This window comes from Ostrea edulis, chromosome 2 (genome assembly GCF_947568905.1).
Source record: "Ostrea edulis chromosome 2, xbOstEdul1.1, whole genome shotgun sequence".
Taxonomy (NCBI): domain Eukaryota; kingdom Metazoa; phylum Mollusca; class Bivalvia; order Ostreida; family Ostreidae; genus Ostrea; species Ostrea edulis.
The window spans coordinates 109337615-109409703 of record NC_079165.1 but is presented as its reverse complement, the minus strand read 5'-3'; the positions used below and the strand labels follow the sequence as shown (position 1 = coordinate 109409703).

Sequence of the window (72089 nt, the reverse complement as noted above, 5' to 3'; positions counted from 1 at the left end):
AGTATTTCACCCCTCCCTAACCAGCTCTACATAATATTGACCCACTTTATCAGATACAATAGAGAAAAGAAGAACAAAATTAAGATTTTATCAACTGTATTCATTTTACTTGTAATATTAACATCAATTAAGTGTCCATTTTCATCATTTCAGGGAGAAAAAAAGATTTCTTTGAATGTAGCAAGTGTCATTCACTTCAATGCAGTCTTCAAGACAGTTCCACATTTTTTGACTTACTGTAGTTCAATTTTTATTTGCCTCAAAGTACAATAAAATTACTCTATTGTTTCAGTCAGGTCTATAAAATTAGACATTTTTAAAAATAAAGGCTTTACGGGGTACTCTACAACATGATAATGACTGTCCTTTTAAACCATGTATGAAAATATAAATATCAGCAATATTTGTCTTTTTTTGGATTTCATTGCCTAGCTGAGTAACTTAGTGGGTTAGCACGTCAACTGCTGAACTGTACATCATGTGTAGGAATCTGGCAGGGTTTTTAAAAAAGAATTCCAGATTACTTTTTACGAAAACTGCATTTTTTGACTAAATAAAGTAAATTTAAAAGTTTTCAATTTGAAAATATTGTACATATCCTCCATTTTCATCCTCATCAAATTTCTCTTGTGTAGCATTTCTTAATCGACACCCATCTGTTGACAAAAATAAAATCCCCCACCTAACCTACATTTTTTGGTGACCCTGGATATTAATTAATCTACTTACTTGCTATTGTCTAACTAGTGAGATGAATTTAGGTACTCGAATGTATTGAGTTAGACCACTAGAAAAGTAGCAGTTCTGAAAACTAACACATAAACTGTTGCATAGTCATAATGATCTTGGTGGCCTGTAATCAAATAATGTGTCCTTTATTGTATATCTTCCTTTAAAATTGTCAAATGTCTCCTACTTTATTATGTAATCATGTGAATATTGATAAACACATATGCATAAACAATGTCACATGTACACAAAATAAATCTAATTAAAATTACTGTACCAAAACACTACCAGCAATAAAATTTGCTATTTTACAATCCCGAAATGATCTTGTACCTGTAAATGCATGCAGTGGTGGATCCAAGATTTGTTAAAGGGGGGTAGAGCTCCAGGGTTTTGAGGCTTTTTAGGTAACTTGTATGGGTTATTTTAGCTATGCATGTAATACATGTAAAACATAATAGAATTATTATATGATAATAAGTAATGGATTTGTTTATCTTCATGTTCTCTTATATATATATATATATATATATATATATATATATATATATATATATAATGTCAAATCTTATACTACAATTATTTTTAGCTCACCTGAGCTTAAAGCTCAATAAGTTTTTCTGATCGCCTGTTGCCCGTCGTCTGTCTGTCCGTCTGTAAACTTTTTACATTTTCAACTTCTTCTCCAGAATCAATGGGCCAATTATAACAAAGCTTGGCCAAAGGCATCCTTGGGTGAATGGCTTTCAAGTTTGTTCAAATGAAGGGCATGCCCCATTCGAAGGGGAGATAATCACAAAATTGCAAAAAATAGGGTGGGTCATTTAAAATTCTTCTTCCCAAGAACCACGGGACCAGAAAAGCTGAAATTTACATCAAAGCTACCTAACATAGTGCAGATTTCAGTTTCTTAAAATCATGGCCCCTGGGGGTTGGATGGGGACACAATAGGGGTCAAAGTTTTGCATACAAATATAAAGGGACAATCTTTAAAACTCTTCTTCTAAAAAAATACTGGACCAGGAAAGTGGAAATTTACATGAAAGCTTCCTGACATAGTGCAGATTCAGGTTTGTTAAAGTCATGACCCCTTGGGGTAGGATGAGGCGACAATAGGGGATCAAAGTTTTACATACAAATATATAGGGAAAATCTTGAAATATCTTCTCAAGAACCACTCAGCCAGAAAAGCTGATATTTACATGAAAGCTTCCTGACATAATGCAGATTCAAGATAGTGAAATTCATGATCCCTGGGATTAGGATGAGGCCACAATAGGGGATTAAAGTTTTTACATAACTAATAAACAGAAAGAAATCTTTTTTTAAAAAAATTCTGAAAACCATTAGGCTAAAGAAGTTTACATTTGCACAAGGAATTCCTGAAATAGTGCAAATTGAAGTTTGTAAAAATCATGGTCCCTGGGGGTAAGATGGGGCCACAGGAGAGGATAAAAAATTTACATACAAATATATAGGCAAATTAATTAAAAATCTTCTTAAAAATCACTGGCCATGGAAGTTTACATTTACATGAAAGCTTCATGACATAGTGCAGATTCAATTTTGTATCAATCATGGGCCCCGGGAGAAGGTTGGAGCCACAATAGGGATCGAAGCTTTACGTGGGAATAGGAAATGTTTTTAAATATGAGCAAAGGTGACTCAGGTGAGCGATGAGGCCCATGTGCCTCTTGTTTATTTTTGGTCTCAATGGGTGTGTGTGTTTAAATCAGCCACCGGCAAGGTGAAGACAGAACTGAGCAAAGTATTGGTGTGTATACTCAGTCTTGATATACCATATGTTACATAGGATTAATTTTGTTTACTGGTTTTTAGAACTAAATGGGCAGAAAATGCATTCCATGACTGACTCCCCATATAATATGGAAGAGAGCCCTTGAGAACGGAAACAACTTTCAGTGTAACAGTGGATGAACACTCCTCATGTCACAAGTCTATCTTGATTCAGTAAAGTGCTAGTCCATTCTTCTAGGAAGCAACAAGAGGAATCTGGACAAGGGCCATAGTGACTCAAGTTTTGGTGTCAGAAGACCATTTTCATTAAACATGTTAAAATAAAAGCACCACAGTAAGAAGCTATGATATCAGTCTCATGTGAGCATACCATGTAAGGATTTATGAATGAACAGTTGAAGGATAATCACTATGACAAGAGTATGAACATTGAGATCCATATATTTAGAGCTTTCCACTTTCCACTTTTCCGTGCAAAGTATATTGATATTGTTGTTTATTAGTTGTTGTTTTTTTCTTACCATCAAAATACTCTCACGCCTTAACGTAAGAGTTATCGATACACTTTGTAGTTCATAATACAGTGCTTCTTGAGAAATAATCATATATCAACCTACATACTTTAATTTTGACTCTAATCCTTGTTTTCATTACTCTTCTTTAACTATAAATTCTAGGAACATCGAACTTTTGCTGAACACTGACTTGACTTGGTTTTTAAAAACTTGTTACAGATGTATATTGCTATTCTTAGTTACTAAATCGAAAGATACAGAGACACAAAACCTTTACTCTTGAATTCAGATTCAGAAAAGAAATCAGTGAGAGATCAATCGAAGGGATCTGGAGACCCTTAAATCTGGTTATTGCCCTTGAATGTCTGCAGTTCTTTGTTTGAGTCCATATTTTTTACATGAATATGTTTAGAGACATTGGACCACTTGCGCATAAGCCCTAATTTGAAAGGTCAAGGTCACCATTGAAATGTGATTTTACACATTTTCAATGTGTTTTAGGCTCTTCTCAAATACAGTAGATATTTTGTTGAATTCTTGTCAACTCCAGTTACCATATCCCTTTTAGCTTTGATTAATTTTATAATGTTTTGACTTGAATATATTTGATGCTATGAAAGGTACTTACTCTTTTGACTTTGAATTTAGGGTCACAGGTCAAGGTCATACATACATTTTCTAATGTTTGCATTATCAAACAAATTAAGCTTTCTTAAGTCATTGTCACCTCTCCTTTACAAAGCACTATTTTACAATATCTTAAAGTTGTTTTTAGTCCCCTGCTGACAAAGTCAAAGTGGACTTGAGGTTTACACTCCGTCCATCTGTCCGTCATATCAGTTTTCTGCACTTTTTTCTCTCTATTCTTGCAGATATTATTTGATATTTGGTACATCTGCCATAATAAGTTACAAATCAAGTTCGAATTTCGTCTCGATCTGTTGATTTTAGTTATGGCCCCTTTGGCTTTGAACAATAGCATGCATTATCAGTTTTCTAGACTTTTTTATTGTTTTGCGTGCAGATATTCATTTGATATTTAGTACATTGCTTTGTCATAACAAGTTATAGATCAAGTTTGAATTTCATCTTAGTCCGTTGTACATCAAACTTGGTACAATAGTACATTGTAAGGAGTAGATGACCCTTACTGATTTTGATGTAGCATGGTCAAAGATCAAGGGTCAAAGTGGACATAGGAATATACTGTCCACTCAATACCTTGAAAACTCTTTGCTTGACAGACATAAAACTTAATACACCGGTACATCCTAAGAAGTAGATTACCCCTATTGATTTTGAGGTCACATGTTCAAAGGTCAAACTGGACATAGGAAGATACTGTCCACTCAATATCATCAGTATCCTTTGCTTAACAGACATCAAACTTGGTACACTGTACATCTTAACCAGTATACAACCCCTAGTGATTTTGAGGTCACATGGTCATAGGTCAAACTGGACATAAGAAGATACTGTCCACTTAATATATTGAGAACCCTTTGCTTGACAGACATCAAACTTCGTACACTGGTATATCCTAAGATATAATGGCCCCAATAGATTTTGAGGTCACATGGTCAAAGGTCAATGGAGAAGCTGAAATCATCCAGTTTGTCATACAGTTAAGTTGTCAATTTGCCGTTAATGTCTACTTTCAATAAAATATCTAAATATGAAGCAGAAGTGGACGACTCTGTGGTGTCCTTTATTTCGATCTCACAGGGATATATCAAATCGACATATGAATGAAAGTTATTGCTAATAGACAAAACGTCATCGATATATCGAAATGTCGAATTGAAGGCCACAGCGAGAGATTTATTCTTCTCACGTAGAAGTTTTTTAATAAATTCTGCTTCATGTGAATATAGAAACAGGTCAGCTAACAAAGGAGCACAATTCGTGCCCATGGGAATTCCAACAGACTGTTGGAAGACCTGATCACCAAAGACCACGAAGATATTGTCAATGAGACACTCTAGCATATTTTTATTTCAACTTCAGAGTACTTGTGCGTGGAATCAGGGTGGTGTTTAACAAAGTAAGTTTTTGAATGACTGATCACTAGATATGAATATTTCCGTTTTCCATTTTTGTTGAAGAAGCAACTGTCTATGATGTCAAAAATTCTAGTCTTTAATTTATCGTGAGGAATGGTCGTGTATAGTGTTGAAAAGTCATAACTTTTAATGTTATTGAATTGGGAAAAATTCTGCGATTTCAAGTTTACTAAAAGTTCTTTAGAATTTTTTAGAATCCACATTTGATTAACACCACTTCTGGCATATGTAGTCGCACAGTCAGTTTGAAGTTTCTCCTTCACAGCTGTTAATATTTTCTTGAGGAACAAAGATAGAGGCTTGGTAGAGCATTTACTGGATCCAGCAATGTATCTTTGTTTGTAAGGGTTTTTATGTAGTTTAGGAATCCAATATAGGTACGGTAACTCATATTCATTCGACCCATTGACTGGGATATTAAATGTGTCTAAAACTGAAGCATGGTTTTGAAGAATTTCATCTTTTGAAAGGGCAGTTGGAGTATAAGTATGATTACCAAAAGTGGAATTAATGCCAAGTTCGTTTAAAATACAGATGTAATAATGAGCGTTACAAACAAAGACAATGTTGTTACTAGATTTGTCAGTTGGAACCAAAACATAACAAAACAAAACCTAACCCTGATGAAGCAGTGTAAAGTAAATGTCTATACTATTTAACACCAATGTTCTTCAATATTTTCCTCTTTGAAATTGCTAATTTATTCAAGTATTTAAAATAATTTAATGCAAATTAGTAGAAAAAAAATGAAAATAAGTGTGTCAAATTGACCTACATGTAAAATTTATACATTCTCCCTCATGCATAGCTCTTATCCTTAGACGAATTTGACTCCACTTTTTTGGCACGCTGTTTTCGGCTATAATAGCTCTAAAACTTCATTGTTATTTCGGATTTCAAACATTTCAGTTGAGCATCACTGAAAAGACATTCTTTGTCGAAATGCGCATCTGGTGCATGAAAATTGGTACCGTATAAGTTTTACATACATATATTCGGTTTCTTTCTCCAACAACTGAATTTATTTAGTGATACAAGTTTAATTTTCCATCTCATAATTATAGGAATATTATCAAAAATATGGTTGTAAGAAATTTTCATTTATAAATTTCACTATTTATCTATTTAGTAAATTGTAAAATTGATTCTTCTTTTTTTTTTTTTGGTTCTGTAACTTGGGAAATTTGCATAGTATCAGCATGGATATATATATATAAAATAAAAACTATTTTAAAATGTAACGCCTAAGGATTATAAAATGAAAGCACTTGCGTTAAATCTTTAATTTTGTGTACCGTTTATTCTATTTCTTTTAATATTTTATACCGAACACTGTGATTTTTTAAAAACACAATTTGGAGATATATATATATATATATATATATATATATATATGTGTGTGTGTGTGTGTGTGTGTGTGTGTGTGTGTGTGTGTGTAAAACTTATACGGTACCAATTTTGATGCACCAGTTTGAAATCCGAAATAACAATGAAGTTTTAGAGCTATTATAGGGATATACAGTGTGCCAAAAAAGTGGCGTCAAATTCGTCTAAGGATAAGAGATAAGTACTGTTACTAAGTTTACTGATATATATATATATATATATTCAGACGCCCCTACCCGGGGTTGAACTCACGACCTGCGGAACCTCCTAGCAACATGTAACCAGCGCGCTAGACCGCTCGACCATCTAGGCAAGTCATAAAAACTTGCTTTCGATGACGATGGAATTCTCGCCACGCTGTCACACGCAACACGGTCATTGACAATGGAAATGAGATACAGTTATTTAACGGACATTTAAGAGGATCATACATGATACACATTGCATTCGAGATATTTATATATAAAGCACATAAATAGCAATAAACTCTTAAATGAACATAACTGCTCTTAAATGAACATAACTGCCCTAAGTGAAGTAATATTTAATATGAAGCACATAAAAATTTCACTTTATTTTGGATACCCACTTCCGCCCCCACCCGGGGTTGAACTCACGACCTGTGGAACCAAATCTCCTAGCAGCGTGTAACTAACGCGCTAGACCGCTCGACCATCATGGCAAGTCATAAAAACTTGCTCTCTCTCTCTCTCTCTCTCTCTCTCTCTCTCTCTCTCTATATATATATATATATATATATATATATATAATCACTCATTAGGTGCGTCTTATGCTGTATTTACCCCCTTTTCCTTTTATATCGTATTCATGTTTAGATACTAATTTTAGATGTTAATTTTATGTTTCTGTATATGTTTTAATGCAGGACCACAATGGAGACTAGGTATATGCTAATTTGTGTTATCCTGGATAAATGAAGCCTATTATTATTATTATTTAGATATATCGACGACGTTTTGTCTATTAACAATGATAACTTTCATTCATATGTCGATTCTAATATATCCCTCTGAGCTCGAAATAAAACACACCACAGAGTGATTTTAACTACGGATAACTCCGTTTACCTGATTAGTATATAGGGCTCACGGTGGGTTTGACCGGTCGACAGGGGATGCTTACTTCTCCTAGGCATCTGATCCCACCTCTGGTGTATCCAGGGGTCCGTGTTTGCCCAACTATCTATTTTGTATAGCTTGTAGGAGTTATCAGATTGATCACTGTTCGTTATATTCACCGTTCGTGTACTTGTGCATGATTTGTATAGTCTACGGGAATTCCATTTTTTACCAAAATAGCAATGGGCTAATCCGGTAATAGCAGACGTTTTTTAAGCTTCGATACATACTGTAACATGGGATAATGAAAAAACCCAACAACAACAGATAGACAAAATATGTCAGTAATATCACAAGACTAATCCATTTGTTCAATTAATTTTTATTTTCCCCATACGGAGACTTCAAACTACATACAATGCGTATTAAATACCATAATGCATAAAATCAATAGAAACAGGGTAAGGCAAGAATATATAAATTACATGTTTCTATATGAAGTGAAAAAACCCAAATAATAGCTATACAGCCTTTCAGAGAACATTTTAGATATTTGATCATACCTCTAGCAATGGCTTCACAAACAATGTTTTCATATAACGAAATATATTTCTTACTGCCATTTGTAATATTAGAGGCATGGTTCTACTGCTCCTAATTACGTAAGTATAATACGTCATCATTCAAATGATATAGCGTCATATATGAATAGACATCAAGACATTAAAGTACGATTTTGATTAAATTGCTGGTAGATGGGCACTCCAAGAGAGCATATTGAAATTGCTCATTACAACCAATTTCTCAAGTGGTGGATCCAGCGCTGGTGCGCCCCATTTTTAGATAATACATAATACATGATAACATCTCAAATACATATATGATCAATTATTATAAAATCATGTCCAAAACACTATTATATATATATATATATATATATATATATATATATATATATATATATATTGTTATGGCCAATTTAACATTGTACCAAACGTTTTTCCGGATTTTTCAGTTCCATATTTTTCCGGATTTATTTGAATGTTTCAATATCCGGTTTAGCTTGGATTTTACATTTTTCACGGGTGCACGAGCTTTAGTACAATTTACCAGCCATTCTTAGATTACTAGTCACCTGTGCTGAAGACCCTATATTTTTTCTATGAGAGAAACTTCTAAGATGGTAAGTTAAACCTGACATTTTATATGCAAATTATTCTACAAGAGAATTTATGTACATAATGTTGTTAACTGAATGTTTACAGCGTGTTTACTTGCGAAAGTGCATTTTGGTAACATGTTTAGAGTGCATGTTTGTTAGAAAATTCATAGCTATATCGTAATGTTTGCAAAGTATATGATAATATGGTTCATATTAATTTTCATAGTATTGAAGGACATAGAATTATGCTGTGAAACTTTATGTGTGAATTTTTTGTGCACTCTGCAATTTTCATGTATTGATAGGAATGTTTTCCTCTAGCTATTTATGTGTAATATTATGTAGTTTCTAGGAACATAAATTTTTTACTTTCTAGTCTGATTAAATTGTTTTTTGTACATTATGTACTGGTTTTCTAGAGTACAAGTGTAGAGTATTTACTGTAAACAATGTTACTTACTGAGGTTGATAGAGTATTTGTTTACTAGGATAACATTTATCAAATGTTAGATAATCTGTCTTTGCTATGAAATACTTTATTTATTTTTTGTTTTGTATATTTGCAGTAAATCACACCACACGACCACCACACATACACATGGATGTAGTATAATTGGACCATGCTTACTCGAATTAAATAAAGTGTGTGCATTTACAATGGAGTTGACTTTGAACTGGAGGTATCAGTACATATATAATATATATATATATCTTCTTTGTTTTAGAGCTCAGTACTTTCAGGGTGCTTCGCCCCCTATTCCCTATCAGGATCTCGCCATAGAATTAATGGGGCTTCAAGGCAGTCATCAGACATCTAACTTAGAAAAAAAATTCTACCCCGATTTTGCCCCATGGTAATATTGAAAATTTTGAAATATTATAGCACATCTATAAATTTTGTGCGGAGTCTTTCTTTAGTACATATAATTTCAAAATGCCGCTAAGACCTCCTTCGATATTTCTAATTCTAAAATGAGGCGTTGAAGTCCCCATCTGATGGTAATGAAGTCCTCGGTTTGTGGGAATTCTGGTAGTTGTCGTCATCGTCTGTTGACACAGAATATTAACATCAATATTTGTGATGAAATTGCATATAAAAGGATCTTAGAAATCCAAATCTAATATCAGAATGTAAGGAAGTTGATCATGGTTTCTAATTATTACCCGAGACACCTCGTTCATCTAGATATCATAACAATGCAACATTAATAGCTCAACAGAAACACTTGTTATACAATAACAGAATCCAGTCTATGCTACAAGATGGTTGAATGCTGTCCTTTGGACAAACGATAGCTTATACTTGGTTGTCATTTGAAGATTGTGATTGATACTTGAAGTTCTACGATAAGCCAGACTATGGGATGTGTTCGACTATTTATTATCTGCATGTCAGCAAATTGAGGATATACATAGATGCTTCTTTATTTGGGGGGTATGTCAATTTTTTAAAGACAATAAATATCATACCAAGCCCCTATCTTTCCTCCTCATGAATATATCAACTTCAAACATATTGTACCATGACATATGCCAGAAATAATCAAAACGAATAACTGTTCAACACTTCACACGACCATTCCTCACGATAAATTAAAGACAATACGTTTGACATCATAAAAGGTTGATTCTTCAATGAAAATGGGAAAAGAAAATAGTCATATCATGTGATCGGTCATTCAGAAAATTACTTTGTTAAACACTACTCCGATTCCACTGACAAGTACTCTGAAGTTGATAATAAAAAGATGCTGGAGTTCGTTATTGATATTATCTTCGAAGTCTTTGGAATTCCCATGGGTATGTATTGTGCTCCTTTGTTAGCTGGCCTGTTTTTTGGTTTTTTTTTACATTCTTACAAGGCAGAATTTATCCAAAAACGTCGACAAAAGAAGCTGAGGCCTTCCATTCGACATTTAGATATATTGATAACGTATTATCTATTAACAATCACTTTCATTCATTTGTCATTCGAAATATCCAAATTAATAGGAAATAAAAGACACCAAAAAGTCTTCCACATTTGTTTCATATTTAGATAATTTTCTTGAAGATGACGACAAACTCAACTTTATTACAAATAGTATCACTTCAACTTCTACATCGCCATTTTCCCCATATTTACCCTTTACCCGATCAAAATAGAGGGATCACGGTGGGTGTGGCTGGTTGGCAGTGAATGCTTACTCGCCTTAGGCATCTGTTATGTCCAGGGCTTCGTTTTTGCACAACTATCAATTTAGTATTCCTAATAGGAGTGCCGAGATGGATCGCTGTTTGTTTCTTCACCTTTTCATGTAGCAATATTTCATCATCACCTGCATATGGTGGTTGTGTTTCTCAACTGATTCGATATGCAAGAGTTTGTTCTGCGTATAGTCAGTTTTTAAATCGAGGCAGGTTACTGCAACACCTTATCAAACCATGTTTTGATGACATTGATGTAAAACTTATATGGTACCAATTTTGATGCACCAGATGCGCATTTCGACAAATAATATCTCTTCAGTGATGCTCAACCGAAATGTTTGGAAATCCGAAATGACAATAAACTTGTAAGAGCTATTTTAGGGAAAAACAGAGTGCCAAAAAATTGAGTCAAATTCGTCTAAGGATAAGAGCTATGCATGAGGGAGATAATCGCTAATTTTGAAATGAATTTCTAAATTTTATTACAGCAATTAAATATACATCCGTACTTTCAATTGATATAAATTGAAATGAACCTGGGTTTATTCGCTATATCAAAATTGAATATCCTATATCGATTGATATTGCAAGCTTGTTTGAAGTTGATTCCATGACTTCTATTCAATGGTATTGTTTGGGTTTCTTTCTTCAATCTAATATAATGTCAATAGCAGAAAATTTTGATTCAGTATACCAACCTCTTGAATTTATTTCATATATTACTATGGAACTCTGATTTACTAAGTCAACGACCAATAAGTATAGTTCGCAACGGACAGGAACTATGTGTTTTAAGTGATCATGATGTAAACTAAGAGAATAGCTTAAATAGATATACATTTACCTTCTTTTTTAGGAACAGTTGACAGTTTCTCATATTTATTTTCAACACTGGATTCGTGTATGCTCTCATAAATTTGCCTACAATAATATATTTTTTGTAGATGATAACAAATATTACATTGCCAAATACAAAGCAACGTCTAGCATTGTTAACGAGAGAGAGAGAGAGAGAGAGAGAGAGAGAGAGAGAGAGAGAGAGAGAGAGAGAGAGAGAGAGAGAGAGAGAGATTACCTCTTGGTTTCTTGTGGATCTGTGTAAAGCAATGCGTAATTTTCAACATTCAATTTAATATTAATAAAAAACATACATATTTCAACCAAATGTACGAACATTCAACAATAGGTAGATTATAGATAGAAGTCATCACTGTAATTCAATGAATACCAGTTCAACAGATAAAACTGCACATAACCTTTATTGGAGAGACCCTCATACTGATTTCCATTATCTGTCTCTGTTAATTCTTCATACACACCCCTGTATGACAAAACAAAAATAACATTCTGTTGTAGAAATTTACATACCCCGTAATGAATACAAATGTATTTTCTTATTAGTTCATTCAGAAGAATGTTCAAACAATCAGAAGGATGATAGACATTTTTACATTATCAACCAATTTGAAGAAACTCAAAAGCTTGTGAAAATGATTTGTCTTCCGTAAATATTTCATTTGTATCGCAATTCGTTTGCAAGAAAGTCGTGTTAGTGAATGTATCAAATTTTTGTTCTACGGATTACTGTATTTTAAAAGGATTGAAAGCAAAGAGGAAATGCAACTATGTGCAATGAAGCTAGTCTAAATCCATTCTTTGTCGCAAATACACTACTTTTGTTCTTTTTTTAGGTTCCTAAACTACACCTTGTCTATTCCATTCGAGCACAATCAATAAACAATTCAATATTGTGAACTCACAGATATACGTCAATACAAAATTGAAATTCTAATCACAGTTGAATATTGATTTATTGTACAATCCAAATTGTATAAGGATTCTTTTAAGTTAGTTTAGTTTATTATTATTATTATTCAACGCTTCTTTAAGAAACTCAATCCATTTTCAACATCTCGTAATCATCTTTCCTACTTATATTCCCTTGGAAAAGGCACCATCCTTGTTTCAAACAAAACTCGAACTTTCTTCACCCTACTGTCCAGTGCATGTGGTGCTAAGAGGTCGAAAATGTACATGTAACACGTTTACAGACGACAGACTGACGACGGATGTGTGTTAATCCAAGAATCTCTTTTAGGTGTTCATGAATGTGAAGTTGTGGGGGAAAAAGTCGCCATAAACTACAAAGTGATGAAAAAAAGTATTCCTATTTTCATTTACCTTTCTCCGTGTAGATGTACAGTGTGTTCTGAAAATGTAGACAAAACCTGCATTTAACAGCTACAAACTTTTAAAGCAACATTTTGGGAAACAATCAGCACCTGGGTGTGACCATGGACTATTCAGTTTAAAAACAGACAAAAGCAATATACATGTACGCTTGCTTGCAATATACATGTATATGAGCTTTGAGATAGTCTTGCTGTGGCCTACAATTCGAAATTTAGATATATCGACGACGTTTTGTCTATTAACAATAATAACTTTCATGCATATGTCGATTCAATATATCCCTGTAAGCTCGAAATAAAGACACCATAGAGTCGTCCACTTCTGCTTCATACTTAGATATTTTATTGAAAGTAGATATTAACGGCAAACTAACAACTCAGCTGTATGACAAACGGGATGGTTTCAGCTCCACCGCCAACTTCCCATATTTATGTAGCAATATTTCATTATCACCTGCATATGGTGTTTATCTCTCAACTGATTCGATACGCTAGAGCTTGTTCTGCGTATGGTCAGTTTTTAAATCGAGGCAAGCTACTGACAAACAAGTTGATGGTACAGTGGTTACCACAGTCTCGAATGAAGTCAGGATTTTGCAAATTATATGGTCGCTATAACGATCTAGTTCGTCAATACAACCTATCATTGGGTGAAATGCTGTCTGACGTGTTTCATACCGATTGTTAGGCCGTTCTTGGCACACTGATTTTGACTATGGATATCTCCGTTTACCTGATCAAGATATAGGGCTCATGCTGGGTGTGACCGGTTGACAGGTTATGCTTACTCCTCCTAGACACCTGATCCCACCTCTGGTGTGTCCAGGGTCCGTGTTTGCCTAACTATCTATTTTGTTTTGTTTATAGGAGTTATGAGATTGATCACTGTTCGTTATCTTCACCTTTCACCAACAATACAATTTCATTTTTATAAAGGAGATTGTGCATAATGTAATTTAGTGAATCGTCATTAATATTCATGCTTATTTGAATTATACGATATCAAAAATAATGAAGTATAGTCTGAATGCTAATTACTGCATTCTTTTCCTTCAGAAGATACTGAAAACGAAAATATTTGGCAAAAACAGTAAAAGCTTGTTCATAACTGCTCTAGGTGTAAATCAGAAATCCCCACATACGTTTCCATAAACGTAGTATGGTAAAAGTAAATATGAGAAGGCAAATTCTTACTGATTGATATAAATTTCGTCTTCTATCTTTTGTGTTTTGTATTGGTTTTGATTGATCGATTTTTCTTAAACGTTTCCTTCTAACTTTAACTTGGTTTTTAATTTGGTATTTATACAAACTCAAATAAATGTCATCAAGGGAAATCTTGAATACACTGTATACTAGTATCCGTCTTAACGGTTCTTTCGTGGATATTCCTTTGAACCTTTAACTATCCTGGTGTATTGTATATGCAATTCCACAGCCCATGAAGACATAATACGGGGTGCAATATATGTATGAGTAAAATTTAAGTATTTTTCATTATTAGAGAACTGTATCGGAGATACAACTTTACACATACTATAATCAGTCATTTTCACTTCTATTTGGTAAAATCGATATCAGTTTATTAGATCTGATGTACATGTAGTGTTAAGTTTTGTTACAAAATAAGCCCCATACAATCATTTCCAATTTCTAATTACTGACTAAGATTCTTTTTTTTTCTTTTTCGGAAAAGGTAAATCATAGGCAAATGAAATATACAAAACTAAGAAAAACTTCGTTGAAAATTTAATAATATTTATGCAAGTTTTCTTCCCTTATATTTCAGTATCTTCTATCGTTATTCCTGCACATTGTAATTCCGGAATCGGAAGATAGAAATAATGTGTATCAATTGTGCTTGCACTAACCTGCCATAGGGATACTGGATTCGTCTTTCGTTAAATCAGTTCTTTTTACACCCTTGTCTCTGTAAGATAAAACCCCACATCTTAATTATGTCATTTATACCGATCCATTTGTAACATAATTAAACTACAATAGCATTGAAATAATTATTTCTAAACGAATTCTATTTTTCAAATGAAAATATATTAATTTATCAGGCTGTGTATGAGAAAAGAAAGTGGTTTGTTCCTTATGATGAAAATTTGAAGATAACGAACAATGACCAATGACCAATCTCATAAATCCTAAATATAGGGTTCATGGTGGGTGTGACCGGTCGACATGGGATGCTTACTCCTCCTAGGCACCCGATCCTGCCTTTAGTGTGTCCAGGAGTCCGTGTTTGCCCAACTATCTATTTTGTATTGTGTGTAGGAGTTATGAGATTGATCACTATTTGTTATCTATAATGTATGCAAAATTAACAGTTGGGAAAACACGAACTGCTGGATATACCAGAGATGGTATCAGGTGCCTATGAGAAGTAAGCATTCCATGTTGACCAGTCAATACAAATACAATTCTGATAAAGGCATGGCTATTCTAATTATTGATTGATTACGGGTTTTCGCCGTTTTTTGATATTTCAGCCTTTTACGGCGGGCATGGGTATGAATTAAAGAACATATTAATTCTATATGATGCAGGGCTGTATTTCTCTAACAAAAAACCTGAGACATACGACGTATTATGTTTCATTTCACAGCCGTAGTGTGACTTAAAAACGACTCAGTTATACAATATAAAATTGTGATTAAGTCAACTTGAAGAATCAGGTTCAGTTTTACATATATCGGGCTTTATTTTTCATTACGGATGTTACGCTGATATTTAGTAAAGGAATACAAGTTCAGTTTCTTGTATTATGTAATATTTATATATGTATATGTATGTATATATATACTTTCACAGTGGTTAATTACATGTAGAATTCCAAGCACATAAACATTGTATTTCAAAGTGCTTTACAATGCATCATTACCCCGGCAGACCTTATTTCAATCTAGAACTTTATCAGTCTCCTAGGAAACATGCAGTGCAAGGTGCCGTTACAAGCGCTAGAGCACTAACTTTCACTGTCTATAGCCAGGTTTACCTTTTACACTTGGATGGAGGGAGGAAATTCATGTAAAGTGCCTTTCCCGATGACACAACGTTGGCCCTGCCGCGGCCAGGACTCGAACCCAGGACCTTTCGGTCGAGAGTATGACAGCCTAACTACTAGGCCACCGACGCCACAAAAAAGTCCATACAACTGTCTGACGTACTTTTAGTCTTAAAGTAGGTCAAGGATGGACCAGTCCAGCTGAAATTCAAACTGAACTTGTATTCCTCCACGAGGAAGTCCATGATTAAATATCAGAGCAATATCTGTATCGGTAAGGAAAAATAACAAACAAACGGAGAACTGTTTGACCTATTCCAACTGACATGCAAACTGAACTTGTATTCCTCCAAGAGGATACCTTTGACTAGATTTCAGGGCAATATCTGTATCCATAATGAAAAAAAAAATCTGGAAAACTGTTTGACCTATTTCTAGTCCTAATGTAGGTCACGGACGGACGGAACAATCAAGCTGAAATGCACGCTGAACTTGTATTCGTCGAAAAGGAAGCTTATGTGTAAATTTCCTTGCAATACCTCTATCTGTAATGAAAACAAGTCCGGAAAACTATTTCATCTACTTATAGCACTAAAGTGGGTCAAGGATGGACCAATCCAGCTGAAATGCAAACTCAATCTTACAATTCTTGAGGGAGATATTGTGACCAAATTTCAAAGTCCGGAAAACATACCCCCAAACGGACGGACAGTCAGCCGGACGGACGGACGCACAAACAGCGCCATAACATAATATGGTGGGTGTATAAAAATTACATAGTACATGTATATCATAAAGTTAAATCCCACTTCCACTATCTCCTCTGAGTCAATGTTCACTCGCCAGAAGAAATGCAGCATGAAATGTGAAGATAACGAACAGTGATCAATCTAATACCTCCGATAAGCAATACAAAATAGAGGGTTGGGCAAACACGGAGCCCTGTACACACCAAAGGTGGGATCAGGTGCCTAGGAGGAGTAAGTAATCATATGTATCATGCATATAAGATTAAATCGCTGAAGTTGATAAGATTTAACGTGTAAGTACAGGTTAGGTAGAAAATTGATTTATTCGCCTCTAGAGTAAAACTCCCTCATTTCATACTGTTGCTAGATATCGATGTTTATGAGCATCAACATACATACGGTTTGATTACGATTTGAATGAAATTAAAACAATCAAGGAAATTTTAATAACTTTCAGCATTGTCCATTTAGCTCTGCTCTGTGGCTTAAACTTTTAGGAGAATTTCACAATTCAAATAGCAAATGATGATTACCATTATATGTATCAACTGAACGTTCAGTAGTTAATTACATGTATATCATAGCTTTTCGAACATATATGTGCTATTCATCAGTCTCATATCATATTTCTGTTCCACTTCTCTTTTCATATAATATTTGGTTGAAACTGAGTACCAGCTAAAACTGTTTTTTCTATTCAAGCTCAACGAACAACTGATGTACAATGATTGTAATAGGGGGCTGAGTGGAACTTACATGTTCTTTCTCTCTAACTCTACAAGAAAAACAAAATTAGAATTACATACAAATATTTAGTAAAAGCGAAGTATATCGATCCATCGGAAAAGCGTAAGCTGTGTATAGCCGGCTATTGACTTTGATATTGCGAATTAAGTTCAAATCTTATATGGAACATTAGTTGCATTATTCAGTTACCTATAGTTACTTGATATAATCACGATTCTTTCCACATAGTTCCTTTATCTGCAAGTTCGATAAATTTCTTTAAATTTTACCAGCCTTCGCGTTGAAATTTTCTCTCCCTTTTAAACACAGGAATTTTTTGAAACACGCTTTGTGAAAATAGTCAGTTCTCACACTTCCAAAACATTTTCCGGACCATGAATTCGGTATTTCACTGACGAGACATTATTTGTCGAAATGCGCATATGGTGTATCAAAATTGGTACCGTATAATTTTACATTATATTTAGTGAATAAATATCGGAAACGAAAACATCAAAGACCCCTACCCCGGGACCTGAAATTTCGATGGAAAAGATGGAAAGGTATAGGGGGCCAACACCTCCCACTGTGAAGAAATGGTGATGCTACTTTCTTTAGTTAAGGAAATCCGCCTCTTCAATTTTTATTCATAATGCATTATACTTAGTAAAAAACATCGGGTTCGGAAACATAAAAGGTTAATACCCAAGGGCCTGCAATTTTAAGGGCAAGGTATTAGTGGTCAATGTCTCTGATATATTCCTTGAAGTGTCCACAAAAAGAACATAGAGGTGAGAAGGGAAACTATATGCCTCACTTCCCGACCTCATGTGGCGCTGCTGGGGACCCATCTGGGGCCTTGCGAGTCTCGGTCCATTTTTCAGACCTATTTAATGATTGAACATGGGGTACATGTACTTTATCGGCGTTGGTATATCGCCATTTTCTAGGGGTCTTTCAATTTAGTTAATGTTTTCAACTTGAATTAAATTGAAGTTGAGTAATTATTTTTAGATAGATAGAGTCAATTATTTAGACATTTTGTAATCACAACTTAGTAACTTTGTATATTTAGTGCGTATAAAAGTGATGGTTTTGTCTATGGATGAGGTGTTTTCTGTGTTGGGTCTGACCCCTTCCCTGATATCCCAGCGGTCGCGCGGCATAACCCTGCGTTCCCATATTTACACATGAGTGGGTTGAGAGGCAATGTAGGCTTTAGTTTAGACAACCCGTGGAGTGGAAGTGCCCACGGTGGTATAATAGGCCCTAAATTAGAGTTGTTTACTCAGGGAACATCCATGGGTGGTAATTATTTCACTCCGTCCTTCTCTTTTTGTTTGAGGGAGGAGGTGGAAGGTTCAGTAGTGCCAATTGTAGGGACGATGTTTATCGGTCTCCAGTTCAATTCTCAGGAAATTGACAGTTTAGATTTTAAATGAGAATCCATATTGTAGGTGCGACTCACCGGGGAACTTGATTAGTTTTGCTTCACCCAAAAAAGTACTAGTGATGATACTCGAAGGTTTAGGGACTTAGGTTGTCTGACGACTACTCATCTCCAGCGTTCAGTCATGCCTGATATCCCAGTGAGGCCTACTACGACTATACATTCGGGGGTAATACACCCAGTTCTGAAAATATCCCAGAATACCATTACCCCATCACTGCATCCCTTCATTCCAGTGTCGAGAAGATCAGACCATCCCCCTCACCGATAGGTTGATGACTGGACCTCAGGTCAGTTATGTCTCGGTTTTATCAGGGGTTCTTGTCAGTGCTAGCATATCCCTAATCCAAGGCCGTATCCCCTACTTGCCATATTGTTGGAGCCGGGATTACCCTTGGAATTCAGCAGGTCCCGTAGTCCTCCATTGTCCGGATTTACTCACATGGGTCTCTGGCCCTTTATCATGCAGTGCAGCATCGCAAGACCTACGCTTCCCATTTCCTTAACCTTAGGTCTGGGAGAGTATGCCGAATCCTTGGTATACCCCATGGTTGGTGGCTGTGCGAGCACACATATACACCACTTCGTTGCCATGACCGTTTCCTATCAGCAGCAGGGGCATTCTGCTCATTTTCGGGCACGGCCTGGTACCACTGTTTGTAGGCGAGGGAGAGGGACAGAGGAGCAAACGTTCGACCCTAGTTACATTTAGGTGATCCAGAATCACATTCGTCATTCTCTGGACGTTCTTCCAAGGGGCTAGCCTCAGTGCCCCAAACTCCCTTTCAGGTCTCCCAGTACTCTTTTGAAGGGGAATACGCCATGGGTACGGCTAGAAACGTGCCTAGGTACACAGATCTGTGGTATGATGAAAAGTCTACTTGGAACTCCTTCACAAGATTGTTTGGCTAGTTTGCGGTCAACAATGAACAGAGGTAGAGCATCACAACCAATTCTACTTCTCCTTAGATGAGGTTTTGAGCGACTACTACATCCTGTTGTTTGGGATGGTCGATAACCTCTCACTGACTGAGATCATGAGACGTTTCGAGAAGCGCTTCAGATCGTCAGTGCATATACCAGATGAATTTCTGGTCAGTTTCTCGGTGTGTATGAATCGCTGCACCAATTGACGGACCGGTTCCTCACCTTAGCGATACATATGTTCCCATCTGTGACTGATGTGCATGCACATATCACAAGAGCGCTCATTACAAAAGCCCACAAAATTGGTATTGGACACTGGAAAAGCAGAAAAAAAAAACGCTCATTGGATGAGTCATTGGGAAAAAGGGATAACCATGTGCTCAATTGTGTGTGTCGTTTAAAGAAGGGTATGTTCCGAGTCCTGTTCCTGGAGGCACCAGAGGAGGAGGAGGAATCTGGGTACTATATTATAGAGTGGGAAAAGGACAAGTTTGAGGCCTTCCCCCTGGATGATTCATGTGTGCCAGACAGGTTCGAATTATCCTAGGATATTGCAGTGCCAGAGCTGAAAGACTTTAGTGCAAGTGACCTGGAGGATTCATCAGATCAGGAGAACTCACCTGTTCAGGAGGAGAACGTGGATATGCGACACCTGAGAAATGCCCAGAGGCAGCGATAGATGAAGTTTCTCAGTCAGTGGAGAAAAGTGGGTTGGAGGTGGGTTTTTGCCAAGCAGCGGAGGAGACGGATGACATGCCCTGTCAGCATGCTTCTGGGTCCTACAGAGACTTGTTTGCACCCATTGGGCAATTACGCCCGACCACATGATTCATGAAAAATGACAATTCAGGGACTGCAGCTGCAAGCAGTGGTGGACACAGGTACCGAGGTCAGTGTTCTTTTCACCTTAGTCTATGAGGAACTTAACCCCAAGTTGCCCATAAAGCAACATGTCACCCTTGTGCAGGCTGATGAGAACGCAAGAATTGATTTATCACTGGTCCCGTAGGTATACGCCTAGGAAATGTGGAATACATTGTTCATTTCTATCTGGCTCAATTATAAGATCAGATTATGTGTGCATCATTATGGAGTGCATCATCACAAAGCTTGCCTGGATTTGGAACATGGTACTCGTGGGAAAGGAGACAGTCCGTATGACGTCGGCCTTTCTAGGGAGAAACAGGAGGTCCAAGTCTCTGTGGTCAAGACATTCCAGGTTTCAGTTGATAAGTTGCCATTTGCATTCGTTATGACCCAACATTATACATAATATGGAACTTTCGTTTAGCTGCCCATCAAGGCCTCTGCGACCCCTTTTGATGGTTTTGTAAGTTTGTCTTTGTTGTTCTCTAACCGTATATCAGTTTCATTTTGTTCGATCACCCCATATTCAATTATTAGAGAGGTCTGAAAAGTCTACCCACCCTCGCGAGACCCCATTTGCTACCCCTACAGTCCCAACTAATGGGCGAAATTGATAGCCCTAAGGGTCCCCTTCCTTGCCTACACACTACTTTTGTGGACTCTTCAAACATAAAGTTGTTATTGATCTCAGGTCCCGGGGTGACATTGAAAACCACTCACGATGCACGTACATCATGATAACTTTTGTTTTGCATGTTTACACGTAATATGTCCCTAACTTTGAACAGTAAAGCAGGTTTTTTCTTCGACGATTGAAATTGAAAGTTGCGAAAGTTCCTCGGCTTTTGAGCGCAATCGCACCAGAAGCTTTTATTATGTAGGCAAGCACTCAACAATTTTTTATTTCAAGAATTTTTATCCATACTTCATTCATTTTCTTATTAAACCACACCAAACTGATTCAAATTAGAAGTGGTTTACAAACAACTATATTTCAATGCAGAAGGATTTTCTAATGAAAAACCCCAAAATCAGCAGAATTTTGACATTTCCATTTCATGTAAAATATAGTTAGTATTGTTCATACGTTACCCTAGACACATATTCAAATGTTATAATTTATGATATAACTGTAGAGACATAAAATTGAATTGAACGTTTTTACTTTTGACTTGTGTGGAATTTTGAAAATTGACAATACTCCTAGACTGTTCGTTTAAACTCTAAATTTCTAAATGGTGATTTTTTTGCGTATTCTAAATGGAAAAATATCATTATTCATTTCGAATTGAACAGCATAATAATTTTAAATTTACATTTACTCAATGCAATGACTTCTTTGTGCTGCTCATGTTGCATTGATACCAACATACAAAACTAGTTAATACCCATATGTTAAAAATAAAGAACAAGGGGCGTTGGCCGCGCTTTACAAACTGATCATATTTTGCAGGTAGAAAGGTGATAATTTTCTCGTTTCATTCATATATAACATGCTCCATTTACGTGTTGCTGATATTGAGAAAATAACGTTACAATATTACATTGTTAACTCTGACGCTATCTTCCGACGGTCGCTTTTTCGGAACGACGTCATCGACCTTATAGGATTTACAGTCCCCTGATTCTTCTAGAATATTTTTCTAAAAGTTACAATTTTAACTTTTTATGTAAAAATACTCATTGAGATCAAAGACTATTGAAAACTGGCATGCTATGGAAAATACATTATTCATTTACATGTAACTTTATCGTGGTCATAGAAATTTTGCGGAAGAATCTTGTGTTAATTAGAGTGAGGAAAATAATGCGTGCATTTGTCCAAAATTGTTGAGTAGAATGCAATCATATTTTCAAAGGAGCTGTTCAATGTCCTCCTATTCAAATGAAATATGGAAAATAAAATGGCTCTTGAATTTTCTTTTTCCTTTTTTTTTTTTGGTCATAAATATAAACAATTCGATTAAAAACGTCGATTGAGTCGGATAAAATTACTTGTTATGTCATGTACACCAAGGACTATATAACAAGTCTGCTTACATGTGTATGCAATATACATGTTACAGTACATACGAATAAAATATGTCTGCCTGCTGTGGGTATTTACAAAATATATTGAATACAAAGTGGTAAATGTACATGTACTAAACGATACAAATTTATGTTGCGTAAATGGGATATCATTTTCTTGGGTACAGCAAAACACGTCAAGTAATATACATGTAACTTCAGATGGTATATTTCATATAGCAAATGTATTTAAAAACACAAAAATGTGTCCGTGTTTGTATCTTTACATTCCCCTAAATGGTCACCAAAGAGTAGTTCCAACTCTCTCTCTCTCTCTCTCTCTCTCTCTCTCTCTCTCTCTCTCTCTCTCTCTCTCTCTCTCTCTCTCCATATAGTGTTCATCTTTGATAAATGAAAATTACATCAGTCAGTGGGCATGTCATTGTATGCACCGACATTCAGTCTAAATCTAGAACGGACTCTGGGAAGTTGTTTGAGTACATGTATAGACAATGTGGTGTATCTAATTGCTTTTCCCTGACACTTATTTTCATATGGGAATAAGGATATATTGAGTGACCCCCCCCCCTATTCTTGATAGTAGTATTGAATGAGAAAAAAAGGCTTAAAATTATGAATTGAACCCATGTAGCGAAGGAAACCCCCCCCCCCCACTCCCCGACAATTGGAAGATCAGGCAGAAAGTTTTTTTTTCATTTCCTAATTAACTACCAACTTATCTTTCGACCCCCCCCCCCCCGATAAATGATTCTACGTGTCTGTTTCCAAGAGACAGTATATGTAACTACAACAGACCTTTTTTTAAAATGAATTTAATAAATATCATGCATGTATTTTCATTTTTCAATGTGCAAACTTGGGAAAGCATTAATTGTTTGACTGGACATACATGTATTTATTAAATCGCAAAGTAACTAAAAGTTTATGAGGTTTAATGATGGAACAGTTTGTTTCAGTTCTATCACATGCAAAATATTGACTTTGCGTAACGAACACGGTCGATTTCCGTATTCATTCTTTTTCAAAATTCATATTGTTTGCAGCCAACAACCGACACCATATTGATGATGAAAGAATATAAATGGATAATTGAACATGCAAAATATAAAACTGGTTGCTGCATGCAAAAGTATTTTTTTCAGTTCTATAACATGCAAAATATTGACTTTGCGTATCGAAAACAGCCGATTTCGCATTCATTCTTTTTTAAAATTCATATTGTTTGCAGCCAACAACCGACACCATATTGATAATGAAAGAAGAATATTAATGGATAATTAAACATGCAAAATATAAATCTGGTTGTTGCATGCAAAAGTATTTGTTTTTGCTAAAGTTTATTATAATTTATTTCAAATCAACAGATTCCGCTAAACAGCCCATCTTTAGCGTATATGCATGACGTCATAATAAAATATTACGTCATTTTCGTGTAAGTGGGATTAGAAGAACATCCTAGTTGTGTAAATAAAAAGAATAATTAAGCAGAGTATGAAAGTTGAAAAAAAAAAATCTCGGCGGCATATAGCCAATAACGTCCCTTGTCCTTTTAAGTACAAGAGCTATGTGGGAAACATTTTATAGATCTAGTAAGCATTGAGTGCAAATTTCTTTGATCAATATTTAGCTAAACACTTGACTTCCTTCTATTTTACTACAAAGATCGAATAGTTATACATTACTTATTATACAGGTAAATGTATAAAGCCTTCGGAGACAGATCACCAGGACCAGGATAATGGTGATAAACGCTACGATCCCTACAGCACTCCCAACAGCTACTCCGGTCTGATTCCCTACACTCTCCTGTATTCCTGGAAATTCTAACGACAAAATAATCGCTATAATAGAATGAATCATCAAATACATATATCCAACTATCTTAATTGTCAATTAATAGCAAAGCATTTACATTGTATATGCATGTGTGTTGAAAATAAAGATTGTTTCCATTACACACTCACACTCAACCATCACCCACTATAATCTCAAAAGAATGAACGAGTTCTTGTTTTGATAAACACAAAATGTACGTTCATACTTGAGAATATTTAGATCTTCCTGTGTAGATTTATCTGTTGTGTTTTATCTTATGAACTAGTACATTACAACATGTGTTCATTTAAACCTCACCTCAAATTATCTATGATTGCAATTGAAGTGGTAAAATTCATTTATTCTATGCAACGTTTTGGGTCTTCTGATGAACGTTTATTTTGGCATACTGACACGATCATTTCTTTAAACAATGAAATGAAATCTTTGTTGTTTTGTCGAGTGATAAAGGTACCTAGAATTGCAGAAAAAATCACAACTACCATTAGCGAATCTGTAGGGCTACGCAACCAAAAATGCAATGATTTCTACCTCCATCACCCAATAAGACAACAAAGAAAGACATTTTATTGTTTATATTTTTATGCAGATTGATATATACTAGATTTAAGTACTGAAATATCCTATCGTTCACTCATTTGTTACAATCAATGGAACAGCCAATGTACCCTTTGACCATGACGACGCTCCATAGTTGGTAATCATTACGCGGACACGAGATACTAAAAACCGGATCTAACTAGTCTGCAACAAACATGTATTCATTGTTGCAGATGAAAGCAATGTCAATTTCAAAAGAAATATAAGAGAAATGATTCAATGAATGTAAATATTTAGAATTAAAAAGTGACAGCAATATTCTAAAGATACGCCTAAATTTATTTACTCGGAAAGAGTCTCCCGTCAGTATATTGGACAAGGTATTTACAGGTGTACTTGTCAGAGTTTAAACCAGTGGAAAACTGCTTTTTGAAACTGAAGGACATATTCTACATCATCATAATGGCCGAAGTCCTTTTAAAACGCGGATGAAAATATGGATATCAGCAATATTTGTCTATTCGTTTCACAAATCATCGCCTAGCTGAGTAGCTCAGAAGGTTTTAAGATAAAGATTTTAACATTTTCTAAAGGCCCTATGCCATTATAATAGCAGTGTTACTGAAAATGTGAAAGAATCTAAATACCTGGTGGTAATACTTTCCCACTCAGGTTCGTTTTGTAAGGTTAAAACACTTATGTGATCAGGCACAAAAAGCAATGTATGGTGCAATAAGGAGGATAAGACAATTTAATCTGCCAATATAGTATCAGCTGGATCGTTTTGATAAAGTCGTTGTATCAATTTTGACATGTGGCTGTGAAATTTGGGAAATGAAAATTTTGATATCATTGAAAGGGTACACTCTAAATTTCTAAATCATAGTTTCCATTTAAAGAGTATTACCCGTTCTGATAAGGTATCAATCTCTACCCAGAGTTATCGTTCCTCACACTCACTTACACCTCTGTTAACGTCTCAAAATAAGCAATGTTATTCCACATGTAAATCCACCTTTACGGCTAATAAAACTAAGAACTATTTTATAAAATATCTGGAAAATATAGGACAAGCAACTATTTGTATATTTTTTTTCCATTACTATATATTCTCCATGTACCTATCTATAGGTCTGGTGCAATATAACTACCCAATATCCACGTTTCAACCCAAATCAATGCTTCTTGTGTCACAAAAAGACTTGACATCTGCTCAATATTTATTTATTGACGTATATTTTTGTAACTGAAGTCAAAACCATAATTTATATGAGCATACGTGCCATTTTACAAAAATCTTGTAAAACCCTTGAGACGTTTACAGAGGTGAAAGTGAGAGCAAGGAACGACAACTCTGGGTAGAGATTGATATGGTATATGTTGAGACTGTGCGCTTTCTATCGTAATTACAAATATTTACAAGGATAATTGATTGTTGTATAAGATTACTTACTAGTTCCAAAAAACAATAACTGTATGTATATTATATAACATTTATATTCGCAAGATTGCCAACAAGGTTTAATAAGATTCAAGGGTAAATTTTGATTACAAAAATTTAACATCTTCATTACGGATTTTCAAATTTTTAGTATAAAGAAATTGTCAGAGATTGGAGCTCTGAAACAAAGATTAAGTGATCTTTTCCTTCAAAAATGGCATAGTCATATAAACAGCTCATCAAACATTTATAAGATTTTTAAATGTAATCTTGGACGTGAAAAATATCTGAGCATTTTAACAAGTAAATTTAGAAAAAATACTGATAAATCTAGAAATACTTCCTTTTCAGACTGGTAGATGGTCAAATATTCCACTTTCCGGAAGACTTTGTACATTTTGTAATTCTGGAATTTCATTCTATTAGCTCGTCTCAGTATATTCAGGTGACCTATTGCAATTGGTTGTATTCGGTCGTCGTGTGTTACCAGTTGAACATTTTAACTTCTTGATAACTACTATTCTAATTCTTTTCAAATTTGATATGAAGACTCTTTGGAACAAGGGGGCATCAATTGCAAATTTCAGGATTCCTGAGGCCCTAGGGGCGGGGCAAAAACTGCCAAAAATTGACCAATTTACAAGAAAAATTCTCTAAAACGCACCTGTAAGAAAAATTAAATGCATAGTGATATAGAGCAGAAAAGCTTCTACCAAAATAGTACATTTCATGATCTCCGGGGTAAAAGTTCTGACCCCAAGGTGGGGTCAATCTTAGTATACGAGAGTTGTCCAAAAAGTTGGGTGGAGATATATATTCCGTATACCAAAATGTTTCTTGTAAACTTTTGATTCCAAATAAAGTGGTTTTAATCAATCTAATAATTTTGAATGAAACAATCACCGTCTTAAAGACCCCTGTAGGTGCGCACGGCCCGGGGTAAAAATGGTGCAATCTTTGTTAAAGAGTTTTTTATGTAAATGGTTACATATTTTATAACACATGTCGGAATGTAAAATGAATGAATTGTGATGTAGATTAAATCGATCTATATACGTTGATAATATCGGTTATGTCGAAATTAAAGGATTGTGAAAGAAAACACTCTACGAAAATGTCTTTTAAAAAATGACCCAAACAAAACACGATGTCGTCAATGCGCATGGAACAGCATGTCGTTATTATATTTTGTGTTCAGCTTGGAAAACACCGATATAGACCAAACAAATGATGGAGAGAGCAGAAAAAATATTGGACAGTGTCAATATAATTGGTATATATGTGCCATAAATGTTTTTGGAAGGCATTTGTGATTTAAAGGACACTGAGAGGTCTGGAAGACCTCTGCTATTTAAAGATAGCACGAAATCCCGTGTTCATAACATCATCACGACAGACATACGTCTTACGTTAAGGGAAGTCGCGTCCATTTATGTAAAGTTAGCAAATCTTCAGTGTTTGCTATTGTGTCTAAAACAAACAGTGAATGGTGGACAGTCTGTCACCGAAGATACTTGTCGCTCGATATATGTTCCTTCATGAATATACACGGCAGGTGTGACCGGTCGACAGGGGATACTTAATCCTCCTAGGCACCTGATCCCACCTCTGGTATAAACAGGGGTCCGTGTTTGCCCAACTATATATTTTGTATTACTTATAGCAGTTATGAGATTGATCAGTGTTCGTTATCCTCACCTTACATTATGATGTATTTTTTCATGGCTAAAGATATATGAGAATTGTTTGAAGTGCAGAGGTGACTACGTCGAAAAATAAAGGAGATCATGAATCGTGACGTTACAAAAACGTCGATTTCTTCAGCATCAGACTGGGCCGTGCGGCTTGCATACGAATAGTAAATATCCTGATAACTTTGGTATACGTATATGCATTGTGCTAATTTTTACACATTTAAAGTATTGTGGTCTATATTGAAATTTCATGACACATTCCTGCTATTGTCGTCATTATTTAGAAAAAATATACAAATCCACAAACTTTCGTACAACCCTCGTATGTTGTTTATGTGTAAAACATGGGCCCTACATATTTCATATATAAAGCCTTCCATCAGTGTATGCAATTTTGAAGACATTGAAGTTTTAAGAACACATCTTGCTTTATACTGTTGCTGAATGTTAAAATTTAGCTTAGATATTCAGAACAGGAAGTGTTTGGAAGATTCCATTGCTCTTGGGACTAATGATACCATTAACTAGTACTCACGTATCCGATAAGGCATGTGGACCTCTTGTTTTAGAATGCAAATCATTAGATAATATCGGGAATCATTTTTACATCCCAGATTTAGTAATAAGACAAATAGAATTAGATTTAGTGAGAGTATGTCAAAACAAGTTTTAAATCTTTGAAAAATCTTTGTTTCTTCATAACCAAAATGTATGATGCAGTCTGTCCTCTACAACTTAAATCTCTTACTTTTTCTTTTTCCTTTGTTTGTAGTTATAGTATGTACCTATCTTGTATTTGTTTATTTTATATTTCCTTCTATAAATTCACGATTCATGAAGATCACTTTTCATTTTCATTTACTATTAATTGTACCTCATGTGCGACTGGTTGTTAGTGCGGGCGAAATAAATGAAATTTCCAATGTATGTACACAATTTAAGATATACAACATGTGTGTTGTCTCTTTACAGCATGCAAGCTCAGTTTCATATTATGTAGTTTTAAGTATGTCCGAATAGTGGATTTCGGAGGCATGTTTACAAATCGAGATTGAAAGGTAAATGATTTCCATTTGCACACGAACAAATCAAAACCGGTTTGACTTTACGTTTACATGATTTTTACTCACAAAAATATTCAATAGTTTTTTTTCAATTTATAAACATTACTTAAAAAGCTATTTTAACGAATACTTGACAATGTAATATTTAGCCCATGATCGGCATGATCGATCGATAGTCGGGTACTCGACTACTCATTGATATCCCTCAGATATATAAAACTTGCTTTCGATGACAATGGGATTCTCGCTGCGGTGTCACACACCACACGGTCATTGATAATGGAATAGGGATACAGTTATTTTATGGCATGTCAAACGTTGCAATATTTGATCTTTTCCATTTATATTGTATAATTTTCCATTTGTATTCTATATTTTCCATTTGCATTGTATAATTTTTCATTTGCATTGTATAATTTCCATTTGTATTGTATAATTTTCCATTTGTATTCTATATTTTCGATTTGTATTGTATAATTTTCCATTTGTATTCTATATTTTCCATTTGTATTATGTATTTTTTTCGTTTGCATTGTATAATTTCCATTTGCATTGCAAAATCTTTCATTTATATTGCATCCGAGGGATTGTTTATTTTGATTTGTTACGAAGGATTTCATTAGTTTGGGTCCCACTTATATTTAGCCGTCACCAGGTGACGTACCACAAATAGACTTACTTATGCTACATGTATGGGCACTGTGTCGTAGCATTGGGGGTACTTTAACGTGTCAACGCCTGTCGATATTTACGTCTAAGGTTTGATGCAGCCATGACACGAGAAGAACTCGAACATGCAACTTCACGGTTACGAACCAAAGGGCATATCACTGAACTACCGCGATCGGTTCCATATAGGACTAGTTGAACATACATGTAGCCAGCAATGAGGAATCTTGCGCCGGGAGACACCCCCCCCCCCTCCCTTCACAAATGATATTTTATATACAGATGTCGAAAAAAGCATGCATGTATGTTTTATTTTGTCAGAACGCACTTGTCCAGGGGACTTCCAGGGGCGGATCCAGGAATTGCGGTTACGGGGGCGCCACTTTATGAAGCACGCGGTTTGGGGACTGCCTCAAGTGGGTAGGGGTCCAGGGGGCGAAGTCCCCGGAAGCTCCTGGATTTTACAGATTTCATAGGGCTTGAAATATGTCATTTTTAATCAAGTGAAATTAGTAAAATGACGCAATTTTTAAGGGTTTCTGGAAAAATTAAGTTCTCTCAATAAAGTACTTCAAGAAATCAAAAGACTTTGTCATTTATTTCTCCGGGAATGGAAGAAATTATTGCTTCTTTTATTGTTTCATACATTTTTCTAAACAAGATACCAAGATTTACCTTAAATTTGGAAATTTTGAGGGGGGAGGGGGCGCCGGCTGCGCCCCCCCCCCCTTAAATCCGCCACTGACTTCGCCCTCCAACTGCAACCCCCTCCCCCAAGGCTTTGCACTGGATTCACTAGGGATCTTAAGATAGTCCCCAGACATCCAGCAGTTTACTGCATCCTTTCGTTCAGAATTATCTAGATCAGCCAGTGGTTAAATAGGAGACTAGTTTGAATATGCTGATCACATTAGACGCATAAAAGCGATCAATTAATGGGGTGGGGGTGGGGGGTTACGCCATTACACTTAGCAAATACGGTACATTCCTGCGAAACGTGCCTCCTGAACTTTACCTCTTCAACATCTCGCGCATTACCAAATTCGATAAACGATAACTTAAGATTAATCCATTGAATAGTTGTAACAAACCAAACTCGAGGTTAACAATTGGTGGGGACCCAAGGGCCGAATTAAGTCCCCCGAATCTACTGAATTCTGACTTAATAAAAATGTGCATGCTTTTCTGGACAGTTCTATTTTTTAAAAAAATGATCGGGGGGGGGGGGGGGGTCGCCATTACTAGAGCTAGCTAAGTATTTTAAAAAATAACTAGTCCAGGACCTGGTCGCGGTAGCTCAGTAATATATCGCTTGGTTTGTGGGCGAGAGGTCGTGAGTTCGAGAACCGTTACTGTTATTGCCGCATCAAAGCTTTAGAGACATAAAGACAGTGATTGCTCCTTTGCCAAACACTCGGCATTTAAAAGACCTTAAAAACAGATATTCCGTATCGCTGCACAGGCGTTGGCACGATAAAGAACCGTCATTGCTACGGCCTGTCATCGTCGGTTACCCACGGATGCTTCTATTCGAACGTGAATGGACTCAAAACCGTGGTTTGCGACGATGCGGCCCTGTGTGCTAAGCACGTCTACAGATGTGGTACATCAGTGACGTTAACTAATGAAATCCTTCGTAACAAATCAAAATAAACATTCCCTGGATACAATACAAATGAAAAATTATACAATGCAAATGGAAAATATAGAATACAAATGGAAAATTATACAATACAAATGGAAAATATAGAATACAAATGGAAAATTATACAATACAAATGGAAATTATACAATGCAAATGGAAAATTATACAATGCAAATGGAAAATATAGAATACTGTGACGAATTGGGATCGGGCACGGGATGTATTATTATCTATAAATAGAGCTGATGTGATCCGGACTTTATCGTAGGACAATACGATATGACCCAAGGCATAACGAATGCCGGGTAGTATAAATACGGCTGTTTTGCGAGAGACAGGGTCATTCTGAAGTAGACGCTGGCAAGGAGTTATCGAAGGTACGGTGAATAAAGAAACTAACAGTATACGGTGTCTAGTATACTAGTAGGGAAGCTTTTAAAGGTGGGGACGTTCACCTGGTGTTTATTTTATTTTGTTTGATCAGTCCTTCGACAAAAGGGATCTGTCCGGTATAAGGACACATCTCCCGTACTCCCGGATCTGTCACATCCAGATCTATAGTCTCTTTATGATAAAGATAGGAAATCTTGCACATATCTGTATATATTGACTCGTACATTTTTTTTTTTATAAAGATAGGAAATCTTGCACATATCTGTATATATTGACTCGCATATTTTCTAATCATTTGTTTAAGATCAATATCAATAAGTATAGGGACTCATCCAAATCTTCGAACCCTAACACGTTACAAAATTGGTGGCAGCTCAGAGGGATTTGGTTTGGGTCCTATTCGTGATTTTTTTTTATTCATCTGATTAGTTAATTTTTGTATGATAAAATGTCTGGGTTACGTGCCGATCTGTCTTACATAGATCATCAAATTGTTTGCCTATCTAGGGAGATAGATGAATCTCTTAGGTCCTTAGGTCTCCGTCAACAGCTTGGGGATGTATCCGGTGTCTCTAGATCGAGACATGTGACAAGTACCCCGGATACAAGACAATGCTGGGGATGCAATTAGTAGGGATATGTGCGGGAATGCTGATAGGAATATATCTAACGATTCCCCGCCAATAAGATTGCATCCTGCATACAACCGAGGTATGCATCCGGAAACGGATGGGAACCATGTTCAGGCTGGGTCAAAGCATAGAAACTTTGTTAAGCCTGCAACATATGACGGATCTAGCCAGTGGAATGACTATCTGTCTCATTTTGAATCAGTTAGTTTACTTAATGAGTGGACCGAGACAGAGAAGGGTCTATATTTAGCTTCCTCTCTTAGAGGCCTAGCACAAGGTGTACTTGGTAATCAGCCCAAGGGAGAAAGACAGAACTATGCAAAGTTGGTTAAAGCTTTGCAGGATAGATTTTCACCACTGAACCAGACAGAGCTGTATCGGACTCAGCTCAGAGAAAGAAAGCAAAGAGCTTCAGAGAGTCTACCAGAGATGGGGCAAGACATACGAAGGCTTGTAAACCTAGCCTATCCAACTGCACCGGACGACGTCCGGGAAATCTTAGCTATGGAACAGTTTTTAGATGGGCTTTACAATTCGGAGATGCGGCTTAAGGTTAAGCAGACTAGACCAAGCAGTCTTAATGAAGCTATACAGAGAGCAGTTGAATTAGAGGCTTATTATAAAGCTGAGAGCCGCCGCACAGAGAATATCAGAAGCATGGAGCAACAAGGTTCAGCTCAGGCATCAAAAATAGATAAGTTTATAGACACCATGGAGAAAAACATGCAATCCCTTCAACGGGAAATTAAAGATATAAAGCAGTGGAAATTCCATATGCAGAAGAAAGGGCAAGATCCTCGACATACAAAGGTAGAACAACATAAGTCAGAAAGGGACGCCAGCAGTATTAGAAAGTGTTTCAAATGTGGATCAGACAACCACCTAAAAAGGGAGTGTCCGTTAGGCATGAATCCGTCTTATGGCAAGGATGAAACGGGTAAGGATACCAGCAGGAAATGGAAAGATGATAGGTCTCATAACAACGAACGGAAGGAAGAATTGCACTCAAGAATTGTATCTGCTGTTAACGAGCCAGGTGCTTATGTTACTGCTAAAATCCATGGGATTGACACATACTTACTCGTTGACACCGGTGCCACGGTATCTTTACTCTCAAAGGTATGCTATGAAAACATACAAGGAAATGGGAATTACGAGTTAAAGAGTGTAGACAAAGATGTTTTGTCAGCAAATGGTTCCATCCTTCAGATATATGGTAAGGTATCCATCAACTTTGTATTGAATGGAATATCTCTGCATCATGAAATGATCGTTGCTGATGTTTCTGTAGATGGTATTCTTGGCTTAGATTTCCTTATCAAGCACGAGGCCATCATTAACCTTCGTACACGCAAGGTTGAAGTCTCGGGGATAGAACACCCTATACAATTGGAGGGTATGGCGCAGGAATACAAAGTGGCGTTGGTGCGTAGAATAATTATTCCGCCTAGATCCGAGGTCATGACCGAAGGTACCATTTGCCCAGGACCAGATGGAGGATACCCAGTTAAGGTTGGTCTCATAGAGCCTTCTAATAAATTTCTGAAATCCGATTTTGGAATGTTGGCCAAAACCCTGGTTAGAAGACAGGACACGATACCGCTCCGTATCATGAACATATCTGACACCAGTAAAGCCATTCAGTCAGGAACTGTTGTCGGGAAATTGTCTCCTATAGACGAGGTGGTATCTGTATCAAACCACAGTCAAGAAGCGGATGGGTCTGAGCCATTGTCAAATCATGTAAAAGAGCGTTTTGATAGAAGCACTGAGCATCTAGAACCAGAACAAATTGCCAAGGCAAGACGTTTGCTTGTCAAGTATTCGGATTTGTTTTCTGTATCTGATAAGGATGTAGGCCGTACCTCTTTGGTAAAACACAAGATCAACACGGGTAGTCATACACCCGTTAAACAGCCACCTAGACGACTCCCATTTCGAATGCAGGATGAAGTGAAAGAGCATGTATCAGACATGCTTCAAAGAGGAATTATTACACCTTCTCGGAGTCCATGGTCCTCGGCAATAGTGCTTGTTAAGAAGAAGGATGGGTCCACGAGATTTTGTGTGGACTATAGGTAGTTGAATAGTGTCACGACTAAAGACGCCTATCCCCTCCCTCGAATTGATGAGTCACTTAACCAGCTTAGAGGATCCCGATGGTTTAGTACTCTTGATCTTAATGCGGGATACTGGCAAGTGGAGTTGGATCCAGATGATAAGAACAAGACAGCTTTCGTGACACGTGAAGGGTTGTATGAATTCAATGTCATGCCGTTCGGGCTGTGCAATGCCCCGGCCACATTTGAACGGCTAATGGAAACAGTCTTGTCCGGTCTACAGTGGCAAGTTTGCCTTGTTTATTTGGATGATGTGATTGTATATGGGACAACGTTCGACGAAATGTTATGTAACCTGGAATTAGTCTTTGAAAAGCTTTACGCAGCTGGATTGAAGCTGAAAGCTAGGAAATGTGTGTTGTTTGGTAAAGAGGTCAGATATTTAGGTCATGTGATCTCAGAAAATGGCATCCAGACTGATCCTGAAAAGGTTGAAGTTGTAAAACGATGGCCAGAGGCAATAAGTAAAACTCAAGTTAGATCCTTCATAGGCTTTTGCAGCTACTATAGAAAATTTATAGCTCATTTTGCCAATATTGCACGACCGTTACATAAGCTTACCGAAGCAGCAACTCCATTTTCCTGGACAGAGGAATGTCAAACAGCATTCGACCTTTTGAAAGTAAAGTTAACATCTGCACCGATTCTTACTCATCCAGATTTTAGCAAACCATTCATTCTGGATACAGATGCAAGCCAGAATGCTATCGGAGCCGCCTTGTCTCAGATACAAGATGGACAGGAGAAAGTGATTGCATATGCCAGTAAAGTTCTAAGCAAATCTGAACGAAAGTACTGCGTGACCAGAAAGGAGCTACTAGCAGTAGTGACCTTCATCAAACACTTTAGGCCTTTCTTGTATGGACATAAATTTCTGGTCAGAACAGATCATAGTTCCCTTCGCTGGCTACTTAGGTTCAAAGATCCGGAAGGCCAGTTGGCTCGATGGCTGGAGGTCATAGCAGCTTATGATATGGAAATTGAGCATCGGGCTGGAAGACTACATGGGAATGCTGATGGGCTAAGCCGACTGCCATGTGGTCAATGTGGATACTTTGACAATTGGGAGCTCGAGAGCCAAGATGGAGATAAAGAGCATGCCAGGGTATTGCAGGGGAACGAGATAAACGAGGTCAATGACAGTTCTACAGACCTGGTAAAGGTCCAGAATGGATGTTCTGACATACGACTTGTAAAGTCTTGGAAAGAGGAGGACAAGAGACCAGAGTATAGTGAGATTACTGCTAAGAGTTACATGGTTAAATCCTTGTGGGCACAATGGAGTAAGTTAACACTGAAGGATAATGTATTGTGCCGCATGTGGGAATTAGAGGATAGCAACCTCGTGACATATCAGGTGATTATGCCCCTGTCCCAGAGAAGATTTATCTTAGAACAGGCCCATGATGCGAAGACCGGTGGACATCTGGGCGTGACAAAAACACTGAACAAGATAAGACAAAGTTATTACTGGCCTGGACTACAAAGCGATGTGAGAAGCTATGTTGGGGGTTGTGACATATGCGCAAGGAGAAAAGTCCCAACTAAAACAAAAAGGGCGCCGATGCAGCCACTTCAAGTTGGTTATCCGATGGAGAGAATAGCTTCTGATATATTAGGGGAATTTCCGGTGACAGAAAAAGGCAATCGCTATATTTTGGTTGTAGCCGATTACTTCACCAAATGGACGGAAGCCTTTCCTATGCCTAATATGGAAGCCCAGACAGTTGCAAAGCTTATTACAGAAGAGGTCATCTGCAGATTTGGAACTCCTGGCTGCATTCACTCTGATCAAGGTCGCCAGTACGAGAGTCTCTTGTTCAGTGAAGTGTGTAAATACTTACAGATCAGAAATACAAGAACCACACCGTACCATCCTCAATCTGATGGTATGGTGGAACGATTTAATAAGACGTTGGCGACTATGCTTAGTAGTTTTGTGAATGAAAATCAAAAGGACTGGGATGAATGCATACCGTACGTTATGATGGCATATAGAGCATCTCAGCACGAGTCCACAGGGTATACCCCAAATATGCTTATGATGGGCAGAGAAGCAGCCACACCATTGGACATAGCATATGATATGCCTTCGTCCTGGAAAGAAGTTCCAAGAAATGAATGGGTCTGGGTGCTTCTCGATCGAATGGAGCGTGCACATGCATTAGTGAGACAACATTCAGAAGGGGCAATTCTTCGTCAGAAACATTATCATGACATGAAAATGTCGTATGAACGATTCAAGAAAGGCGATGAAGTCTATGTATATTTTCCCCAAAGAAAGGCTGGATGCTCATCAAAACTAACCTCATTTTGGCGAGGTCCATTCCTGGTCTTGTCCATAGTCTCAGAAGTTCTGTATAAAGTAAACTGCGGTCGCAATGGGAAAGAACAAGTAGTCCATTGTGATCGAATGAAAGTCAGCAAACCTCAGGTATTGAGAGGAGAAGTTCTAGAACCCAATTACTCCTCTGAAAAGATGGATGAAAGGACTGATGTTGATCAAGTTCATGATGACCTCGAGTCAAGTTACAAAAATGTCGAAGTTACGAATGAACTGGTTGGAGGTGGCAGAGAAAGACGAGATAGACGTCCTCCAATATGTTTGAAAGATTATATTCAAGACTAGTGCATATGACACAATAGTTTTGTAGATCAAACAATTCTTTCTATATTTCCTAGATGATCACAATGTACATATGCAAGAGGACAAGCGGTTTAAATAGATACTTAGCCTTATAGACATTAGATTAAGTTCAATGAATTTCTTTATTTTTATTTTGTAGATTAGCTATGGCAAATACCAAGGTTACAGCTCGAAAGTCTAAAGAAATATGTCCTGTATGTTTTCATGAAGTCGACGGGAAGGAAATCTGGATCGAACATGTTATGAAGTGTACACGGAACTTGTTGGTGTGTGAGAAATGCCACGTGTCTTTCAAGAAGAAGGAATATTTCCTGAAACACATGAAGATGAAGCATCCTGATGTGGGTCCATCTGAAGAAACAGATAAAGACGCACCTAGTATCAGTACAATGCGAAAAGATTCCACAGATTATGATAGTGAATGGGATGAAGATCCAGAAATCCAGTTGGGAGATGATCTCGCAGAACGGAGCATCGAATCTCTTCCCAGCACTAGTGACCTGGTTGTTGGGCGTATGGTGAGGAAACGAACGGCACCTAGCCCTGTGCACACATCAAGAAAGGTGATGAACAGAACAGAAGTTCGATCTGTTTCAACAGGGGTGTCTATCGGAACTCAGACAGAAGGTCGTATGATGATACATCAGTACACCCAGACTGAAGGTACCAAGAAAAGGATGAAGGAGGTTACTATCACAAAGTATCTTGAAAATGGACGAAGCATAAAGAAAATCACCGAGAGTGAAGTGTGTTTTGACATATAAATTGTATATGACTTTAGTCCAAGAACACAGTAACAAAGAGTTACACATATGTACTGTTTTGAATTATTGTTAAGCATATAGGATTATGGATAAGGCATATCTATTTCACATCATGTTCATTTTTACATTACTCATCATTGGTCTACATTTTCATGTTTTCTTCTCATTAAATGTTTTTGTTGATGATACCCAAGTTTTCGTTTCATGCGCGGACGCATGTAAAATAGAGGCGTGGGTAATGTGACGAATTGGGATCGGGCACGGGATGTATTATTATCTATAAATAGAGCTGATGTGATCCGGACTTTATCGTAGGACAATACGATATGACCCAAGGCATAACGAATGCCGGGTAGTATAAATACGGCTGTTTTGCGAGAGACAGGGTCATTCTGAAGTAGACGCTGGCAAGGAGTTATCGAAGGTACGGTGAATAAAGAAACTAACAGTATACGGTGTCTAGTATACTAGTAGGGAAGCTTTTAAAGGTGGGGACGTTCACCTGGTGTTTATTTTATTTTGTTTGATCAGTCCTTCGACAAAAGGGATCTGTCCGGTATAAGGACACATCTCCCGTACTCCCGGATCTGTCACATCCAGATCTATAGTCTCTTTATGATAAAGATAGGAAATCTTGCACATATCTGTATATATTGACTCGTACATTTTTTTTTATAAAGATAGGAAATCTTGCACATATCTGTATATATTGACTCGTATAGTTCCTAATCATTTGTTTAAGATCAATATCAATAAGTATAGGGACTCATCCAAATCTTCGAACCCTAACACGTTACAATACAAATGGACAATTATACAATACCAATTGAAAAGATCAAATATTGCAACGTTTGACATGCCATATTATTTAACGTACATTTAAGATGATTATACAAGATACACATTGCATTTGAAATATTTTACTAGTATATAAAGCACGGAAATGGCAATGAACTCTTAAATGAACATAACTGCCCAAAGTGAAGAAATATTTAATATAATTTGGCACAGAAAATTTTACTTTATTTTATTGGGATACCCACTTGTATTGAATATTTCTTCACTTAGGACAGTTTTGTTTTTTAAGAGTTCATTACTATTTCCGTCCTTTATATATGTAAGACTGTAACGTGAGATGCCAAAATGCGATGGTTTAATAACGTTACGGACGCTAAAGTACGATGGGCCCTCTCCTATAGACACGCTACGCCAAAGTGCGATGGTCTGGCAAGCCAAAGCGCGATGACCCTTCATTTGTAGGCGCACCACGCCAAAGTGTGTATTCTGACACTCCAAAGTCCGATGGTTGCGGAGTAGAGTAACGTTTGAGACTCATATTATTACGACGTCATTCATAACGTTTTTCAAAATCCAACGTCATTTTACACCACCAAAGGGTTTTCTCTTGACAACAACGTATTCGGGATATTGGAGAAAGGCACGAGTGATTAAGATTGACATGAACAATGGCAAGGTATTGTGAGAACGGCAAAGTACTTCGACCAAACATGCTGTAATTCATTATCATTAAATTTTATTATTTGTGATGTAGACGTAATAAATTCCTGGGGGAGAGGGTATGCTATAATGCAAGTAATTCTATGCAATTTCGCGTTTGAAAATTTTGTGTTCATTAACACGACAACTAAATAGTAATGAAATAAGTTTATAACTATTTTGCATTGATATTTTGGTGAAACAACACACGGTTGGTACAGTCTTTACCAAAACACTGTGTGCATTCAATTTTGCAAACCAACATACTTCGAAGTGTCACTCCATCGCACTTTGGCATGCTACACCATCGCGTTGGTGCATTATTAAGTACCATTACACTATGGCGCATTCGTCTCAAACCATCGCACTATGGCGTGTCAGACCATTGCACTATGGCGCATGATTGTGGGCCATCGCACTTTGGCGTGTCACACCATCGGGGTTTGGCGCAGACCAGCGCACTTTGGCGTGGCAAATAAACATACCACTTTAGAGTTGCATCGCACTTTGGAGTCCTACATATATGACATCTGGCTTTTTCTTTTTTCATGTTCGTATAAGATGTACATTATAGCTTTTGAGTATTGTAATATATATGTGTGTGTGTGTGTGTGTGTGTGTGTGTGTGTGTGTGTGTGTGTGTGTGTGTGTGTGTGTGTGTGTGTGTGACCAGCCACGAGATTTTGGTTCCAAATGAGGAATTTATCAAAAATGAGATTTTCACTTTAAAATGACACACATGTATGCCTAATTGCGCATTGAAAATGTTATGGTCTTATCTTGCATGGTTCCGGAGATATGACGTCACGAATATAATATATATTATGGTGTAGAATTTCATTCATTTAGAAGTAACACTTGAAACTTGTGATGCACACAATTTGAAGGCAATTCTAAACAATGTTATGATATTTATTAAGAACAAACACGTTTAACAATATTTTCTCTTAAGTATATCATACAGACATTATCTTAACTAACAGTTACCATAAGAAACATTCCCATTACAATACTGTCACCATAGCAACCATTACAATTCTATAATTATAAATGTAAACCTATGTTTCTTTAACTTTCTCAGTAGCTAAAATTATGTACAGGTAGAAAAAAAAATATTAATTACTTTGCAAAGTATTTCAACTCAATAGATAATAACTACCAATATTCATGCACTCAAACTCCATACATCATACTATCAGGGTTATACAATATTTATACATAATACGGTGAAATATGGCGGCCTAGTATCTCATTAGATGTAGAGAATTCTCTCTTACAATTTGATAATTATTCTTATTTGCTTCTAAAGCTAGCATGCTAATTTTGAATTATAAAACCAACTTATGATAGATTTAAAAGCAAGTAAGAATGATAGCATACGGGTCTGAAAATTGTTGTAACATATCTTATTATAACTATGATCATTTAATCATGATTAACATTATAATGTACAAGTAACAAGTTAACTTTGTGCAACTTTGACTAGTCAATGTTGTCAATTTATAATTGAATTCACTCAATGCAAGTTGCATTTTTCATTGCAATTAATAGGTTGATCAATATTTCACAGACGTACTAATTTGTTTGAAAACAAATTAATAAAACTGATACATGTACTTTTTTTCAAAGTATATAATATGTACTGGGACTTATGATATTGTATGAAATTTTGAAGTATGGAAATGCAGTGAAGTAAACATTCAAAGCAATTTTCATAGGTAAAATCAAGTGTTATAATATTTCCTTTTTTCTCCTGAAATGATAAGTCGTAATAAATTACTGTCATATTTTCAATTATATTTAGCACTGAACAAATTAAATTTATAAGAATTCAGTTTAATTTTCTGTTTTCAGGCAAATTCATTTCCATAGACCTGATTGGAATTCGTGTTAATTTATCTATCGAATTAAATCTTAATATATATAATCTTTCTATCGTGAGACAATAACTGATATTCAAGAATGTAAAATACCAAATTCATATGGACAAATGACAAAGCTCCGACACTTCTTTGATAGTTTAAAGAAATGAGTGACCCAACTTTCTGATCATATTGTTAGTTGTTTGTTTAACGTACCGTAAAGAAAGACGTCATCAGCTGTAGGTGAAGTACCATAAATTTAGACCTACGGCCAGGGCCGTAACACTGGGGTTTTTTAACGTGCCAAAGCCAGTCACGACAGTTTTAAGGTCATATCCAAAAGACCCGTGATTCTCACTTCTAAATACCGAAGGAGCAATCACTACCTATGTTAGAGTCTTAGGTTTGACTCAGCCTTGGCATGAGTGACGCTCAAACTCACGACCTCCCGGTTACAAAGCGAACGTTTTATACCATTGAGCTGCTGCGACTGATCCTGAGGATAATATGACCAGTGAACTTAATGTTTATATTTATATATGGTTAAGATTGTGATGGAATGCTGCTTGTAGGGGTACAACTTGGATAGCTCACAAAATCAAATCATGGTGCCATGAATTATGTACTTGACATACGTATTATTTACACATATCAACCAAATTACATGTTCATGTATTATCCCCTCCCAATAACACACAAAACAGTGGGTATAAATTTGGATATTAGTACAGGAATTAATATTGAAATTATATTCATCAGCTATCATTTCTACAGGTATTTAATTTTTCATAATTGATGCACTTTTATATCTATTTTGATAATTAATCATGGGCCTATAAACATTGATGTTGCCGATGCACAATTGAATTCATTACATACAAATGGAAACTGAAATATTGATTATTAAACAAATAATGTTTATGTCCAGAGAGAGAGAGAGAGAGAGAGAGAGAGAGAGAGAGAGAGAGAGAGAGAGAGAATTTGAAATTGTTTACATGTATCCTTTTTTTGTTATATCCAAATGGAAAGAAAGTCCTTATTGCTTGCAAAGTTCCATGCATTGGCTGGTTGCCGCCTCTCAGTTTTTTGTTTTTGCAACGAAAAACGCAAGACTAAACTTATGAATTCAACCAACCCCCTTCCAATTTGGTGCTACATGTCCATGTCATCACATTGTTCTCGGTGGTGATCTCTCCGCATTTTAGCACTGTTTAACAAATGCAATGTTTCCAGTATAATTCTAATTAACGATTAATTAATAATTCATGTGAATCTACACTTATCCCCAATGGGTCCAGGACAAATCTCTGGTGGGGACCCAGGGGGCGAAGCAGGAAACTGGTGAATTTTAGACAGTTAAGATAGGTATTTTCAAAGTCTCCAATACACACTTTCTTTAATTTTAAACACAGGCACATGGGGTAAGAACATCGTAACTTCCTTCAATTTAAAAAAAAAACGATTGTCCATTAGTTTTACTACAATTTGTTTTTAATTTTGGGACGTTTTGTACTCTCTTTATAACAACTAAATTAAATGTGTTTTTGAATTCAGTGAAAGCTTAATTACAATTACTAAAATTCGATGTATCTAAAATGAAAGAAGATACAATCGAATTTTAGTAGTTTTAAATAAAGCTTTGACAGAGTTTAGAAACACATTAGTTGTTATAAATAGAGTAAATAACGTCTAAAAAAAATCAATTAATCTTTTTTTTAAATGAAAGGGGCGGGATACGCTGTCCGGCCTTACCCCATGTGCCTTTGTTTTTAAATAGATACAACACTAACTTTTATGCCATAGTTTATTCTAATATATTTTGTAGCAATTAAAATATAGTCAAATTAAGTAATTATTTCATTTTTTTTTTAATGCAACAATGTGGAAGCACATGCTTCCGTGCTTCATAGGAAGCTACGCCACTGGCGAGTTAAAAAAATGTACGTGCGTATTTATTTTTTCTCTTTTAATGCCTGTTGAATCAAACTCATGAACGTAATAATTGTTTATTTCTTTTTTCACCGTTTTAATTGATTAATTATTCCCACAACTACCATCGCTTTCAGATACATATACTTCGAATATCGTGCAGAAAAAACCCGGGTAATTTCTTCTTTGTCGTATACAATGGATGATGGAATAGTGCAGAGTACAGACACTCGATGTACAGCTCGAATGATTCACACTGAAAGTTTTACATTTCATCTGTCACATTCCTATTTAGCACAACTGTTTACAAAATCACAAAGTACGTATTTTTTCAAAGGGAGAAAAACGTCTTTTAACTTCACTTTTGTAAATGCCAATAACTTCCTTTATATGTTCTACGAACGTGCAATATTTTCTCTTCTGAGGCTAAAAATTAAAGTTCTGAATTCAGGTACTTGTAATTATAAGTACTATATATATATATTAGATATTTTTTCTTAAACCTTGATAAACCAAAATATAAAGAAGAAGGGGACAAAAACACGCTGCGGAATTTTTTAACGTTCCGAACAATAAACGATATTTGTGACGTTATTTCTCTATTACGCAATTACCTCATTTGGACCCAAAATCTCAAGACGCGTCAGCTATATATATATATATATATTTAGATACATGTATATATATATATATATATATATATATATATATATATATATATAATGGTTGTATACATAACAAATAATACTGTTACAATTGACCTACTTGCTGTATCCACGCGATAGATCCTAAGGAAGGTACCAATATCATTCTGAACCATTATGATGTACTCTCCAAAATCTTTCTCATTGATTCTACTTTTGTTGAGGGTGATGTTTTGTTCAATTTCCCCTTTAGTGTTTGTTATTCTGTAACCATCTGTATTATTGGGAATGACTTTACTTGTATAATTTCTTCCTGTGAAAATCCATTGCGTCGAAGTCGCTGGTGGGTATAATAAAATTCTCACCAGTATTTGGAGAGAATCAAAATGTTCTATGACTACTTTGTCAGGAGATTGGGAATCGATGTTATATAGTCGGGGTTTACCTGTTCAACAAATAAACATACTACAGGAACTTTCTTAACTAGTATACTAATATTTGTATTGATTTTATTACAGTAGCTATGATTGATTGATTGAATATTGTTTAACGTCCCTCTCGAGAATATTACATTCATATGGAGATGTCATCATTCGATATAAAGAATTACGAAGTGATACTTGTACTCAATTGACACATTTGACCTAGGTTATTTTAGAGTTCGATGTTTACTTCTTGCTATGCATTACTTGCACTCAATTGACACCTATGAACTAGATTTTTATAGAGCTCGAAGTTTACTTCTTTAGTAGAAAGATGACATAATGGCTGCAACATTATCTTTCAAAATTGTGCTAGAAAATTCATTCTTATCATAAATACACTGTGATTTTTTTTATGAAAAAAGAGCTCTGGTTAGACAAACACTATAGACATTTATATTGTTTTGTGTGTATGTAAATTCAGTTCGGCACGGATTTTGATATTTATTGTTCAACTACCGTTAAGTTAGTATTTTGTTATTGTTACAATTTACTTTCAATTATTATTGTAAATAAATTTTATTAATTGTTTAATTGTCTTTCTTAGTAAATTCTGCTGCTTTCAGGGTAATTATGTCCCATAACAATGTGCAAACTGATGTTTTATCAAATACATGAACATTCGCTGTAAGTACTGTATTTACGCCAGTTATAGTTGATAAAAGCTTAGATGAATGAAAAGTAGTCTTACAAGAAATAACTTATATAACTCGCTTGAACAGATAGACAGTGTGAAATATTGGCACAAATTAATATAAAACTTACACCTAACCGTCACATGGATGGTTTTGACTGCAGCTGAACCCTTTCCATTTTCAGCTATAACTTTGTAGCTCCCGTGATCTAGGCAGTTTGCTGACAGTATATCCAGTGAGCTACTACTTATATAAGAGTCTGTCTTTACAACAGTGCTATTTGGAACGAACAACCACGTAATGGTAGATAACGGATTTCCATCCACATCACATTTTATCTGAAGTCGTCCGTGTTCACTGATGACATATCGTTCACTTAAGTTTGATGTTATGACATTGTCATCTGAAACAAAGTTTACATTTTCTTAATAAAAGGAAAGGTATTACATTTCATAACAAGAGGTCCAAAGGCATTGTCAGTCATTTAAACGTATCATTATTCCCATGGGACAAAAATCTCGAAAACGTTTCCTGTTCTGAAAATATCTGAACTAACTTCAACGATTCAGCAACAGTAAAAAAAATAGACATGTTCTTAAAACTCCAATGCCCTCAAAAAGCGTATACTGATGAAAAGCTTTACACCATATAATATATCATAATCATCTTTGAACGATATCATTAAATTTATTCAGATTTTATTCAGAATCTTCTACTTGAGAAGAAAAAATAGCTTGCTGTGGCTTGAATTCGACATTTAGATATATCGACGACGTTTTATCTATTTACAATAATAACTTTCATTCATATGTCGACATATATCGATATATCCCATTGAGCTCGAAATAAAAGACGCCACAGAGTCGTCCACGTCTACTCCATGCTTAGATATTTTATTGAAAGTAGACATTAACGGCAAACTGACAGCTCAACTGTATGACAAACGGGATGATTTCAGCTTCTCCATCGTCAATTTCCCATATTCATGTAGCAATGTTCCATTATCACCTGCATATGGTGTTTATATCTCTCAACTGATTTGATATGCAAGAACTTGTTCTGCGTACGGTCCGTTTTTTTAAATAGAGGCAAGCTACTGACAAACAAGTTGATGATACAGGGGTTTCAACAGTCTCGCTTGAAATCAGCATTTCACAAATTATATGGTCGTTATAACGATCTAGTTCGTCAATACAACCTATCATTGGGTCAAATGCTGTGTGACGTGTTTCATACCGATTGTTAGGCCGTTCTTGGAACACTGATTTTGACTACAGAAAACTCTGTTTACCTGATCAGGATATATGGCCCTCGACAGGTGTGACCGGTCGACAGGGGATACTTACTCCTCCTAGGCACCTGATCCCACCTCTGGTGTGTCAAGGGGTCCGTGTTTCCCCTACTATCTATATTGTATTGCTAATAGGAGTTATGAGATTGATCACTGTTTGTTATCTTCACCTTTTATATATATGTATCAAAATTATGGACTAGATATTGGACATGTTCAGAGTTGTGTTTATAAGGAACGATGATCCGTCTCTGCAAGACTCCTACTAATTGATTTCAGCAAAGCGTTTGATCATATTCACCATGGAAAATTGCTGGAAAAATTACAAATCAGTAATGCTGATCCCGTAATGGTTCAATGGTTTCAAAGTTTCCTCAGAAATCGTGTGCAGCGAGTAAAGATTGGAAAAGAAAAATAGGATTGGGCAACTGTCAACGGAGGAGTACCACAGGGAACCATCAGCGGGCCAGAGCTATTTATCCATATGGTGGCGGATCTCCAAAAGGATATACCATATGTTAAATTTGTGGACGACACCACTTTTATTGAAATTTTACGAAAAAGTGAAAATTCTGAAATGGCATCCTCCATCAAATCAATCATGGAATTGTCTGCTGTAAAACAACTGGGCATAAATCCATCCAAATCCAAAATAATCCTTTTATCTTTTGGCAAAGACCCTCAAAGTAGAAAATCTTCCAATGAATGGAACAGAAATAGAATGAGTGTCTGAGAGTAAATTGCTTGGTGTCATCATTAGTGAAGATCTCACATGTGAATTATGTAACCGAAAAGGCATCGAAACGCTTATTTTACCTACGTCAACTCAAATATTCAGGATTATCTGAGAGTGACTTTATAAAGGTTTACAAATCACTCCTAAGATCAATTTGTGAATATGCATGCCCGGTGTGGTCAAGAAAACTTGCGATTTCCCATTGTAACCAAATAGAATCAATCCAAAAAAGGGCTTTATAAATTGTACGACCATGTGACTCCTATGAAAATACAATGGAAGATACCAATTTTAAAAATCTTGCTATCAGAAGGAAAAATATATGTCCAAAACTTTTCAGTGAAATGGAAAATCCATCACATCGCCTCCACAATCTTCTCCCAAAACCGCATGAAAACAAATACCCTCTACGGAACTCATCAAAATATGCCCTACCGATGTGTAGGTCAAATCACTATTTGTTTCATGGTGTATTAGACAGTTATCTTCAACCCACCTTTTTGAAACTTTTTTATTCAAAATATTTACATGTATATCTCAATCAAAATTTTTATGACCCATATCATATCATATCAAATTTTTAGAGCATTTTTAAAAAAATCTTAACCAAATTATTAATGATAAATTTCTTTTGAAAACACCACTGCCCGTATAAATCTATGTTTTATGTTCTATGCATGTTTTCACGTATTTGTCTGTTTCAACTTTGAAAAGTGTATTCTGAGTTTACCATGTACATGTACTTTCAACAATTTGCTTGCCAATGAAATAAATCAATCGAATAAAAATTCATTTTTTAAATAATGTTTCTTCCCATGAAAAAAAATTTCGACCCGATAAATAACAATCTAATTAAAATCAGATCCTAAAATACGCTCACAATCGCTACAATAGGATCTGACATAACCCTATAGGGGGTCATGTTCGCATGACCTTTCGCTTGAAATATTCACGAGAGCTATCAGCCAGTCAGATTGCGCCACACAGACAATGATGGCTATTTAGGCGGTTCCCAGCAATTCGTAAACAAGTTGCAGTAATCTCTCCCCCACGAAGTTTATTTCACACTATAAAATTGTATTTTTTCTTATAAGGGATTTTAAACTTTCGCAGTAATGCCTAATCTATTCCGTCCATACAAACAACAGAACGTAGGATGTAAAATACCCGAGATTAAGGTAGTGATTGCATGGGTCATTGAAGATTAATGAATCTATGAATGCTTTTGCTTTTTACATGTTTTGTAGTTGACAGTATCTGTAACTCATTATGAAAGTATCATATATGGTTTTCATGGAAATTGTGATGCTACGGTTGCCATAGTAACCCCTCTTGTCGACTTTCCATAATAAATGGTACAGGTATTTCAGATGGTGTTTAAAAATGATACAAAAAGGGTAATTAAGAGATACAAATTTTATATCAAATTGAAGTTAAAGCCTTAAATAATATATAATTTGTATTAATATGTCCATTTATTTTCAAATGAAGTAGAAGCAGGCCTGCTTATGAGCAATTTCGCAATTTTTAGAAGGTAATTATTTACCAAAGCAGACATATTTTCACCCCCTGAGAAATAAATGACCAATGAGTTTTCGGTGTTTTTTTTTCAAATATGTTTTAACATATGTTAGTAGGAATTTTTCCTGAATGTATCAATATTGGTTTTCAGGTTAACTATGGTGATATGATCACTAAAGTTACCTCCCCCTACCTTACATAAATGTTGCAGGTGATAATTACAATAGATATGCATCTTACATGCATTTATTTTAACTCACATTAAAACTATAAAAATGTTTTGATGTTGATTGTTGAATTTATTCCAAATAGAATGATAGTACTGTTGCTTTGGAAATGTTTTTATTACTTTTTGTTTGAAATTACTTGTATATTTATGCTCTGAAAGTGTATGTTAAAAACGCGGGAAATATAACCCATCCGATGTAAACTGTGCATTGTGACGTCGATACCTGCATCTTTATTTTTTCTCCTTTCAAACTAAGCGATTATCAAACAACAACAAAACTTCTTATTTCTAATATTATAAGAAATAATTGAACTAATTGAGAAAAAGATATTAACAGCAAGTGTCGCTTTCCAGAATACGCACTTTTTGATTTCTCTTAACACCCACGTTACATAGTAGGATTTTAGATTTATGTGCACTTATGAAATACATAGCATTATATATTATAGGATTAAACATTCTTTTTGAAGAACTTATCGATGTGTAAACTCTGGACATTTTACTCACAAACTTAATAAAAGTGCGAAGCACTTTTATGTTAAGTTTGTGAGTAAAATGTCCAGAGTTTACACATCGATAAAAAAATGTTTGATTCTTATAATTCCAATTCGTTCCCTCCATTATCAACTTCAATAATTTGAATACTTTTCTCCGCACTATGTTGTTTGTTTTCAAGCGCGTATGTATACATAGCGTTTTTGGATTTATTAATGTGTAAATTCTCGTTTAGATATATCTTTGTCCAATCAAAACAATTGTAATAAATTTGGAATTATCATGATTTTAATAGGCTTAGTGGTTTTTGAATTAGATTTACGTGCTGTAATACTGAAAATTAGCAAGGAGGGGTGTATGTGTCATGGAGACTTCGAGCCTAATAACTATCATTTAAAAGATAATTAAAAACATAAGGGATTTTTCATTTGTATTGTATTTCATTTGTATATTTCTAAACATATTTTCACTTGACTCTGTGTCTGGTTATAGCTGACGAGTCTTTGTTTCCATCGTCTGTCATTATTACGGATGCTTAAACGCTTGACGTATTCCGGAATCGGAAACGAAAATAGTCTCTTTCAGATACTACATGAATAAACCATGTGATGCCTCGCAATCACTGCTTTAAATTAATTGTGAATTGCGATTTATGTATGAATAAGGATGGGTACGAATTGAATAGTCTTCTGCGATGTTTACTTATATAACGCGAGGAATATAACGCCCGTCAACGTAAACGGTGCATCGTGACGTCACATCTAGCTGAGATGTATTTTCTTTCAAACCAAACAATCGCAGTAATTTTCCTTGAATTGCGAATACCGATGATTTCATAGGGGACACGCTAATTGGTTAACTTAAAGTTCACATGAACATGACCCCTAATCGGGTTATGTCAGATCTATTTACGCAGAGTAAACGGCGCGGATATAAGAAGACTGATTTTAATTAGATTTGGTAAATAAAAAACTGAAACCATATAACATTGGGAAGTTTGATATGATCTAATGTGATCATACTACTCTTGAAATTAATTTGTTTTAATTAGTTTCCTGGATATTTCCATATCAAAATTTAATCTCTTTTTGTGGCTCAATGCTACCCTGGGCCTCTATATGGAACAAAATTGAATTTCAACTACATACAGATGTTTGCATATTTTTAAACAAAGTCAAAAGCTATTTCAGATTAGATTGATACACATCTAAGGATGTTGAAATATCATTATTCCCTCAGAATAGAATTTTGACCTTTGCAAGATTTGCTATTTTTTTTTTTTTTTTTTTTATCTTTTACGTACATTGTACATCCACCAGTACCGTGGCTGGTAGAGAAACCCCTATAGAGTTTGTAGCTGTACACTGGTAGGTTCCTCTCTGTGCTCTCTGTATGTTAGGAATTGTGTAGATCTGACCCGTGTATAGGACAGCAGGGTTCCCTGTCTTTGTCCAGTTCCATGTGATCCCAGTGTTGGGGTTAGCGTCTGTCACTATACAATATATCACCGTTGTATCACCTTCTCTGATCTGGTAAGGACCAGCTGGGGTAACACGCATAGTTGGTTTGTCTAAAATAAGTAAAATGTTATTAACTAGTTTCCCCCATCTGATTTATTTCATCAAAACCACATTTTCTTTATCAAAAATATTAAACAGTCTGTATAATTGCTTCCTTCCACGGGATGATGGGAAATTCTAAGATGTAAGGCAATTCTATTTACATTGTATATCCACCAGTACCGTGGCTGGTAGAGAAACCCCTATAGAGTTTGTAGCTGTACACTGGTATGTTCCTCTCTGTGCTCTCTGTATGTTAGGAATTGTGTAGTTCTGACCCGTGTATAGGACAGCAGGGTTCCCTGTCTTTGTCCAGCTCCATGTGATCCCAGTGTTGGGGTTAGCGTCTGTCACTATACAATATATCACCGTTGTATCACCTTCTCTGATCTGGTAAGGACCAGCTGGGGTAACACGCATAGTTGGTTTGTCTAAAATAAGTAAAATGTTATTAACTAGTTTCCCCCATCTGATTTATTTCATCAAAACCGCAATTTCTTTATCAAAAATATTAAACAGTCTGTATAATTGCTTCCTTCCACGGGATGATGGGAAATTCTAAGATGTAAGGCAATTCTATTTACATTGTACATCCATCTGTACTATGGTTGGTACAGAAGTCCCTATAGAGTTTGTAGCTGTACACTGGTAGGTTCCTCTCTGTGATCTCTGTATGTTAGGTATTGTGTAATTCTGACGCCTGTATAGGACAGCAGGGTCTCCTGTCTTTGTCCAGCTCCATGTGATCCCAGTGTTGGGGTTAGCGTCTGTCACTACACAATATATCACCGCTGTATCACCTTCTCTGATCTGGTAAGGACTAGATGGGGTAACACTTATATTTGGCTTGTCTGAAAAAAAAGAAATTTGTTCGTTTACTTTAATCAATTTTGAGAAATTAACTATGGAATACCTCTGGTTCATCTGGGAAACATTTGAATTGTGAAGCAATATTTGCACTGTGATGTACAGCTCTCATTTGACATTGTAGGTATATCCAATTATAGTATCTAAGAATATTCAACGCTGCTAGAAGATTTGGTTCTGTACAACGAGAGTTCAACCCCAGGTAGGGGGTGGTGGTGTAGGTATTTCGAAAGGTGATTGCTAGTGGCGGCTATAGAGGTGTCTCACCCCATTTCTGAAAACTAAAACTTAGCCCGGGTCCCTTTTTGTGATAAAAAATTCCCCGGGACCCCTTTTAAAACGTATTTCTGTTTGTTAAGAAATTTTAGGCCTATATACCACCAATATTTCCCCCGATGCCGGTTCCCTTTTCATTTTAATAAACGGTGATACATCTGGAAATCCTCTGAACCAAAGTGCATTGCTGAATTTGACACCATAAGATATTAAATATCTCAACAAATCACATTACTATATTATCACGATCGACAACCGGATGTCTCATAGGATTTTTCTTCCACGAGTCAACTCTCGGTTATGTGGCAGCAATATAGGTATATGTCAGGTTTTTATGTAAAGAGCTTTAGAGCTTTAGTCGTGGTATTGTATTGTATTGATTTGAAGTCTATTGTAAAATATGTAATGGGGGTCATGTAAAATGTGTCATATTATTGATGTGTGTCGGATATTGTTTACCCTTATAAATCATACATTTTCCCCAATGCTTTATACTACTTCATTTTGCAAAATACTGGGAATTCGCTTGCTTTCTTGAACTTCTCAATATCCTAGTGTCTATACTTATAGGTTATAGACTTTGTATGGGAAAATATGACGACCGAGTTTTTTGGCGCGTAGACGGACCGAGCTTGCGAGGTCCGTCCTCGACCAAAAATGAGGTGGTCATATTTCCCATACAAAGTCTATAACCTTTTTATTATATACTTTAAATTTCATTTAGAAACTAACAATAATTTTATTTTCAACAATAATGTTATCAGTTCAACTGAGTAAAAGATGAAAAACACGAAAAATTTGAAAATTAACGGCGTAGAAATTTGATTGTGACGTAATGTTTGCGGGCCGGAATGTTTCCGGGCATATATCGTGTGATATATGCCCGCAAACTTTTAAAGAAAAAAGAAGAGATGAAATTGAAAATATATAATAAAGATACAGATACATGTATATGTCTGAGGTCGGTGTGACCGGTCGACAGAGGATGTTTACTCTTCCTAGGTACATGGTCCCACCTCTGGTGTATCCATGGGCCCATGTTTGCCCAACTATATATCAGAGGTGGGACCAGGTGTCCAGAAGGAGTAAGAACCCCCTTTCAACCGGTTTCCCGGAAGTTTGAACAAGTGAATAAAAGAGAAAGAAAGATTACAAAAAAAATATATTTTTATAAAAAACGTTGGACTCGACCTTTACCCCAAAGATAAAGCCAGGTCATTGATTTTAATATGTTATCATATATATATATATATATATATATATATATATATATATATATATATATATATATAAAGCACAGAAATAGCAATGAACTCTTAAATGAACTTAACCGCCCCAAGTGAAGAAATATCTAACACAAAGCACAGAAAATTTCACTTTATTATATATATATATATACACTATCGGTCCCGTGATTATCCGGGTTAGAATAGGTCCTCAGTACACATTGCTTGTCGTGAGAGGCGGTAATTATTTTCACTATATATTCCCCACATTTGCATGTGCATATTTTATTTAAAAAAGCCAATGGAGATACAGCATGAAAATACACACCAATGTATTAAGATATATATATCAGTAAAAAAAAAAGTGTTTACACGACTTAAACACAACGTCACTGTTGTTAATATTGCATATTTTGTTCCAACAACCTAAGTGGTTACAAGAAAGAAAGGAATCAAAAATAAAAAGGAGATACCGATATCGAAGATGACAGATTAATAGTAAATAAAATTTTACGTAGATGTATCGTAGAGCACTTGGTTTCTTATCGAAAATTATCTTTAAAAAAAAAAGATTCCCCTAATAAAATATCTAAATCAATTTCTACACTATCGGTCCCGTGATTATCCGGGTTAGAATAGGTCCTCAGTACACATTGCTTGTCGTGAGAGGCGGTAATTATTTTCACTATATTGTGAGGATTTCACCCCGTATCAATCATTGTTTTAAATTTTTGTATTATTGTTGTACATACGTTATCAATAGTTCTCTTATGATTAAGGGATTGACTTGCTACTATATATTATTGAATATCTTACTTGTATATTGCTCTACGGATGAATTTTCACACGTGTTTAAACATTACAGCTACTTTCACTTTGATATGTCAATTTCCTGTCGATTTGGTATTTACCTTTGGCTGTATGAAGCATACTGAGGAGTTCTGTATGTCGGAATTATCGATCTGTTTAAATGAAATATGAAAGGTTTACCATTGTGCATACGATGTGTATTGATGACTATTTTTTTATTGCAACTGTTTTAATGTTCAATCCTAACGCTTTATTGTTTCATTATGTAAGGACGAGATTCGACGTTATTTGAGTATGGAATTCTGTTTTGAGAGTTTCTGTGTCAAGCGCGTGTAATATACAGATTTCGGTGTTTTTCTGTATTTTTCTATGATTTGCTCGTGCAGAATATAGAATTCTGTTTTTTGAGTATAAAAGGCTGTACTTGTGCAGACTCGCTCTCTTTTGGTTCTCTCTCTATTTGGAAGCGACGTAAGTCGTCTGTTTGTTTTATTATTATTATTTGGGCAAGAATAGGATTTATTTCTGAAAGAAGTTATATTTTAATTTAATTATTTTTGAGTCTGCTTCATGTTTCTATTGTTTTGGGTAACTTTAGAAATCATTTGGATTATTATTTGTGTTTTAGAGTAAGTTAGTTATTAATTTGATTTTTATAAGTGTAATAGATTTATCTTAGGGAATGTTTTGGGGAAATTCTTCTTTGGAAAATGATAATTGATTTATTGCGTATCTAGAGTATGGTAATGCAACCTGTGACAGATTCACAATTTAACTTGTGATTTAGATTCAATTTAGTATTGAATGCAGCATAGGGTTCTTTTCTCATTTGAGATTGAAGTTTGATATTTATTTAAGGCTTATGGTAGGGTATTTCTCGAGAGTGATTGTCCTCTGAGAAATCTACAGATTAGAGATTCTAGTTATAGAACATTTTTACTTGAGAGTAAGCTATTGTTTTCATTATGAGTAACTCACGAGAGTGAATACCCCTGATTTGAGTATTTCGTTCATTATTCATATCTGATTTTGTCCCGAGTTATTCCCCTTGAATGTGTTTTCGGAGGATTAATAATAGAATTGTTTTAAGTAAGAATTTCATGCGCATGTCGATCTCGCCATCTCGTTTATTGACTCGTTTGTCATCCGCTTTTCTTTTAACTAGCTATTGTGAATATTGCACTGATTGTTTAGCTTCAACGCGAAAGAGTGAAGTCCTCTGGTGCGTTAACTTCATGTTGCTTATGTTGATTATCTTTGAAATGAATAAACAATTGACTTTTGAATTTGAGTATTATTTCTGACTTGTTAAGACACTATTTAGGCGTGTCGCTTAGTCACAACCCAGGTTTAAGTATAGGTTGAGGTTGAGTAGGGCAGATAGGTGTTTAGTATTTATTTTCCCTTTCTGGTGGGTGACATCCAGCTGGTGGCAGCGCTACTGTGGGGAGAGGATTTTCCCATCACACATTTCGTGGTGGCAGCGGTGGGATGTGGCTTCGCAGACGTGCGTCTACATCCAGAGATCCGTGCCCACCCTTAAAGAGGACAGTTACAGTCAGAAGTTGACGGACGACGTACAAGCTTTAGTCTTCAACGTGCCGAGAGCCTTGGAAGCAAGACCTAAGATCTGCTGTAGAGTATGGCTAGGTCGGAGCCTGAGAAGTAATTTTTTTTATTTTTGTGGAAATATTGTGTTTGTGGCTGTAGTCTGATGTAGTAGTGGTTTTTTTGTTATCGTTTATTGGATTCAGTGAGTAGGAATCCGAGTTTGTAAGCTGTAGCTAGGATTCGGTGAGAGAGAACCTAGGACTTTGATATTCAGTATGAGTGAATTTTTAAAGTAGCAGTGTGTCAGTAGTAGTAGCTAAGATTTGTTTATTTATTTATGTCAACCCAACTCATGCAACCTTTATTTTACTAAGATAAAGAGACTTCGCGAGCGATTCAGTGTATCACGTCACTTAGTGGAGACTCAGAAATACAGAGAAAATGGCTAGCAGGAGAAGAAACTTTGGTTTAAGGAGTGAACAAAGGCGAGACAGTGAACAACATACATATACTTATACCGATACAGAGTTTCATAGAGGAAACATAGTTCACATTGGTGATTCCCATCTGGATACTCAAGATACCACAATGATTCGGAACTCAACCAGAGCAGCAGCAGATACAGATATTGAGATTGACACAGAAAAAGAGGATGAAATGGAGTTCCATGCATGCGTAGACAGAGACGAGACAGACACAGAACCTCTTCAGGCAAATAGTAGGATACATCACCATCTTAGCCCTAATCATTCACCTCTACAAGCAAGACGAAGATTGGTGTCACCAAGTTCCTACCGTCGTTCACTTAAAAGAGGAGATCGACAAGAAAATGGAGAAGCCATGACAAAGACAGTATATGATGCAGTTAAGGGAGCTCTACAGGACATGAGCCAGACTATAGTGGCCACCATCACTAATGCCTTTGCAAAAGGACCAGATAGACAAAGGAATGACGATAACACACAAGACGATGTCGGGGAAGTCAACAGCCGCACTTCAACAGAATGTCGAACCAAAACAAAGTCAACACGGAAATCAAGGACGTTGACTCCAAGAAGAAGAGAAATTTCAAATGATTCATCTCTGGAGAGTGACGAAGAGCGACGATCAGAAGTTTACACGGACGAAATCGACTTAGGTCTCCCTCGTCGAAACTCCCAGCATAGCATAAAGTTACCCCCTTCACAGGCGAAGAGGATTGGAAGGTATGGTTTAATAGATTTCAGGTTGTAGCGAAAAGAAGGCACTGGACCAGAGAACAGAAGTTGGATCAGCTGTTACCACGACTACTTGGTAAAGCAGGGGATTTTGTGTTCCGTCAGTTGTCGCAGGAGAAGTTGAATGATTATGAATCACTCACCGGTGAACTAAATAGTAGATTTAGGAAAATCGAAACATCTCGTAGTTTCAAACTACAGTTCAATAGACGAGACCAGGGACCTGGTGAATCAACATCTCAATACAGGGCCGATTTGAAGAGATTATATGACAAGGCATACCCAAATAGGAACCCAACAACTAGACAAGAGGATTTACTGCGACGATTCTTAGACGGACTTCACGACGAGACAGCTATATTTCAAATCGAATTTGTCAAGGACCCATGTGATATAGATGAAGCGATCAGCCATGTGATTAACTTTACAGAGGCCAGAAAATCAACTCAGAGTGCTGAGCCTGATATAAGAGTTAAGAAGGTGGCAAGGCAAGTGAACGAGAATGGCAATAAGAAGATTGCCCCGAAGCAAAATGAAGAACTAGAACAGAAGAGTTCTGGAATAAAAGTAGATGTAACTAAGAGAGACCAGTTTTCTGGAAAGGAAAGTGAGGAAATGATATGCATAAAGAGAGAAGAACTGCATGACTTGATGAAGAGTTTGATGAGTAGTGACTCGAATAAAGCACGCCAGAGTAGAGATCAAAAGTCACACGACAGAACTTGTTTTAACTGGGGAAACCGGGGGCACTATGCTAAGTTTTGTCCACAAAATAATAGCAGTACTAGTACAGAAAAGAATATGCCAAAGTGGTCTCCATTACTAAGGAACGGTCAGCTGATGAGCACGAACGACAACGTTGGAAGAGCCGCTAGCACCTCAACCACCCCTTCGTTAAACTAGGTCGGGTCGACTCTGCTGGTCGAGAGCTGACCCCCGAGAGAGATTTGTTACAGTACACGACACGAGTTTTATGCGTGTTCCACGCAACGCGGTGGAACAAACTTGCCCCAAACACGGTGGACCTTTAAAATTGTCGGCACCTTTGAAGTCCTATTTTTCCGCGCGAGCTAGACATTGAAGTCCACGGAGGATCTCCGTGGATGCCACCGCGCATCTCCGTGGATGTCACCTGTACCTCCGTCGATGCCACCGTGTACCTCCGTGTGATAAAACAAAGAAATAATTTCCGAAATGATTCACCCCAAAAAGCTTTTCGCTTAGCCAGCATGCATGCCCCCACCCCATTACTTATTTAGAAATTAGCTATCAATCATTCAATTCTTGTAATTGTTGTTTAATGATACGTTGGTGTTTTCGGTACATATCCGTATGTAGACTTCCCTGCAGACGTTCACACCTTTTTATGAAACGCCCAAATTCTCGACATCCTGTATATAAATACCTGTGTTATTCCTACCACTCATCGGTACATTGTTTCACGGCACGTGCAGCACAATTTCACTAAATAAAAGAAGGGCCATGAACAACGACAATCACATGCCAGTAATTTCAATTTGATAAATAGCAGTTCAAAGAAATGTGTACCATAAGCAATGATTTATTTTTACGTAAAGTTTTCATTGTAATTAGGAATATGTGATTAAGGTCAGCTATATACATTTACATGTTTACATTCATGAATTTCATTTATATGTACTCAACTGTGAAGCAATGTGAGCAGATAAATATTAAAAATATCTTTACTTTTTAACAAATCTTTAGAAAACTCCGTACTTTCATTAAGAAAATAATAAAATAAAATGTGCTCCCCTACCTAGAATACCCATACTTCACATTAATAATAACACGTTTTTTTTAGTTAGTTTTTTTCTAACTTGATAAATACTTTATTACACGCATGTATTATTTACTAAATATATATATAACAGCTGTTTGTCTTTATATTTTTGTATACCATTGCATAATGGTGATGAGATCCAATAAATTGAATTGAGTACATGTAGTCTTGAAATATCACAAAGTATAGAGTTGACAACCATTGAAATAAAAATGCAGACGTTTTCTCGTTTATTCAGTAACTCAATAACTTGCGCGTCTTCTGAATGAAAGTTGTAAAACAAACGTACTACTTGTAGGTTTTGGTCAGTTATAACATAATACGGGGATAAAATTCATCTAATCTCCGCTAGCAATGGGTTTTCAGTCAACTGTGCCTTCGTGGACGAATAATCTCGGCTAGCGAAGATGGAAAAAAAAGAAACCTAGATAGTCCGCTTGCATTAACATGTATTATGAAGGTGAAATCGAAGAATTATCCAGTAAATCCAATGATGTTGCAGTATATATAGCATGTATTTATTTTATTTTTGACTGAGAGGGAGATAGACAGCTAAGCACGCAACATCGTTTTAGAAGGAGGTGAAGGGGGGGGGGGGGACTCATTCATTAGTCTTAACCCGGACCAACCGAAACATTTAACATCCAAAGAAAACGAAATGGGAAATAAAAAACAATATCAGAATGAAAGGGGATGGTTAATTAATCAGAGAGAAATTGTACTTTCAAGATTTATATTGAACGTATTAAACTTCCCGTATCTGCATACATTCATGAATATTATAATCAATGATTACCAATGCTCTCTCTCTCTCTCTCTCTCTCTCTCTCTCTCTCTCTCTCTCTCTCTCTCTCTGTGTGTGTGTGTGTGTGTGTGTGTGTGTGTGTGTTCCTTTCATTATCTAATGCATCTAAAGATTAAATTAAAGATTTTAATAATCGATAGCGTATATGAATAAAAGCAAATAATCGTTAAGTCACTTAGAATCGGAGAGGGTGTAATTTGAAAACTTGAAAGTTAAGGATTTAGCCTTGTAGCTTGTAGCGACCTACCCACTGCACGATTTAAGAAATTGAAGTCGGAAGGGGGAATTGAGACAGTTTCAGTGACTACTACCCCCCACCCACCCACCCACCCACACATGCTCCCAATTTAAGGTTTTCGTAATCGGACAATTTAAGCACCATTTTTGTTGTTATTTTATTGCTTGTCAACAAATTTACACAACTTAACCGGCAACATACCCCTTCTGATACATTGAAAAACATAAGTAATGTTAGCACGGGGCTCTATAAAGTTCAATCTGCAGTTTGGTCAATCAATAACTTATTCAAAATTAAAAAAAAATGTTTGTCGGATTAGCGGTACTATGATGTATGACTATAACAATGACCTGTGTATAACTTGTACATTCCATGCAAATTCGAAGGGGTTTTCGCCTTAGTAGAACAATTGGGGGTCAGCTAATCCGTGTATTTGAAATCAACAGAAGTGCTTAGCTTCTTGCGGAAAGTGTGAAATATATTGGGTCGGCGCAAGATACCCGTGATCTTAGACTAGATCTGATATCGCGTCGACCCAATATATTTCACACTTTTCATAAGAAGTCAAAACCCAAACTAGCTAACCGTAATTTAGTTATACTGTGACAAAGACCCTAGGAATTTGCATGGTATATACTTATTATACAAAAATCATTGCATTATCCAGACACTCCCGATGAACATTTTTTTTTTATGAAAACCTCTATCAAAGTACATCGAACATAAGTCTCGGTCAAATGTAATTAACTCGGGATTTTAAAAATAAATCATTCGATGGTTTGTATTTTTGCTTCTATTAATTACGTAATAAATTAATTCCAATTTGTTAATAAATCGACAATGCTTTAATTTCTATATTGGATCAAGTTATATTTGTCAAAATGCATATTAACACAATATGATGGAAGTAATTATGTTAAACAGCGCATTTGTCAGAGAGAGAGAGAGAGAGAGAGAGAGAGAGAGAGAGAGAGAGAGAGAGAGCACATCGGTAATTATTAAACATCCCTATCACATGTTGTACATGTATGTTTTTCATTTACAGAATATATTAATTCGCATTCAAAACAGGAATATTGCCTGCAAGTACGCATTATTTAAACATAGAATTTAAGAATATTTTAATGAAGAAAGAAGACTATTAAAGAAAAAAATTCAAAACCAGGTTTTCTTAAAACATAATATATAGTGTTTGGTATCGTTGGAATTGGCTCAAAATGCTGAAAAACAATATAAGTATCAGGAGGGAAAATATTGACATTTTAGCAGCTGTGTGTATTCGCAAATAACACACACCGTGGAACACGGAGGACACGGTGTATCTCCGTGGATTTTCCACCGTGGTCTTTCCACGGTGGGGTGTATAAAACTCGTGTCGTGGACTGTAGATCAGATCATGGATGAAAATCTATGGAGAGATAGAAAGAATTCGAGTAAGGAACATGTACAGAAAATTGAAGGGCTTTACCTTGATTTGAGATTAAATGGAATTAATGCCACATTTACAGTTGACACTGGAACAACCAGGACGGTTATCTCTGAAGAAACATTCATGAGGATACCAAAGAACAGACGACCAGTTTTAGAAAAATCAACGGAACTGTGTAATTGCAACGACGATCCCTTACGAGAAATAGGAAAGGCCTACTTTCAGCTGGAGATAGGATTTGCCACCATTAGAAAAGAGTTGGTAGTTGCGGAAATTGCGGACGAAGGATTATTGGGAATGGATATACTAATGGAAAGGGAAAAACCAGCAGATTTATTGCTCAGTGCAGGTGTAATCTTGATACAGGGACAAAAGATTCCCTGTGAGACTGTTAGTCGGAACCGCTCCATAAGGCGAGTCACTGATGCTGATCATGAAGTTGTACCCCCTTACTCAGAAAAACTTATAGATGTCTACATTCAAAGATTCCTAGATGAAGAAAGTTTATAAAAGAATATTCTTGTTAGTCCTACTCAAAGATTTTTAGAAGAGTACCCCTTGCACATGGCTAGATGGCTAGATGTTTAGTAGACATAAGGAAGGAGACTACGTCAAAAGTGAGGATAATAAATCCTTACAGGACAGAAGCCACTATAAGACAATATGCTAATATAGCTGAAGCGGAAGCATGTACGCCCATAGAAATTGTTTTGGACAATGAAGACCCCTCTCAAGAGAAGAATAACTTCGTAGTGAGACAGATTAGAGTATCAGAAGTAGCACGAGATTCAGAGTCAGATGACTGTCATTTAAAGTTTGAACATTTGAATCTACCCTCTCACCTCAAAGACTTGCATGAAAGAGCTACAATAGGAAGAATATAATCTGAAAAGAAGCAAATATTGGAAATGCTGTCGACCTATCAAGATATATTTTCTAGGCATGAGGATGATATAGGAAGAACAGACCTCGTGGAACATCACATAGAGACTAAAGATGCGAAACCCATCAAGCAACCACCTAGGCGAGTACCCTTGGCATTTGCTGCAGCAGAAAAGGAATGTGTCATACAGCTCGAAAGACAAGGCGTGATAAGAAAATCGTCATCACCTTGGGCATCACCCATAGTGTTAGTTAAAAAGAAGAATGGCAAAGTACGTCCGTGTCGATTATAGGAAACTGAACGCAGTTACTGAGCCAGATGCATTTCTTTTGCCGAGAGTTCAAGATTGCTTGGAGCAGTCGCGGGTTCAACCTTGTTGTCAACATTTGATCTTATATCAGGATACCATCAGATCCCCATGAAAGAGTCTGACATTCCCAAAACTGCTTTCGTCACGAAATACGGTTTGTACGAGTTCCTCACAATGTCATTTGGGCTGATGAACGCAGGTGCAAGATTTCAGAGACTCATGGAGATAGGATTGCAGGGACTTCAATGGCAAACTTGATTAGTCTACTTGGATGACATCATCATATTCTCGAAAGATTTTAATGAACATGTGGAGCGCATCAGAGAAGTGTTGGGCAGAGTCCAAAAGGCGGGCCGAAAACTCAAGCCGAAGAAGTGTCATCTATTCTGTCCAGAAGCCACGTTCTTAGGTCATGTTATATCAGCATCTGGTGTTCGACCCAATGAGGACAACATAAGAAAGATACTAGATTGGCCAGTACCCACGAATGTAACAGGAGTTCGACAAATATTAGGTTTAGGTTCATACTACCGTCGCTTCGTGCCAGGTTTTACAGAGATTGTTCGTGTGTTGATTAATCTAACGAAGAAAAATACAGAATTTGTCTGGACAGAAGCCTGTGAGAATTCCTTCTAACAGAACCAGGCATCTTGGCATATCCATTAAACAATGATGGAGAGTCCATTCTCGGCACTGACGCCAGTGATTATGCGATCGGTGCAGTTCTTAGCCAAGTACAGGATGGGTCTGAAAAGGTTGTAGCCTATGGGAGCCGAGTGTTGAACAAATCAGAAAGAAATTATTCCATTACAGACAAAGAATTATTGGCTTTGAAAAATGTTGTAGTATATTATTGACAGTATTTACTCGGTAGAAAATTCTAGGTCAGAACTGATCACAGAGCTTTAATTTGGCTATTTAGTTTAAAGGAGTCTAAGAGTAGAATACCACGATGGATAGAGACCCTGTCTGATTTTCATTTTGTCATCGAGTATAAACCAGGGAACAAGCATGGCAATGCTGATGCAATGTCTAGGTGTGAAAATCCTAGAGACTGTACCTGCCCAGATTCCGAGACTAAGCAACCTTTGGGATGTGGACCTTGTAAAAAGTGTGCCAAGAAGACCAGAAATGGGCTAATCGAAACCAGAGAAGTACATTCCGGATTCTGTGGCCATGGACCAATTACGATCAGTACAAACCAGATCCTCGAACCGGAAAATTAGAGTCCAGAACGATGGCACTGCAGATAAGAAAAGTGAAGATGAGACATCGTTTAACTTTTCATCTTGGAAGCCAACTTACAGTCTGGCCATCATGAGAAAGAAACAAGATGAAGACGAGAATTTGAAGATCACAAGGGCATGTTTAATTGAAGATCAGAGACCAAGTTATGAGGAAATAATCAAAGAAAACCTTGAGATTAGACATTACTGGCACCTTTGGCATTCGCTTGTTCTCGAAGACGGCATTTTGTATAGAAGATTTGAGAAGAGGAATAACACAGGTGAGTTTAAATAGTTCGTCGTACCGAAAAGCTTGAAATCAGAAGTTATCACTCATCTACATGGAGACTTGACATCTAGACACCTAGGTCAGAAGAAGACTCAACAGAGGATCCAACAGTAGTTTTACTGGTATCAGATGAAAGACGATGACAATGCAGCTATTCGGAAGTGTGACCAATGTAGTCGAAACAAAGTTCCCTCCAAACTACCTACAGCAGCTTTAGGAGACATGAGAGTTGGGGCACCCATGGACAGACTGTTGACTGGTATTGTGGGACCATTACCTTTAACTCCCCGTGGAAATCGATACATCCTAGTAGTGACAGATAATTTTCCCAAATTGGTAGATGTTATCGCCATCGCGGATAAATCTGCGGTCACTACGGGTAGAGTGCTGCTTATTGAAGTTTTTAGCCGAATAGGATGCCCATTAAGTCTCCATTCTGACCGGGGAAGAAATTATGAAAGTGAAATTATTGCTGAATTGTGTCAACTTCTTCAAATACGTAAAACCAGGTCCAGTTCAAGACACCCCCAAGGCAACGGTCAAGTAGAGAAATTTAACAAGACCCTTATTAGCATGGTGAAGGCATACTTAAAAGGACAGCAAACGGATTGGGATTTATATTTAGGTTGTTTAGCAGGAGCTTACAGATCATCAACACACAGTGCAACAGGGTTCACACCGAACATGCTCATGATAGGGAAAGAAAATAGGATACCCACAGAGATCATTTTTGGAAATAGAAATTTAGAAAAAGAACCTATAAATTCTTATGGGGATTATGTTGAAATCCTCCGTGAAAGAATGTGTACCGCTCATCGTATTGCTCAACGACAACTATGTGTAGTTGCACAGCGCCAGAAAGAAGCCTACGATAAGAGAGAAACAACATTGGTTCACAAAGTTGGAGACCTAGTCTGGTATCTACATGAAGTTAAAAGAGAAGGAATTTCACCTAAATTACAGGATACGTACTTGGGTCCATGTGTTATCACACAAAATCTTAGTGACTTTAATTTCAGAATTCAATATAGAGAAGATGAAAGCTCAAAAGTGGTGCATCACAACAAATTGAAGAAATTTTACGGTAGTACTGGTAATATTCCCGGCTGGTGTAAACGAAAGAGTACGCGTTCGTAGAAGTACTATTCAAACCGTAGATCGTGTATCGTGACGAGAGGTCGACATGCTTACCACTACCCATTCCTTTCATATTTTTTTTGTACCTTGGTGAAAGAGTGATAACCTCAGATCACCATAGTAACTAGTCCAAATTTTCGTAATATTAATGCATATATGTCTTTAATTTATTTTAGATGGCTCGAGGACGAGTGCACCAATGTGCTTTGTGCAAGCCTTTCAAGGTCACGGCAGGGGAGAAGGCTAACATCGAGAGCCTTGTTTTGAGAATGTATGTGCCGTCCTTTAATGTACCATATTCATGCCAGCTATGTGGGTTCAAGTGTACGAGGCTAAGGGAGTTTACGTGGCATGTGGATAATTTCAAAGAACACGTCCAGCAGCGAAGCAAAGCGGGGACAGTTTCTATCATGAACGGTAGATGGTTGTGGTTGCCCAACCATACCCATCCAGGAAGGTAGAGATACAATTCGGTGAACGCAGGAAGATTCCGAGGAATATTGGAGGAAGAAAGATATGGCGAAGGGTCAGAAGAAAGAGGAGGCAACACCAGTGGCCGCTTCCCTTGATCCCATCAGGACCATCGAATTGGTCAGCCCTCGGAAACTGGGACCTCCAGTTCGCAACATCCTAGATGAGATCCTGGGGGAGGAGATCGAAGCATTTCCGGACCTACCTAACACCTCAGAGGAGCCTACCCTCCCGGAGTCCTTTAAGACGGAGCAGGAGAAACCGGTAGAGAGTCCAGCCAGCATGCCGAAACCTTCATCTCCGGCTACGTCATCTACATCGTCTTCTACCTCGTCTTCCTCATCGCTAGACCCAGCGGAGATCCTCAAAATAACAGAAAATTTTTGCTCACAAGTCACCACCGCCATTAATAATTTGACCGAGCCGTGGAGAAGCAGACAGAGGAACTCCACAAACTGGTGAACCACTTTGAAAGGGAAAAGAGGGCAAGGTCACCCGTTCACCGCAGGCACGACTACGGATATGATGCAAAGAGATACCGTCGATAAACGATCATTGTGTTGCTGATGTACGAATTTTCTTGTGTGCGTAGTTTGTTCATGGGGCATTGAACAATTTCATGAGGGGGTAGTGTGAGGATTTCACCCCGTATCAATCATTGTTTTAATTTTTTGTATTGTTGTTGTACATACGTTATCAATAGTTCTCTTATGATTAAGGGATTGACTTGCTACTATATATTATTGAATATCTTACTTGTATATTGCTCTACGGATGAATTTTCACACATGTTTAACATTACAGCTACTTTCACTTTGATATGTCAATTTCCTGTCGATTTGGTGTTTACCTTTCACTGTATGAAGCATACTGAGGAGTTCCGTATGTCAGAATTATCGATCTGTTTAAATGCAGGAAATATGAAAGGTTTACTATTGTACATACGATGTGTATTGATGATTATTTTTTTTATTGCAAATGTTTTAATGTTCAATCCTAACGCTTTATTGTTTCATTATGTAAGGACGAGATTCGACGTTATTTGAGTATGGAATTCTGTTTTGAGAGTTTCTGTGTCAAGCGCGTGTAATATACAGATTTCGGTGTTTTTCTGTATTTTTCTATGATTTGCTCGTGCGGAATATAGAATTCTGTACTTTTGAGTATAAAAGGCTGTACTTGTGCAGACTTGCTCTCTTTTGGTTCTCTCTCTATTTGGAAGCGACGTAAGTCGTCTGTTTGTTTTATTATTATTATTTGGGCAAGAATAGGATTTATTTCTGAAAGAAGTTATACATCTATTTTGATTTAATTATTTTTGAGTCTGCTTCATGTTTCTATTGTTTTGGGTAACTTTAGAAATCATTTGGATTATTATTTGTGTTTTAGAGTAAGTTAGTTATTATTTTGATTTTTATAAGTGTAATATATTTATCATAGGGAATGTTTTGGGGAAATTCTTCTTTGGAAAATGATAATTGATTTATTGCGTATCTAGAGTATGGTAATGCAACCTGTGACAGAATCACAATTTAACTTGTGATTTAGATTCAATTTAGTATTGAATGCAGCATAGGGTTCTTTTCTCATTTGAGATTGAAGTTTGATATTTATTTAAGGCTTATGGTAGGGTATTTCTCGAGAGTGATTGTCCTCTGAGAAATCTACAGATTAGAGATTCTAGTTATAGAACATTTTTACTTGAGAGTAAGCTATTGTTTTCATTATGAGTAACTCACGAGAGTGAATACCCCTGATTTGAGTATTTCGTTCATTATTCATATCTGATTTTGTCCCGAGTTATTCCCCTTGAATGTGTTTTCGGAGGATTAATAATAGAATTGTTTTAAGTATGAATTTCATGCGCATGTCGATCTCGTCATCTCGTTTATTGACTCGTTTGTCATCCGCTTTTCTTTTAACTAGCTATTGTGAATATTGCACTGATTGTTTAGCTTCAACGCGAAAGAGTGAAGTCCTCTGGTACGTTAGCTTCATGTTGCTTATGTTGATTATCTTTGAAATGAATAAACAATTGACTTTTGAATTTGAGCATTATTTCTGACTTGTTAAGACACTATTTAGGCGTGTCGCTTAGTCACAACCCAGGTTTAAGTATAGGTTGAGGTTGAGTAGGGCAGATAGGTGTTTAATATTTATTTTCCCTTGCTGGTGGGGGACATCCAGCTGGTGGCAGCGCTACTGTGGGGAGAGGACTTTCCCATCACAATATATTACTATAGAGGAAAAAAAATATTAAAAATCAGTTTACAGAATTAATGCCGAATAATGCAGTCAGATACCTTCTATGTTACCTATATCGTCTGCCAACACCGGAAAAACAAAACTCTACGCGGCATTTTCGAAAAATAATTACCAGCAAACAAGACTACCCTCAAATCCGCGTGTTTTTTTTTACATGTGTGTGTGAAGAGTTATCGTTATTTGTTAAAAATATTTCCTTTTTTTTAATATTGAATTATCTTTCTTTACGACTTAGACTTCAAACCCGTTTAGAGTTACCATTCTTAATTCGAGCACGTGCTTCCTGTTTACCTGTGAGTGTGTTTCATGCATCGAGTCGATAGTTCCAATCATTCATTTTCTACTTAGAGATAGCACACACTGTAAGTAGTCTTTTGCAGTTCATTATCATGATTCTCTTAGCCTTTGAATACATATTAACTTTATTTTGGTTTGTTAGCTATTCGTGTATATTATATTTAGAAGTGGCATACATCTGAATATTTTCTATGAAACGCCGTTAGTGTCATATGTATCTTTAACATAAATGTACGCACTTAACAATTTTTTCTACGGAAACAAGTTTGTGATAAAATTAAATCCAAATTTTGACTATTTTCTTTTTGTAACATTTCTTAAGGTTATTTTTGATTGTTTATTTATTCATTTGTAATTTAACAGTATATTTATTACTCCTTTTGCTTGTTTCAGTCTTTTACCACACATGAAGTACATAATAAACACTACGCACCGTCCTATTGTGTCTTTGGTTATACTATCTGCAAAAGTAATGGCAGAATAGTGTGTAAACAGTCGGAGTGCACCTCAGGAAGTAGCCTCAGCTACCAACATCAAATAGTTCCTTTGTATACACTTGATTATTTCTGCAAATTACATAAAATTTTCTAATCAGGGCTACACAAATTTAAAAGAAAAGAAGAGGAAATGAGAAAAATCGTGCATGAAAAAAAAAAATCTTTTAAATACATGAATATGTTCAAACTATAATTTACTAATTTAATTTTGATTGACCAATTACCGGTGTGATTCCTTGAAGCATATTAGTGATTTGTAGTTCCATATACATGTATTTAAAAGATTTTTTTTCATGCGCGATTTTTCTTATTTCCTCTTTTTTCTTTTCTTTAAAATTTCTGTAGCCCTGATTAGGAAATTGTGTGTAATTTGTAGAAATAACCAAGTGTATACAAAAGAACTATATGCTGTTGGTAGCTGCATGAGGCTACTTCCTGAGGTGCACTCCGGCTGTTTACACACATGTGAAAAATACGTGGATTTGAGGATAGTCTTGTTTGCAGGTAATTTTTCTGGAACGTTTCTGACTGCGTTATTCGGCATCAATTCTGTAAACTGACTTTTAATGATTTTTTCCCCTCTATAGTAATATATAGTGAAAATAATTACCGGTGTGATACCTTGAAGGAAGTCTTGAATTTCACAATTTCCCGTTTTTCTCAGTCCGTTCCCTTTTCATCGGCTCAAAATCAGCACTGGATATCAAAACAAGAGGTTTGAAAAACAAAACGGTGTTTTAATAGGTCATTCAAGAAACATGACACAATACACAATGCGAAATTTCAATTAAATCTAAATACGTATCAACAACGTATTTTTTGCCTTATACAGCTATAAAATCGTAAATATTTGTATAAACACCCATCTACATAGCATACTCCGGCGGTTTTAACATTTAACACATCCAAAAGACGTATCAAAATTTCACATCGATTTTACAACACGCATATTGCACAATAAACCCCCTCCCCTCCTCCTGCCTAGCGCAACTGTTAGATGGACTTTCCTTGACATCCATAAGCATCATACATAACTCTATGACTTCTTGATTCAATGTCCTTATTGTAAATTAACCCAATTAAGATATTTCGTATTTCTGCGTAGAGTTTAGAAATTTTATTTTATTTTTAATTTTATGTCCTAAATAGAAATTAATATAAGTCATGGTAAATACCCGTCAAGGTCACTCATATGAACATCAAAATGTCACCTTAACACCGAAGATATCAAATTATTCGTTTGAAGGGCCCAACACGCGAAGTAATATTTCTGGCACGATTTACGACAGTCCCCTCCGTAGCAGGATATCAAGGCTCTGACGGCGTAGGCCTTAATTATATTGCCGGCTTCTAAAACGTTGACCAAAAATTTGTGTTCTGTCCTGCATATTAAGTTTGTCACTAGATATCCTTACCGTTTTGAGCATTACTTAGCGCCCTTGATATTTGGCCTATATCTTCTTTAGAACCAAAATTTAGGAAATGTTTTAGCTTAATTTGTTTTGTAATGAACAGTTACATGGATGATTTCTGTATGATTTGTGTACACGTTTTAAAACGTCATATTATCCAGTCAGACTTTAGTCTTATTTATTTGTTTTAACCAGTATTTAGTCCTCTTAATGTGTTACCCCTGCTTTGAAGAAAGGCTAAATACGCACAACCACTGACAGATTAGGGGGCCATTATCTGAAACACTAATTACCCGTGAGTATCAACTTGATTTAATCTGTTAAGCGTAATTAATGGGCTCTTCTAGGATACCAAATTGACCAGATGCAGATTCCATTATAGTACCGAAAATTGAATATTTTCACAAAAGCAAGTATCTCACTCATATGAAATTTGAAATAATTAGCAATTTAAAAAAAAAAAATTTAGGATTAATAAGTGATTGAAATGGTAAATTTCATCATTCTTCTTTCTAATGAAACCATTTTTGCGGAAATATCTTGATTTATACAAAGTTATTTCAATTTAAAAAGTACCACACGCGCCTCATATTTCACTGATGAAACAGGCAGAAATCATATAGTCCCAAGGGGAAGTAAATCACCAGTTACGTCAGTTATCTTGCTCTGATCGCTATGTGCATGGGATATACTATTGATGATTGAAGCGGGCACCAGCTGTGCAAATTTGACAGTTTTTGATGGAGATTTAGTTGTCTTCAAGGTATCACACCGGTAATTGTCCAATCAAAATGAACTTAGTCAATTGTACTTCCATATATTTAAAGAAATCATTTTTTTTCCTTTCGCGATTTTTCTCATTTCCTCTTCGTCTTTTCTTTTAATTGGTGTACCCCTGATTAGGAAATTTTGTGTAATTTGTAGAAATAACCAAGTGTATGCAAAGGAACTATTTGCTGTTGGACGCTGAGGCTGCTTCCTTAGGTGCACTCCGGCTGTTTACACACGTGAAAAACACGTGGATTTGAGGGTAGTCTTGTTTGCAGGTAATTTATTTTCGAAAATGTCACGTAGGGTGTTGTTTTTCTGGTGTCGGCAGACGCGATAGGTAACATAGAACGTTTCTGACTGCGTTAATTGGCATCAATTCTGTAAACTGAGTTTTAATGATTTTTTTCCTCTATAGTAATATATAGTGAAAATAATTACCGGTGTAATACCTAATAACACGCTAAAAAATCCGACCATATTACTCCTTTTCTAATAGATCTTCAGTGGCTTCCATTTGAATACAGATATCAATATAATATCATTCTTCATACTGTCAAATCTCTCAACAATCTATCTCCAGTTTACATAAAGGATATCATTACAGTTTACAATCCCACACGATCACTAAGATCCGAATCTCTGCATCTTCTCCAGGTACCTCGGACACGTACGAAAGCATATGGGGATCGACGTTTGGATAAGGCCGCATCGAGTCACTGGGACTATCTGCCTTTTAAACTCAAACAATGTACTTCACTGTCTAGTTTTAAAGCGGACCTCAAAACATATCTTTTAATTTGTTATTTTTTTTTACATACTTAGTGCTCTTAGATTACAGATCTTATAGTGCTGTTACATTTGTGGTTGTTTTTTTTTCAACCTTCAGTTGACATTTGAACTGTAGTTTGTTATTATACTTATGTCCCTTCTATGTATTTAGTTGTTCCTAAAGATTGTTTTAAATTGTTTTATATGTTATTAAGGTAATCATATCATTACATTAGACGCTATATATTAACAAGAGGCCCATGGTCCTAGAATCCCTCCTCTGATACATTGTAGAACAGGCCACAATTCTCACTAACAAAGATTAATCAATTAACAAAGTTTGATGATGTTAAGTGAAATAGTACCTGAAAATTTAAATGT

The 72089-nt window shown here is 36.2% G+C and overlaps 1 protein-coding gene across 1 annotated transcript; it reads right to left on the bottom strand.

Moving 5' to 3' along the window:
* Window positions 1-11953: 11953 nt before the first annotated feature.
* LOC125680240 (brother of CDO-like) lies at window positions 11954-52148 on the bottom strand. The gene is made up of 11 exons (XM_056153582.1): window positions 52133-52148; window positions 51807-52013; window positions 51327-51593; window positions 50907-51173; window positions 44336-44659; window positions 24520-24660; window positions 17593-17611; window positions 14946-15004; window positions 13064-13091; window positions 12139-12203; window positions 11954-11976 (listed from the first exon to the last, which is right to left on the bottom strand). Exons 1-11 carry the CDS (start codon window positions 52146-52148, stop codon window positions 11954-11956), a joined length of 1416 nt encoding a protein of 471 aa, XP_056009557.1.
* Between the last annotated feature and the right edge of the window lie 19941 nt (window positions 52149-72089).

What these genes read in the sequence shown, in the direction of transcription:
- LOC125680240 (XM_056153582.1), bottom strand. An exon ending in GGTACTGGTGGATATACAAT is followed by an intron (nt 51,174 to 51,326) that starts GTAAATAGAATT and finishes TACTTATTTTAG; the next exon opens with ACAAACCAACTATGCGTGTT. An exon ending in CTATCGCGTGGATACAGCAA is followed by an intron (nt 24,661 to 44,335) that starts GTAGGTCAATTG and finishes TTTTGTCGTTAG; the next exon opens with AATTTCCAGGAATACAGGAG.